We start from the raw sequence: 71,612 nt of genomic DNA, 5'->3' as shown, positions 1-71,612 counted from the left end.
AGGCAGAGTGACTTTATCTCCATCTATGGCATAGAAGGAGGGTGAACGTTGATTACTGGGTCCTGCTGTGGACAAAATAACAGAGAAATATTATGAAAATTGAAGTGAATTGAATCAGAATAGGAATATGGCTGGTATGTTGATAATATATTTAATTTTCATATAGTTAAAAAAATATATATACAACATAATTTTGCAAATGTGCCCTGATAAGTCAAAAACAGTCCACTAAACAAATCATTCAGCATGTTGACAAAAATGGCATCATTAACCTTCTTAAATTATTATTAATGAATAAAGTGCAGTTATACTAATATTAGTAAGTAGTATATGTTCAGTTTTGTAATGTATCTGTTATTTAATATACATTTTAATGCACCTGTTCCAAGAAACACGAGTATCAAACACAAAGTGATTTTAGTCCGTCTGAATTAAGCCATTCTGCTCTTTCTCTCAGTCTCTTTAACTCTATCCATATTGTTCTCTCACTCTCAACAAGCCTTTACTAATGCTTCTTAAAGACAAAGATGTACTTATGTGGATATAGCTTGGCACTTCCTCATAGCAGCCCCAATTTATTTCCTTTCCCTTTGTATTTGTATTTTCTCTCTCTCTTCTGTCAGGTTGAATTTAAAGAGACATACAGAGAGAGTGTCTGTGAGTTTCTATCAAACTAGATTGTGGTCATGACTTTGAATTCTGGTGAATTTTGGTGGTTGATTCAAAGCAGCAGTGCATTGTGTGGTTGGAAAAGCAAGCAACAAGGTTTGAACCTCAGCCATGAGTGAAGAGAGAGTGAGACAGTTGAGACAGAGACAGAGAGAGAGAGATAAGGAGACAGACAGACAGACAGACAGACAGACAGACAGACAGACAGACAGACAGACAGAGGGAGAGACATACAGAGAGACAGAGAGAGGGAGATACAGGCAGAGAGAGGGAGAGACAGACAGAGAGAGAGAGAGGGAGAGACAGAGAGACAGACAGAGAGGGAGAGACAGACAGACAGACAGACGGACAGAGGGAGAAACATACAGAGAGACAGAGAGAGGGAGAGAAAGACAGACAGATGGACAGACAGACAGACAGACAGACAGACAGAGAGAGGGAAAGACAGACAGACAGACAGACAGATGGACAGTTTGCAAATGTGCATCATTGTTAAATTAAGATTATTTAATAATGTCCAGTTAGAGTAGTAATATTAGTAAGTTCAGTTTTGTAATGCAGCCTGTTATTTAATGTAAATTGTAATGCAGCCTTACCTGTTCCATGAAACACGAGTATCAAACACAAAGTGATTTGAGTCAGTCTGAATTCAGCCATTCTGCTCTTTCTCTCAGTCTCTTTAAATCTATCTATCCATCTTGTTCTCTCACTCTCAACTGTCAAAGTGTCAGAACTGATGCTTCTTAAATACAAAGATATACTTCCTGTGAGTAAAACATGTCACTTCCTCTTAGCAGTCCCAATTTCTGCTCCGCCCCTCCCCCCTTCAGTCTGGTTGAATTTACTGTGTGTTGTAGAATGGAATTTCACCATCCCTCATCCACAATATTATAACAATATTTCAGCCAAATAAACAAATATTGAAATGAAGCCATGGAGAACAAAAGATGTCTTATAAAAGTGTATTAAGCCTTAACAAACTTCTCTAAACAGCATTAGAGAAGGACTGATCATCTCAATATATACATGATATGGAATAGTTTACAGATTCAGTGAAGATGTCACAATTGTCATGTACTTTATAGGCAGAGAGGAGAGAGGGGAGGTGAGAGGGATAATCTCACTTGAAGCACACAGGGCTTGCCCGCCTTGCACCTCGCCGAGCTGGCCCTGCAGCTCGCATATGCAGCTTGGCCGCTGCGTGGCCTCGCCCTGGTTGCTCCTTGATGCCATACTAAGTTCAGGGATGCTGGATCACCTGTCCTGGAGCTGGTAACATACAGCTGTCCATGGCTGAAGATGGGGGTCTGAAGCCAGACTCCCACTTCTTTCAGTGTCTGCCCCTGGGACTTGATTTACTCTTATGACATCACTGATGGCATCATCAGTGGGACTCTTATGTCATCAATGATGATGTCACAACTGCTTTCATGACATCACTGATGACATCACAATGCCTCTGACATCACTGATAATGTCACAATTTATGACATCATTGATGACATCCTCGCTGGGACTTTGTGTGTGTGTGTGTGTGTGTGTGTGTGTGTGATGTCACAATGCCTCTGACATCACTGATGATGTCACAATTTATAACATCACTGATGACATCATCAGTGGGACAGACAGAGCCCTTACTCAATTATACTAGACACCTCGCGCGCTACTCGGCTGTGTGGCCTTGCCTGCCCTATTGGTGCGCGCACAATGTCTCCCTCTCTCTCTGTCTCTCTCAGTATCTCCGCCAACTCTCTCCCTCTCCTCTCTCTCCCTCCCTCTCCTCTCTCTCCTTTTCCCTCTCCCTCTCTCTCTCTCTCTCTGTGTGTGTGTGTGTGTGTGTGTGTGTGTGTGCCTGTCTGTCTCTTGTTTGTGTGTGTGTGTGTGTGTGTCTCGTGTGTGTGTGTGTGTCTCGTGTGTGTGTGTGTGTGTGTGTGTGTGTGTGTGTGTGTGTCTCTTGTGTATCTGTCTCTTGTGTGTGTGTGTGTGTGTGTGTGTATGTGTGCATCACTGATGTCACAATGCCTCTGACATCTGATGATGTCACAATTTATGACATCACTGATGACATCATCACTGAATTTATGGATTATCTGATGACCAGTCGGACAGAGACACAGAGCCCTAGCAGGATTCTCACCTTATCGATAAACTGTGAATAAGTCAACACACTCGATGATACAGAGCTAACATGCTAATCCGTATTATTTTTCATATCTCTCTGAATTTCTTGTAGCTGTTGAAACAGAGACAGACACCAAAAATGTGACTGAAAGAAAAATTCAATTTTAGCAGTGGAATCAGCTTCAATTCCTAGAATTCACCAATATGACAAGCAAGCCTAAAGTGCCTTAAAAACTAAATTTTAGCCACTACCTACGAACTGCTGCTGCCAGTAAAGCTGACCAAATCATATTCATCATAACAAGTCCAGCTTCTGTGCAGTCCCACAGTGTATTTGTGGCAATGATGTGTAGTTCCCCCTCAATACCACAAGAGAATAGGGAGTTTCACAGCTCACAACTAAGGTTTGAAGATTCACAGTTCAAGACATACTGACATTATTGCAACGTTTATGTCCTTTGACTGTTTAGATTCTGCTCAGTAAAGAACAGACATGTGCCGTGATGAAGTCTGATAGCACTATAGAGGAGTGGAGAGACTGATAGCACTATAGAGGAGTGGAGTCTGATAGCACTATAGAGGAGTGGAGAGTGTGATAGCACTATAGAGGAGTGGAGAGTCTGATAGCTCTATAGAGGAGTGGAGAGTCTGATAGCACTATAGAGGAGTGGAGAGTCTGATAGCACTATAGAGGGGTGGAGAGTCTGATAACACTATAGAGGAGTGGAGAGACTGATAGCACTATAGAGGAGTGGAGAGTCTGATAGCTCTATAGAGGAGTGGAGAGACTGATAGCACTATAATAGAGGAGTGGAGAGACTGATAACACTATAGAGGAGTGGAGAGACTGATAGCACTATAGAGGAGTGGAGAGCCTGATAGCACTATAGAGGAGTGGGGAGTATGATAGCTCTATAGAGGAGTGGAGAGTCTGATAACACTATAGAGGAGTGGAGAGACTGATAGCACTATAGAGGAGTGGAGAGCCTGATAGCACTATAGAGGAGTGGAGACTATGATAGCACTATAGAGGAGTGGAGAGTCTGATAGGACTATAGAGGAGTGGAGAGACTGATAGCACTATAGAGGAGTGGAGAGTGATAGCACTATAGAGGAGTGGAGAGTCTGATAGCACTATAGAGGAGTGGAGAGTCTGATAGCTCTATAAAGGAGTGGAGAGTCTGATAGCACTATAGAGGAGTGGAGAGACTGATAACACTATAGAGGAGTGGAGAGACTGATAGCTCTATAGAGGAGTAGAGAGTCTGATAGCACTATAGAGGAGTGGAGAGTCTGATAGCACTATAGAGGAGTGGAGAGTCTGATAGCTCTATAAAGGAGTGGAGAGACTGATAGCACTATAGAGGAGTGGAGAGACTGATAGCACTATAGAGGAGTGGAGAGTCTGATAGCTCTATAGAGGAGTGGAGAGTCTGATAGCACTATAGAGGAGTGGAGAGACTGATAACACTATAGAGGAGTGGAGAGACTGATAGCACTATAGAGGAGTGGAGAGTCTGATAACACTATAGAGGAGTGGATAGACTGATAGCACTATAGAGGAGTGGAGAGTCTGATAACACTATAGAGGAGTGGAGAGACTGATAGCACTATAGAGGAGTGGAGAGACTGATAACACTATAGAGGAGTGGAGAGTCTGATACTGTAGCACCATAGAGGAGTGGAGAGTTTGATAGCACTATAGAGGAGTGGATAGTCTGATAGCAGTGCAGAGTCTGATAGCACTATAGAGGTGTGCAGAGTTGCACTCTAAAGCAGGCCAAACTCAGGTGTAGCCAATACATTAATGACGGTTCCATTCCAGTGCCAGGGTCCTCATTAATGTTACTGGTTACACATGTTTAGCCTGCTTTGACACGTCAAAATAGCTGCTGGGAAAAGGGTCTATTTGGTTCTTGATCGCGGTGGTGCATTTGCATTATACTGTGGCACAACACAGATATGAGGACACTTTAGTACGAGAAGTGTTAGTTCCTCATTGCAGCTTGACTCTATTTTCTGCTGAGAGATGTGCAGGGAGTGTTGGTGTGAACGTTGGTCCAGCCAGCAGAGGTCTGGTGGTTTGGCCTTCTCACGAGCAGATCAGCTTAACCACAGCAGGCTGCCAGGAACAGCCTGTCCTCAAGTGTACTTTGGAAATGATGCCAATTACAACAGTTAAATGCAACTATTTAATGAAGGTGAACTAAAATTAGTTCTCAGCTGTGGCTTAATAGAAATGACACTGCAATAGGTTGATTCAAAGTCTAGGGGCTCTGATACCAAATGCCTGATCACCTTTTGAACAATCTAAGAGCCTTTCTGGTAAATATAAGACTATGTATAAACAAATACTTACAAAAATCAACATTTTAAAAGCAAGTCTAAATTCGACTTCAAGCCAATTCAAGGCAACTAAAACAGGAGTTCTATGATCTCTATGAATCCTAGCTGCTGCTCTTAACTATCTGCAGATGAGAACTAAAACAAATGAGGCAGGAAAAGACACACTTGTTTAAAACAGACTTAGTTATTACAAGATGAACTTGAATATCTTTCTCCAAGTCAGGAAGAGATAAATACACGTCTTTACTGTAATAATGCTCATTTCCTTACTTTCATAGCTGTAGTCTTTTTGTAGGCCTCAGTTAATTCTGTTGAAAACCACAAGAAGACTGAGGGAGTTTCACAACAAAGGTGTGAAGCTTCACAGTTCAAGATACATACTGACAATAATGCAACTTGTATGTCCTTTAACTGATTACATTCTGTTCTTAAAGGACAGGATTGTGTGCCGTGATGAAGTCTTTCTCTCCCTGCCTCAAAGACATTAGCAACTGGATGTCTTCTCACCATCTCAAACTCAACCCCGACAAAACCGAACTTCTCTTCTTCCCCTGCAACGACTCCCCCCTATCCGATCTGTCCCTATCCATTGACAACACCACCGTCCTCCCCCCTCAATTAGCCAAAAATCTCGGAATTACCATCGATAACCAACTATCCTTCTCTGCCCACATCACAGCGACGGCACATTCCTGTAGATTCTCCCTCTTCAACATCCGAAAGATCCGCCCTTTTTTAACCATAGAAGCAACCAAAATTTTAGTTCAGGCCAGGGTTTTATCTCGTCTTGATTATTGTAATCAGGGGCGGTTTTAGCATTAGAGCTTTGGGTGGGCTCAGCCCACCCAAAGGTCATGGACCACTGAACCCCCAGGGGGGTCCGGGGGCAAATAGAAAAATTTTGTACAGTTTCAAGTAAAAATGGATCAAACTGGCGCACTTTGAGATCAAAATGAAGAGACTAGATCTATGAAGAACTACACACATCAATATCTTCTTTACCGTTCTGTGGTTTTACAGCGATGAAAAAATAATTGTTTCCCTATATATACTATATATATTCTGCATACAGGTTACTATATGGTAGAATTATGCTTGCATAAATAATACCAAAATCACTTCAGGGGAGTTTCAAGTAAAGTAACATTTTGCTTTGTAGGCAAAACAAAAGTAAAATTAAATCAAAAGGGAACTTCCTAACTTATTGGCTGGAATAATATTCAGACAAGATAATAATATACTGTAAGCACTAAAGCAGGAGTTTGCAGTCAACTAGTTGAAATTAATATGTGGCAGTATTTGTGGGGGTCAAAATCTATGTGGAAGGGAAAGAAAGAAAGAAAAGGGAATAGCATGCCATGCACGCATGTTAAGCTATCGTCATCATCACATCAGACAGGCTGTGTAAAGCAGCCACTTGCGATTCTGAATTGCTTAATTTCATTCAGATAACAAGGGACCCGTTTGAAAATATGTTTGTCACTTATGCCCATATGTTTCTCAAAAAACATTGCATCCATTTACACCCGCTTTACTGCGAGCTAGCATGACATGGCTGGCTGGTGCCATGGTAGCCTACCTACCTTCCTCCAGTCCACCTGTTTGTCTGGCAGGCACAGCGACAAGTTCTTTTGTTTAGCCTACGAAACAACGTTACGTGCTAATTTGCATATCAGTATGCGCTAATTAAGTAACTACTAACGACTCTGACTGCTCAATGCTCACCTCACAGTTTCATTGATCATGAGTGGGGAGAACGATTGTGTGGACTGTGGAGGACCACTTCGCTGCTGTACTGTGTGTATGACCTGTGTGAAGTGATGTGGGATTAAGCAGATAGATGGAGGAGGGAGCGCCTGCGCAGCAGCGGTTCTAGAAACTTTTCGGGTGGGCTGAACCCCCCTAAATTTTTGTCTCAGCCCACCCTAAGAACATAGAGGGGGGGGGGGGACACGCACACAGCGCATTGAGTGTAGTCAGAAACTGCTACTAATGACCACCATGGATTTGGAGGGGGGGGGGGGGGGGGGGTGTTTTGCCTCTATTTTTTTGGGTGGGCTGAGACTAAGGCCTAGAACCGCCCCTGCTTCCATGCGTCTTTCACGTTGGTATCATGTTAAGCAATGCATCAACCAGTGGGCAGTAGAGGGTCAAATGCATGAGTGTGTGTGTGGTTTTGCGGCATTTCATGCGTATCCGTAAGCTTTCAACGCACAGAAAATGCACGAAATGAACGCAGAGTCCGTCTTTAACGTAGAGTATAATTCGGCCTTAGGTGGGGTATGTCGTGTACGCTGCCGTGATAGTTTAGCATTACAATTGTCTTGCCTTGTTCTAGCCAGCCACTTCAGACTGCCTGTCTGGATATCCTTCATGCCATTCTGTTGATCTGCCTGTCTTTCTTCACTGTCTAAACCTTTGGTCTGGGCCTCTCTGTGAGTGTTGTGGTTATTTGTAACACCAATATAGTGCCTAGGCTATTTCAAACACCTTCAACTGGTGTCCATGACATATAGAAGTGTATATAATATTGTTTAGATTCACCAACATAAAAAAAACATGGAAATTAATCTCTAAAATTATTTAAAAAAAACTATCTAAATTGTTTTTCAAGTATAGCAACAAGTATAGCTTCTCCAACTGCTGCAGTGAAACCAAAATCCAGTTGCAACTTCAAGAGATCACCAAAACAACTGAAATACTTCTATGTGAAATAATTCTTACACTTTTCTGAAATAACAGTTAACATAGATTCCAAATCCTTTCAGAACCCTTCTGCACTGAATATCATAACTAATGCTAAATTGGATTTAGATCGGGTTGTAACCAGCAGGCAAGTGCCTTAATGTCTGTTGCTTTGGAACCATGTCAAAAAATGAAGAGCACTTTCCCTGACTGTAATGGTTGATGGAAGAGTCAGGAGTGGGACATTATTGCCAACAATATAATGTACATTATAGCAAAGTCATAGGAGAGTGCGGTACACTTGGCCCCTACCTCCCCTTCCACCTCTACAAACCCTTTTATCAAGCTAACTAGCACGGAATATAGGCTGTGTTACAGTGCTTATTACAGTGCATTCAAAGCAGAGGAAATCATCACCACAAAATCTATTGTTTTGATCACATGACAGCTTCAGCCAAACAGATGGTTGGTGTCATAACCGATTGTTATTCTGGAGCCTAAGAGCCTTATATTTGCTAATGGCACAAGAAGTACTGTATATTGTAATGTATGGACCAGGCAAAATAGAGGAAATAGCCGAAGAAAACGGCACATAATTCATAGCGTTAACTCTTACAGTAAAGGGGGCTTTGCTTTTCCAGAGATAGCTGGAGAGAGACCGATAGTTCTGACCAAGTCTTTTCACATGAAAGAAGTTCATAGCTCACCCCCCCCCCCAGTAAAAATCCTAGTAACCCCCCAGTAAAACCTTCAATAACCCCAAAGTAAAAACCCCAGTAATCCCCCCCCCCCTCCTGTAGGCCCACAGCCCAGTTTTAGTCCCAATGATGAAATCACTACCAAACAAGGTGGCAACACAATTTTTGTATTTTTGTCTTCCTACATGTCTCTAGTTTATATTTTGGTATGATAACCCTGCCAATCTGGTAGCTTATTGATAGTCATCACTCTGTAAACAAACCTACTCTCAGTTTGGAGTTAGTTTGCATCATATCTCCTGAACCACACGTTAACACAGAAAAGGTGGTCTACCCCTACATTTTCATGGCCAAGGATTACAATGATACCATAATAGAACTGTTCAGGTGAATAATCATACACTTTTTACACGAGATGGATTAGCCCAGGTCAACTGCTGACCTACAGGTGCATACAGACAGTCACGCATAGAAGCGGCTGCACCGCTTAAAAATGGTAAACCCCAAACACCATATACATATTCCTTCCCATCAAAAGTTATGCTTTCACGCTACTGGATGACAGCCATCTTGGAATTCTGGGTCAAAATTAGGCTATGTCATCTCATGTAATCTCCTCGTGGTTGACTTATACGGAAAAGTGTCTTCATACATTATTCTAGGTGCTCCGGTTCAAAAGTCAATTTTTCAAGATGGCGCCAGTGGCCCTTTTGGATTTGGCCGTCTGGCTAAAAATCCCAGGATTTTTGGGAGGGACCTGGTGGCAATTTTAACAAAAGCCAAGGTCCATAGAAGTCAAATCACTCATCAAAAGATCTTGTGATTTCCTTCTCACAACTTCATTGAATTCACTATTGATTATTCACCTGACCAGTTTATGATGTTCTGGTATCATTGTAATCCTTGAAGATGAAAAGGTAGGGGTAGACAACACCTTTCCTGTGTTAAGTGTGGTTTTAGGAGATATGATGCAAACTAGTACAGAATTAAAATGGCCACCACAAGGTGTTTTTCCGATGGCTCAATTTCTGAAAATGTTCAGGGCCCCAAACTATAAGCGTACAAAGTGTCATGCTTTTATGAAAAAGTTAACATAATTTTCACATATAGAAATCAGGGTTTTGTTATTTATATGGGAGTAGGTTTGTTTACAAAGTGATAACTATCAATAAGCTACCATATTGGCAGGGTTATCATACCAAAATAAAAACTAGTAGAGACCTGTAGGAAGACAAAAAAAAAATAAAAAATGTTGCCACCTTGGGTGGTAGTGATTTGTGAAAATTTCAGCATTGACTATTTGGCTCCAGGTTGACCAAGCTCATTATCATCAGAGACATTGGACAATAGCGACGTCTCAACTTCCAGTCATTTCCTGTATCTGTGTCGGGTGGGTTTCGCCACTGCCATGCCCCTTTAGGAGACTAGCAGCAGGTCCTGAGTCTATTGGAGGCAATAGGAGAAGTGAATATGATCATAGATTATGACAGATTATTTCGCTCCATAGTCATCAGAGTAAATATTGGGCCCATTTTCCACAATCTTATGAACATTCTGACACTAAGGGCATGTGTGCATATAGTCTCTTTTCCTGGCAGTTAAACACTGGAAGAGTGCTGCATTCCAGCGCACATGCAAGGAAGCAGATAATGTTAGCTCAGCAGCAGTAGCTAGCTTGATAGCTAACAGCTAACAACAAGCTAACAACACAGGTAGCCTACTGTGGTAAAAATACAACACTCACCAGAAATATTCAATGTCCGGCCAATCTGCTCCAAATGAGCCTTTCTGTCTCTGTTGTGATAGTTTCTCCATTGTGATTGGTTGCCTGAAAAGGAGCGCTCGACACTGAAAAGTTCTGATATTTTCAGCTGGAGGCGCTGGAAGCGGACGTACAAAAAAACAAAAACGGAGTGCTCTGAAAAAAAGACGTTGGGCGCAGCGCACTTTCACTAAGCGGCCGCAGATGCCCGCATATTCTCTCTCCTCATTGGGAATAACTGAAAAAAGATGCTGGAGCTCAGGAAAAGATGCTATCGACACAGGTTCTAAAATGGCATTTTTCAAACAGACAGATCAGGAGAAAATTCGCAACACACTCACATGAAATAGGCAATAGGACCTCACGTTAGCAGGGAGCGATTAGCTAAAGCTACATGTGAAGTTCACTGATGTAGTAGCTAAATCTTTGTTTTATTCCCCCAGTGGATATCTTAGTTACAACTAGATTGAGCTACTGTAACAAGGGGCAGCTTTGTGTTTATGTGTGGTGGTGTATGTGGGGTTTTGGGAATTCATGATCTCTAGCTCAAGACAACACTTCTAGGGGAGAGGTGACCATGCCCATTTAGGAGACCGGAAGAGTACCATTTATTGGTGGAGCCTGGAATGAGCTATCTCTATGGTCCATTATCTCTGATAGCATCGCTCCTGCTAAATCCTGAGCCATGCTTCTTGATCATTTGGGGCATTTTCTTCTAAACACTGTACGAAATAAATAAATAAAAGCTTCCAGTCGGCAATGTGCAGCATAGGACCCACGACCCCAAGCCCCTTTGAAGTATGAGCCCCCCCCCCCCCCCCATAACCCATATACTGTATAGCTGTAGACAAAGCTAGCTTCCCTCCACAAAATATCATTTCAGCACCTTCACAGCTGTCTCTCTATGTCCCAGACACAAGAACTATCCTGACACTCTAACTGAGGGCAGGACAGTATTTTAAAGAGTGAATCTACAATTTTGGAATTGGCACTTGACAAATAAATAAATAGCATATGGTACTCCACCAGTAACTCTTAGAATGTGCTGTGGGAGGAAACGCCAGTCTCGCGATGGACGTTTGTTTTCGAGCACAGAGGAGGCTGTCTGCCTGTCCACTCTGTTTCAGCTCGTTTCCAGCCCATTTTCCAGCTCGTTTTTGCTCCATGAGTTCAACACAAACGTCCCAAGAATTTCCAAGAATCCAACAGCAGCACGGTCTGAGGATGTTTCCCCTGGTGTGTGTGTGTGTGTGTGCGTGTGCGTGTGCGTGTGTGTGTGTGTGTGCGCGTGCGCGCACGTGTGCGTGTGTGCTCGCGCGTGTTTGGGCTTCATATCGAGCTGTGTGTGTGTTTAGTCCAGTGAGAGCAGCGGCTGCATGTTGTCTTCTTCACTCTTGACCTTCTCGGCTCGTTTGAGGACGCCGGGCTCCACCACTGACTGAGACCTGCAAACACAAGAGACCATCAGTCAGGACTGTGTGTGTGTGTGTGTGTGTGTGTGTGTGTGTGTGTGTGTGTGTGTGTGTGTGTGTGTGTGTGTGTGTGTGTGTGTGTGTGTGTGTGTGTGTGTGTGTGTGTGTGTGTGTGTGTGTGTGTGTGTGTGTGTGTGTCTGTGTGTGTGTGTGTGTGTGTGTGCGTGCGAGTGCGTTTTTTAGCTGAAATCTGCACTGTAGCCGTTAGCTCAAAGTCCCGTTTTCACTTTCAGCTCACGGCATGCAATCAGTGGAGATTTCAGCTAAAAACAGGCTGTAAACTAGAGACATCTTGTGAGAGGATCAGCTGTACCAAATGTTTTTGGATTCAACACTTCACCAGAAGGTGAACAACGGTCAGTTAGACGGGTCATTCTCCCAAACGAGTGCCATTTCCACTTTGAAATTTTCAAAATTGTCATCAAGAGCACCGAGCCAGGCCACCTCCAAACGTGGCCTAGGCTCGGTCGGATTTCAATGCGCATTGGGTGCGTTCAGACCTGTACTTTACTGAGATCGGAGCTGGGAGAGTTAGTGCAAGGTCTGAACGGGCTCAGAGACTGTTGCACAGCTGTAGGAAGGAGCAGAGAGGTTTCCCGAGCAGCTAAAGATGGCGTGTTCCGCCTCCGGCTGAAGGGTTATTTTATAGGCCTTAGAGTCCAAGTAGTTTTTCTTACGTGATTGGGTCTGCTCAGACCATTCCTAGATGGATGTGTTTTGTGAAAACAAAACCACCCATCTGACAGCGTCAGGTTAGTGTAGGCGTACCTCTTCATGGTTTTGGGAGACAGGTCTCTCTCCGGGTCCTGTGCAGACAGGGTGTAGGCCTCTGGGCAGTAGTCTTGGTCCTGGTCCTGGTCGTAGGCGTGGTGGAGCAGCGCCCGGGCCCACGTGCCCATGTCGTACGGGGGCAGCACGCCGCCCAGCTCCGACGGCAGGATCTCCGGCTGGAGCAGCTGGTGGAGGCTCGTCAGGTTGTTACCATGCATGAAGATCTGACCACAACACACACACACACACACACACACACACACACACACACACACACACACACACACACACACACACACACACACACACACACACACACACACACACACACACACACACGCACGGACGGATGGACGCATGCAAACATACATACATACACACACACACACACAAGGAACAGAAAGCACACATACATTTCAGGTTTTCAGATAAAGGTTGCAATATGTCAGATCAAATAGGCCTGTATTTATATATATAATATACTATATATATATATATATATATATATATAGTAGGACATTTCACTCGAGGGAGGAATTTTTTGTTTGTTTTAGTCCAAGTGAAATGTTCTATGGTCTCCCCAGATTCTATATATACTTGAATCGTTTGGTTTGACCAAGTAAAACTCTACTTATGCTGTGTTCACACCAAGATATTTATTTTTCTCTCTGTCGCTCGACTGATCCCTTTGGAATCGCTCCGTCGCTCTGTTTAAATCGCTCATCAATAGGAACACAATAATTGACGGACATCTGGGGGCTATAACGTTACGCAATGTCATGATATTTGTCCACTGCGAGCCACCGTAGTTGTTTACAAGCTAAGCCTATCAGCGTGCTCCTAATGCGAGCTCTATACCGGTAGTACAGACTTCACTTCATGTCAGCTGTCAGCCTGTCAATGAGCTGTCAATGCGGTTTGTTGCCACACAATAAACCAGCGGTTTGTTCCAAGCCAGTGTGATCCTTGAGTCACTCTCACCGTGACACGGCAGCCAATCAGCATTGAACAGCGAGCGACTGATGCCAGCCAGCGTAATTTCGCTCGAGTTGGGATATTTCATCTCGGGCGACGAGAATTTTCTCCCTATCGCTCTGTCTCTGTCGCCCAGCGATTTTTCTCCCGGGCGAATATACGCTCAATCGCTCATTTGCATTGATTTTGTCTGTAAACTCGATGCCAGCGAAAAACTTTAATAGGTCCGTGTGAACGCAGCTTTATAAGGATTTTTCTAAACACCATGGAAAAATGAATTGGGAATGAAATCCTTTAGGTCCCATGCTGACCCCGGAATAGGGTGTGACTTTGGCACTGTATTGTGTGCCAGCTGGGTGTCTCTGTGCTGTGGCCTTAACCAGCTCACCCTCTTCCTGGTCTTGTCTTTGAGGAAGGGCCGTATGACGGTGTAGAGGGCGTGGATGTACCAGGGCTGGTTCACAAAGTGGATCCCTCCAAACCGGGCCGGGAAGCTGTCCTGTCCAAACACAAAACAGATTTTTAAAAATTGTATCCTTTATTTATCCAATGTTCCATTGAGATCCAAGATGTCTTCTTCCAGGGAGTCCTGGTCAAGACAGTAGCACATAAAAACGGTTTCACATGAATAAAATGTGACATGGTACACACGCTATATAATAAAATTGCCCATGTGGACGGGCGGGTGGTGTCTGTCAGTCACGATTTCTGTCACGTCGGGCCGCAGGCGATACAACACCCCCCGCCCACACCCCCCCCCCCACACACACACACCCACAGACACCCCCCACACACCCACAGACATCCCCCCACCCACACACATACACCCCCACACACACCCAGTGCAGCGCCAAATTTCGTGCAATTCGGCTCAGGGCTGACGCTCCAACCAAACGGCCTAATGGAGACAGCCTGTGGTTGTTACCTGCAGCCCCTCAATGGCCAGCCGCAGCATGCTGGGCGTGAGCTTGGAGGCCTGCTTGAAGGTGAAGTTACTCCAGTCGATGATCAGCACGAAGCCGTTGACCTGCAGCTCAGGATCTTCGATCATAGACTCCAATGACAGCAGGATGGCCCTCAGGATGTCCACAAAGCTGTATCTGGGAGAAAAGGAGCCGTCGTTTCATTCTCATTCCAGTTCATTTCATTTCATCGCTGGAAATATGAAGTGATTAACGTGAGACACTACAGGTGAATAGGGTGACATTTTTAACTGATATCACCATGAAACTTCCCCAGTTGACTACTTACATTAACACAATATCTATTTTTTCAATTATAGGTTTTCTGAAATTGTGTTTAAATATGCAAATGAGGCATTATCTACTTAAATATGTGCTAATTTGCATACCTTTACACAACAGAAGTCTAAACATTGGATAAAGCTAGGTTGTTACAGTTGTTAATGTTACAGCTACGATAACCTAGTATTATGATTGGGCCTTATGTCGCTAATCTTATCAACTCAAAGCTTATTTTTTCCCATGTCACTTGTCAGTGTTTTTTTTATTTATCCTTTATTTAACCAGGAGAAAAACCCATTGAGACATGTAGTTTCTTTTGCAAGGGTGACCTGGCCAAGAGGGCAGCAAACATAAAGTCATATAATAATAATAAAAAAAACAATACAATTACAAATAATACTAAAAACAAGAAATATACACAGATCTGTTCAATAAAACAATAAAACAGCAGCCTATAAACAGTTGCATTCTTCCTTTACAGAGTTTTGGGCAAGCATTTTGAACTCCCCAAGTGTCACTAAGGCATCAAGGTGGAGTACACTTTGCAGCCTGTTCCCTGCCTCAGGAGCACTATAGGAGAAGGCAGACTTCCTTAACTCTGTGAAGGCTCTGGGTGCTTTGAGTAGCATCCACCAGAGGACCGATTCTGATAAGTGGGATCAGAGAAGGTGAGGTACAGGGGAAGCCTACCAATGAGAGCCTTATAAACAAAAACAAGGAAATGAAATTGCCTCCATGCGTAAAGAGATGACCAGTTCACCAATTGATACAGTGGTGTGTAAGTGCCTTAGCAGTGGTAATAAATCACAAGAAGGAAGCATGATACACAGGATCCAGCCTCTTTAACACTGAAGAGGCTGCGTGCATATACGTATAAGACATCACCATAGTCAAGTAGGGGTAGGGTACCTACACCTACCCTACTACTGACATAACTGTGCATTACTATTAACTACTTATGCTCTTACTCTTAAGCTTAATTTATACTTATTAGAAAATGTCACTCAGCACCAGAGCCAGATTAACACCCCCAGGGGCCCCGGGGCACTGAAGCTCCCAGGGGCCCCCCTACCCATCGTCCGGATGTTTGGATGTTTTTTCGCCATATTTAGAGGAATATCTCATTTTAAGTTAACATTAGTATTATACTGTTATGTTATTATTCCGTTTCTGAGATTCAGTTTCTCACTCACTCCTAGGCGATTCTAGGTTTTGCAAAGAGGTAGCACCAGCAGGATAAAGATATTAGTCTGACTGGGGGGTTTCTAGGTGGGGCTGTGCCCCCCCTGGACAAAGAGATTTTGTACATTTTAAAGTAAAATGCATGAATCTGATGCACTCTGAGAGCAAAAGGAAGAGGCTAATTTTCACATTAATATCCTCTTCACTGTGCTGTGGCTTTACAATGATGAAAAAATAATTGACATTACATTTCCAATACAAAACAGCAGAGGGTGCCGCAGCACCACAAGCACCCCCACTTCCCGCGCCCCTGGTCACCACTTGCCCACAGGCATCCAATGAGACTAAATCATCAGACTTAATCTTCTTGGAAACACATTTTATTTTGTCCTGATTGGTCTTAGATTTGTGTCATAGTTCTGTGGAGCCCAACATGAGCCCTCAATTTTTTTTTTTTTTTTTTTTTTGGAGGGCCCCTTCACCCCGAGGGCCCCGGGGCACCTGCCCCGGTTGCCCTATGGTTAATCCGGCCTTGCTCAGCACATGGTCGCAGACGAAAAATAAAGTGTCGCTCATGGTGTTGCATTTATACTTCAGTGAATGTTCGCCTCGGTTCAACGGTCACGTGACACTCGACCGCTATAAGCAGACAGCCAAGAGAAGAGAGGGAACGCACAGTGAAACCACCTCGGAGGCAAGATCTGCAGCCGCATATAAACGACACACAACTCACCTCCTCTCTCGTTCTTTGTGATTTTCACGAAGTCATACATCAAGGACAGGCTGATAAAAATAGCGGGGACACGTTCATTCATTTCAATCAAGTGAAAACCAAAACAAGGAAGTCAAGTGCGTGCCGTCTATATAGCCAATCAAACTTGCGCGACACATCGTGACGTAGTCAGCGACACTAGACATTTCACTAGGTAGCAGACACTGCTCGCCAACACTTAAAAGTGTCGACTCAAGTCCTCATTTCTGATAATTGGGTAATTCTCATAAATTGGGCTTTACTCTTACTCTTACTCTTACTTAAAGTTGTTAATGGTATCATTATTACTGCTATTACTGTGCCTCTCTCTCTCTCTCTCTCTCTCTCTCTCTCTCTCCACCGAACCGCTCATGGCAGATCAACGCCCACCAAGAGCCAGAATTGCCAAGTTTTTCTTCCCTGTTAAAGCACTGTTTTCCTTGCCGCCGTCGCCAAGTGCTGCTCTTGATGGGTAATTGTTTCAATTGCCACATAACCTCGCAGTATAATCGCCAGTGCATGTGAGAATTGTTTCAATTGTTGGGTGATTGATTGAAATGAGTGATACTTTTTGATGTCACAAAATCACAGAAGTCCAATTGGCTCGTTTGGAGGCACTTTTTACTTACATGGCTGGTGTGGTTTTATCAGGGGACCATGTGTTTTGAGACTTCCATGATGTTTATATAGCACACCCAAGTCCTTTATAATCAAAGAAGCAATGAAATCTTGTTTTACACAAGATGGGACCTTTAATGACGGACAAAAGTTTCAGTCAGTGTGTAAACATCAGTGACACAACATGAGGTCATTTATTTTAAAATGTGCGACAATTTCCAATGAAAAATTACAGACTTGATGTGCAAAAGTCTTTACACGTTGACTTTGTGGGGCTGAAAAGACAGCTCCCACTCCCACTGGAGCTCATACAGAACTGACTCTATTCTAGTGGCCTATTCTCTATTCTCCATTTGCCCTGTTTCTCTTTGTAGGTCACTATCTGGTGAGAGGAAGTAGGTTTACAATTCAAGAAGTACTCTGATCCTTTACTTAAAGTGTAACTAACCCCCAAAACACTTTTTTTCAGCTTTTAACCAATATATATGACTTTGGGGGTGATGTGTGAAGACTGCTGGTCAAAATTTCCACATTTGTGAGCAAACCTTTAATATGGGGTGAACGGGAACAACTCTATTTTGGAGCCAGCCTCAAGTGGCCATTTGAGGAACTACAGCTTTCAGTATCACTTCCGTGGCTTCCTCTGTCCAAGCCTGAACTAGCCCACTGGTCGTCACGTTACCTGCTCTGGTCCCAGTTGGCTGCGAACAGGACCAGTATCTTCCTGCCGTATCTGTCCAGGTTGGCGAGCACACCGGGGAAGCCGTCCTTCAGGGCTTGCTTGATGCCTGGGTCTGTGGGCTGAAGGTTCTTGAACATATCCAGGTTCTGCTGGCGATACTCAAAGTACTGAGCGAGTAGCCGGAACGCCTCAAAGTGGTTAAACTTGCGGGCGCGGAGGAAGCGCAGGATGAAGGCGTCGTCAGTCCGAAGGAAGCCAATGTCCGGCCGCGTGATGATCATGTCCCGCACCTCTTGGATGTCCCCGTGCAATGTCTCCACATTCTCCTTTAGTTCCACCTTGGCCTTCTCCAGGGTCTCCGGGGAAAGGCCAGCCTGGAAACAGAGTTGGAATCATTAGTAGGGCCATATGATTTCCACAATGCAGGAAAAATGGATGGAACCATGGAATTTAGTAATAAAAATGGAATCAACTGTAAAACATGGAATATTGCAGAATTTTCCATAATATGGCTGAAATTGATAAAAGTAGGCCTAATTATCAAAATCAAAAGTAGACCTAATTATAGTAGTAGTAAGTAGTAGTAGTAGTAACCTAAATTGTCTAGGTTGACGGGTGGGCGGCCAGGTGGTGGTGTCTGTCTGTCAGTCACGATTTGCATCATGTTTTGTCACTGGCAAACACAAAAAGTGGTTTATCTTGAGAACCGTTCATCCGATCGACTTCATCTTGGGGAGTGAGCTTATAGGGGGACCTGATGGAGTGCAGTGTCGAATTTCGTGCAATTTGGCATAGCGCCACCTACTGGCCACACAAAAAAGTGGTTTATCTCGAGAACCATTCATCGGATCGACTTCAAACTTGGGGAGTGCGGTTAGGGTGACCTGACGGAGTTCAATGCCGCAATTCGGTATAGCGCACCTTTCTGTAGGAAAGCCACACCCCGAACTAATTTCATTGGTCGCCGCAACTGCTTCTTCCCAAAAACGTGTGGCAAGTGAAAAAATGTGTTTAAGATTAGGATTAGGGGGAGGGAATTTCAGCTCAGTAGTGGGTAAGGCGCTTGCCTTCCAATCCGACGACTGGGGTTCTTTCCCAGATATTTTTAACAAGCATTTTTCTTATTTTGCAACATTAAGGTTAGGCAAGTAGCCTACAACAATGTAGGGTTAGGGTTTGGGTATGGTCGTGGTCGTGGTTAGATAAGAAAACCCTAACCCTAATCTTAACTAGGCTACATCTTTTTTACTTGCCACACGTTTTCAGGAAGCAGTTGCAGCGACCAATGAAATTAGTTTGGGGTGTGGCTTTCTTACAGAAAGATCTTCTTCCAGAAAGGCCCTGGGGCAGACAGAGGTTGAGGATCCTGGGCTTTTGGGAAAAAGTAATCAACATTTTTCACCATTTTGTGACATTTTATACCAAACCAAATGACTCACTGATCAATCGAGACAATAATCGACCGATTAATCGATGATGAAAATAATGGTTAGCTGCGGTCCTACCTGTAAGTGAGTCATCCTTTCCAGCCGGTGGGAGCACACAGGAGCAGTTTGGAACAATAGAACCAGATCCAGTGTTAGAGCCACACAAAGAGGGAAAAGTAGGTGCATGCAGGGCTGTCTTTAGGGTAGGATGATGCAGGCCTGCTGCCCGGACAGGCAGGCTGCCTTTAGGGTAGGCTGATGCCCAGACAGGCAGGGCTGTCTTTAGAGTAGGCTGATGCAGGTCACTGCTAACCAGGAGCCGAGGAGATCACTGGATGCGTTTCTCCTCCATTTCATTCACCGTCACAGGCAAGCTGCTGTCCGCCTGCCTGTAAGCTCAGAGCCGACACACAACAGCCGCTTCCATCCATGTCAAGCCCCCCCCCCCGCCCCCTCTCTAGCACAATGACGGCAGCCTTGTTGATTTCTGACAAAAATGTGAAAAGGTAATGCAGCCTAGCCCACTTGATTTCTATTTATGTAGGCTATTATCTGTTTGTCTTTAGCTGGGAGTCCCCGTCCCCCCCACTCTCTCTCTCTTTCCCTCTCCCTCTCTACAGCACAATATCGACTTCGACGGCAGCCTCATCAGCGTGTCGCCAACCCCGCAGCATCCTGGCTCAATACACAATGAACGGGACGCTGAAAACACACCCCACCACCACCAGCCGTACCACCAGAGCAGCGCGGTGCCGCCTGCCGCGCACACACATCAGATCAGGGCAGGCTCGCCGCTTCCATCACCTTCTCTTCCTCCAACCGTACACTAAATTCATCCGGTTAAAACCATTATCTGGGTCTGCAGGTCCTAGCATGTTTTTTTCTTGCCTTATTGCTCCCGGTTCCTCGGTGGGGGTAATTAGGGTAGTAGTAGCCTGGCTCCAGACCTTCGAAGCCATATCAGGCTAGGTAAAGGGGGGATTTGGCGTCAGACTTTCCTAGGTGAAACGCGGGATGTCCACGCCCCGAACTCATTTGATTAGTCGTCCTAACCAAATTGTTGTAGCCTACTTGCCTAACCATAAAAATAAAACCCCTAAGAATATTTTAAAATCAGAAAATGCTTGTTAAAATGTGTATGTTTGACCCCAGTCGTCAGATGGAAGGCAAGCGCCTTACCTATTAAAGGAGAATTCCGTTTTACACCCTGGACCTTATTTCCAGTTTTAAATATGATCAAGTATAAGTCACCCCGAGAACTTCGGTTTGATAGTATCAGCAGAAACTATAATGAGCTTGAACTGCGACCTGAAAACGAGGAAAACAGGGCATGTGAAATGCATGTATTTATGTATTGTAAACTGATGTAAATAGCTTATTTTCCGACACACAGCGGGTCATATGCTTATTATATCTGTATCTGAGAGAGAACGAGATGAGAGCGATCTAACATACCTCTGTGCTACCAGTGTGGCACAGCCTGCTCTGTTTGCTGTCCATCACATAGGTATTCCCAGCTGCTGCTGCAATCCATATGACATTCAATACAGGCGGCCATTTAATTCAAATGATTTGTCTATATTCTCTAAAACAGATAAATATAGCTAAGCTACATCTATCTATAGCCTATTATAATGACAGGAGTGTATGTCTCCCTCTCTCTGTCTCTCTGTCCTTCGTGTATCTCGAGAACAGTTGGTCGGATCGACTTCAAACTCGCGGAGTACGCTTAGCGGCGGGGTCCGTTTTTGGACAGTTTGGACAATATGAATAATAATTATTATTAATACATTTTTCTTCAATTCTGCTCCGCCCGTCTGAACATAAAACGAGCGCTCCTCTCTGGAGCTGTTATGACCTGTCCATTTTGAAAGTGGACACGCAGACAAGAGTGAAAAGCTCTGAGAAAACATGTCATGAGAAGTCTGACCTGGTGGCGCAGAGACAGAGTTGGTTGTGGGATTGAGCTGCTGCCAGTTTTGAGCTTGTGGGTTCGAACCTCAGTGAAACACTATTTTGAAGAACTTCCCAAGTGAAGACTGAAAAGATTTGACAGAACCTTGTAAGACTTCTGTGACACAAGAGATTGACAACTGCGTGAAAGTCTTGAGGTTGTGTGTTTGACCCTCAGTCACTCATAGATTTTGAAAGTGGACACCCAGAAGACAGACTGAAAAGCTCTGAGAAAACATGTCTTGAGAAGTCTGACCTGCTGGTGCAGAGATTTAGTTGTGGGGTAGAACAATATACGACCAAGACAAACAGACTCAGACGCAGGGAAAGGGAAAAAACATACATCGACATTCAACATTACAACTTGGTGCTATCAGCCGCATAAGGTGCTTATTTGTTTATAAAAGATATAGTGTGCATGGGATCCCATGAGATACCAGCCAGGCGAGCCATCCGTCACCCTCAACCTCAGTCACTTGTCACTCTAGTCTTAACCTTGTCAAAGAAGGCCAAAAATGGGTCCCAGAAATTTGAGAACCTTTTAAGTGCATTGGTTCTCGGGGACCTGAGTCTCTGCAGTCTTTGATATGTTGCCTGGACCAGATGTTGCCAGGTACTAAATTGGCTGGGATACAGTAGATCTGGATGCTTGTTGATCTGTGTGAGGCCACAAAACAGGTTTCCTCAAGTCAGGGATTGGATCATGGGTGTGTGGTTAACTAACAGGTTATTGTTCAGGCCATTGTATTTGTGCATTACGTCCCATCTCTGACTGTATTCAATAATAAATGGAATTCCTTGTAGAATTAAAAGATCTTACTGCTCAGTACAGAAGTCACAGCCTACTTCCCTTCTAAAGAACATAGCAGACATACAAAAACAGTACATCAAGATGCAGAGGCAAGACGGACTTGGTTTCCATTTTGTCAGTTTTATTACACGTGTTACAAGTCACTTTTACATGTCCAAAGGTAAATAACACTAGGGTCAAAGCAGGGGTGAGACAATTCCAACAAAGTTAATAATACATGTCTGGTGAGTCCGTGAGAAACATTACCGAGGTTTGAAGACTACAAAATAACTTAACCACCACTTTTCAAACAATCATTGTTTTACAGGTAAAATCAAACTCTAGTGCAAAAAATCATAACCAACAAACAAAACCAGTTTAAATATGTAACCACGAGGTCTGTGCAAAATGGGAGTGAGGCCATTTATTTAACAGAAAGCGGAACTTAAATACATAATATTATAATAATAGCAGATCACTATATCATGCAAAACACGATGTCTCAAGTTGTCCATGCTTGTTGATGGTACTAGTCAGTCTTTTCTAGGTTAATCTCTAATCCTAAACACCACAGCTACAATCATGATTGTACAAAACTGAAAGCTGGCGAGCAGAATAAAAGTGACCTTGCCCCCCCCCCCCCCCTTTTTTTTTACATGTAACATCGATTAGTTCTCATAAATAATCCTGCAGTCATAAAAATCTCAGCCTGTTAGATACTACATTGAACAAAGCAAAAAGTGCTTCATTGGCAAACGTCGAGGTTAGGGATGGTGAGCGTTAATTTTCTGATACCATTTTCCAGACTGCTTAACAATCAGTCTTTATCGATGCCACTATCAATACTTATTTATTATTTGGTGAGGCAATTATTTCCTTCTTTGTTTAGTTAGTGGTGGTTAGCAGGCAATTCAATTGAATTCAAAACTATAATCAATGTATGTTTTTGCACCAGTGATTTGAGGTAAATTACATGATCTTTGTCTCTCGAGACATAACGTTGCGTTATAGGACCAGCTAGTCTCAATACCAGCATTGATAAACTCAGACTTGATTGATTTTCGGGTTTTGAGAAATTATTGATCGATACCGATCCCCATCCCTAGTCCTCGTAGAAGCTTCCGAACGGCTACTGTTAATATCACAGCGAGTTTCAAAATAAAAGCATGCAGCTGTGTTTATATACAATGAAGGAAAAACTCAAGAGGGGAAAGGATGGTAATCCACTAGTAATGAGCATACAATATATTTACAATGCCAACAGCATGGATCACCATGACAACTGCTGAGGAATTCACAATGAAATTCTAGCAAATGAGGAGGAGAGGCCGGGCTGCGTTCAGGGCCCAGAGGCCTTTCAGAAATGTTGTCTTTTTTTTTTAAGCGGCCATGTTGATTCACTCTTTGCACATTCTTTGGCACCACCGCTCCCTTAAACTATCGGCTACGACCAAGCTTATCGCAGAGAGGAATCACCTTGAAACCCTCTGCCTGCCCTGAACGCAGCCCTTGAACTACGAGCCAGAACAAATCCACATACCTGTTTTTTTTTTGTATCTATTATTTTGCTCACTTCACTTTTGGAAAACAAAAAAAAGAATGATGCAGGTGATTTTGTGGTGTCTGGTGTTTCGGGCGATTTCAATCAAAGTCTCTGTTGACAAGGACCAGAGGGGCGACCAGGGTCCAGACGTACAGGACGATGCAGATCCAGCTGGAGCAGATCTTCACCCAGACCGATGGCCACTTGCTGGTCATGGTCTGGTAGGTGGAGTCAGGGCTGGAGAGAGGGACAGAGACACGAGACGGGCGGGTGAAAACCCTTGGTTCGTATGCCTAACCTAGAAGAGGGTGTGACTTTGGCACTCTATATCCAGTCGAGGTGTACAGAGATGTCATTATCTGCATCTGTTCAATCAACAAAATCACCTGTCTCTGTACACGGAGCCAAAGTCACGCCCACTTCCAGGTTAGGCATACGCACCAAGAGATTTCACCAGCCATTTATTTCCCACAGACATTTAGTAAAATGCTCATAAAAATCATACCTGCCAACAATGGGCTGTGAAAAAGAGGGAGATTTTCTGGGGTATCGCTGCATGGCCTACCCTTGATCCTAGACCCATCCTGTGAGTACGGGTCAGGAAACCTCACCCCATTGAAAGTTAGCTTATTTGTGTAAGATAACCTGTCTGTTGCTGGTAAAGCTTTAAAATACGTGGAGGAGGCGTCCGGATCTTCCAGATTTCTGTGACAGCTGAACCGCTAGTTGTAACTTTCTGCAACCAGTTCGGCTCCACCCACAAAATACGTAATCGCTGTTTACAAACATAAAAAGGGTCTATAGACACTGGGCTTTCCCACTGGGTATACTGTATGAAGATGTCCGGCACTGCAACTTTGGCCATTTAGTTTGATCCTAGACCACCCCGACAGTGAGTATGAGTCAGGAAACCTCACCCATTTCTAAGAGTCTGTTCCTGGCAAACCTTTAAAATATGTGGAGAAGGCATCCGGACCTTCCAAATTCCTATGAGAGCTGAACCGCTAGCTGTCACTTTCTGCCACCAGTTCGGCTCCGCCAATGAAAATACGTCATCGCTGTTTGCAAACACACAAGGGGTCTGTCTATAAGGTGGTGAGCATCACACCAATCCACAAACTGTTTGATTTCAGAGTGGTAAGGTGAATGTGTCTTGGTCTCTGTGAAGTAAGCAGAGGACATTGGCGTCATCAGAGAATTTTACAATATAATTTTGTGGGTTTTTGCTCACACACCCGTTTGTGTATGCTGTGAAGAGAACTGTGGAGCTCACAGACCCTTGAGGAACCCCTGTGCTAATAGATTTTTCTAACTCTGGGTTTACCTCAGTTTTCAGTAAAGACACAATATATTTATCAAAACATTTCATCACAATCAATGCTACAGGTGCAGGCCTGTAATCGTTGTTCTCAACTGGGCATTACAGTCAAACGTGTGTGCAGCCCAGACCTCAAAGTGTGAGCAGTAAGTCTCCCTATATTAGCCTACTTCTAATGTGCCCAGAGTTTCCTCCTGCGTTGTGGGCTGCTGTCAACTCAGTGAAACGTTTTTTTTTTATACCAGCACTGCACCACGTGACGATTAGTTGATGTTGACTCGACTTATTTGAAAGAAATCGAGAAAGCTTGACTTGAAAAAATCAGGAGTGGTGCACCCCTTACTGCCTACCTGTACCAGTTGGTGAGGGTCATCATGATGTATAGTGAGGCCAGGAAGAGCATGAAGTGGAAGAAGCTGTAGGAGTAGGTGACGCCGTCGCGCTCGTTGTCCACGGCTCGCTGGGCGCCGCCCACCTCCTCAGGCCCCTCCCCCCCTGGCGCGTCCTCCATGAGCGCCGACTCGTCACTGCTCAGCCTCAGCTTGCTCACCTGGGCGTTGGACGAGTTGCGGATGCTGCCGGGCCACACAAAGAATGACTACATTTACATGGACTGCAATATTAAGACTACTTGACCTTAATCTAAATAAGACAACATTCTGATTAAAGGTCACATTTGATGCAATTTTTAACAGTTTAATTGTGTCCCATGGGTCTTTAAAACAAGCTTATGAATTCTGTTGCAAAAAAGCCCTCAAATCCAGCTTCTGTGGGACTTCTCTAACCGCTCTGTCTCTCCCCTCATTAACTATTTGATGTTTTGAAGGAGCGCGACCTCTGAGAAGATGATTCATAGATCCATCCTTGGTGCAGTTGATTGTTTTCTGTAAATGTTTCCATTCTACACAGCTATACTACAGACAACAAGGTTTGATCTTCCACATTCGTTGACAGGATGGCGCTGTAAGCGGATAAATGTCTCACCTGTTAAAGCTGTCTCACCTGGTAAAGCTCTGTCTCACCTGGTAAAGCTCTGTCTCCCCTGTTAAAGCTCTGTCTCACCTGTTAAAGCTCTGTCTCACCTGGTAAAGCTCTGTCTCCCCTGGTAAAGCTCTGTCTCCCCTGGTAAAGCTCTGTCTCCCCTGGTAAAGCTCTGTCTCCCCTGGTAAAGCTCTGTCTCCCCTGGTAAAGCTCTGTCTCACCTGGTAAAGCTCTGTCTCACCTGGTAAAGCTCTGTCTCACCTGGTAAAGCTCTGTCTCCCCTGGTAAAGCTCTGTCTCCCCTGTTAAAGCTCTGTCTCACCTGTTAAAGCTCTGTCTCACCTGGTAAAGCTCTGTCTCCCCTGGTAAAGCTCTGTCTCCCCTGGTAAAGCTCTGTCTCCCCTGGTAAAGCTCTGTCTCACCTGGTAAAGCGCTGTCTCACCTGTTAAAGCTCTGTCTCACCTGTTAAAGCTCTGTCTCACCTGTTAAAGCTCTGTCTCCCCTGGTAAAGCGCTGTCTCCCCTGGTAAAGCTCTGTCTCCCCTGGTAAAGCTCTGTCTCCCCTGGTAAAGCTCTGTCTCCCCTGGTAAAGCTCTGTCTCACCTGTTAAAGCTCTGTCTCCCCTGGTAAAGCTCTGTCTCCCCTGGTAAAGCTCTGTCTCACCTGTTAAAGCTCTGTCTCACCTGTTAAAGCTCTGTCTCACCTGTTAAAGCTCTGTCTCACCTGTTAAAGCTCTGTCTCCCCTGTTAAATCTCTGTCTCAGCTGTTAAAGCTCTGTCTCACCTGTTAAAGCTCTGTCTCCCCTGGTAAAGCTCTGTCTCCCCTGGTAAAGCTCTGTCTCCCCTGGTGAAGCTCTGTCTCCCCTGGTGAAGCTCTGTCTCCCCTGTTAAAGTGCTGTCTCACCTGTTAAAGCGCCGTCTCACCTGTTAAAGCGCCGTCTCCCCTGTTAAAGCGCCGTCTCACCTGTTAACACTGTCACCTGTTAAAGCGCCGTCTCACCTGTTAACACTGTCACCTGTTAAAGCGCCGTCTCACCTGTTAACACTGTCACCTGTTAAATCTCTGTCTCAGCTATTAAAGCGCTGTCTCACTTGTTCAAGTTCTGTCTCACCTGTTTAAGTGCAGTCTCACCTGTTAAAGTGCAGTCTCACCTGTTCAAGTGCAGTCTCACCTGTTAAAGCGCTGTCTCACCTGCTAAAGCTCTGTCTCACCTGGAGTAGAGGACACACATGAGGAAGAGGAGGAGTCCCACGATGCCCTGGGCGTCCCACCACTGGACGGGGTCCTGCCCGGCGGGGCGCGTGCTGTTCATCCCGATGATCCCCAGAAGGCTCGGGTTACACTTCCTGTCTGTGGAATGGGAGCAGGACAGTCAGCTATACAGTGCCTAAGTCCCTCCCGGGACCTCAGGAAGTAAATTCCCCCATTCATTTCTCCACTGACGTTTGGCGATTCATCTCGTAGCTGAATCGCTTGTTTACAAAACGTCAAAAGATAAATGAATGGGTTCGTGCATGCGTGCATGACTAACAGGCAATGTACACCAGATGCTTTACGGCTGCGTTGCAGATCCGGCAAAACTGCTGGATCGACTCTCGCCCGTGTTAATTGATGGGGGATACATGCGGTATGGAAAGATTATGCACCGGTTATCATCAGACAGAGGACAGTACAGTGTATGATGTCATCATCTTACCAGGCTCGTTGGTCATGGCAGACCAGGTGAGGTACATGGTGTACAGCGTGACCAGGGAAGACTGCAGCAGGCCGGACCTGGGCTGGGACTCCTTCACACAGAAAACACCGTGTTTTAGCAGAACACATCTGTTATTTGGCCACTAGATGGCAGTTTGCACAGCAATTTATATTGGTGGACAGTGAGTGACACAGCAAATCCTGAGATGGATCAAAAGCCAGTTCAAAGCCAACCTAGCATTAGGTTTAAACAATGTCCAGGCTTCATTTGAATATCAGCAGCCTAAATATTTGAACAGGCACACAGACATTTCCCTAGCAATTCTGAATCAGTGGAGTGGATCTGGATCTAGTGTCAGTGCAGTGGAGTGGACCTGGATCTAGTGTCAGTGCAGTGGAGTGGACCTGGATCTAGTGTCAGTGCAGTGGAGTGGACCTGGACCTAGTGTCAGTGCAGTGGAGTGGACCTGGACTTAGTGTCAGTGGAGTGGACCTGGATCTAGTGTCAGTGCAGTGGAGTGGACCTGGATCTAGTGTCAGTGCAGTGGAGTGGACCTGGATCTAGTGTCAGTGCAGTGGAGTGGACCTGGATCTAGTGTCAGTGCAGTGGAGTGGACCTGGACTTAGTGTCAGTGGAGTGGACCTGGATCTAGTGTCAGTGCAGTGGAGTGGACCTGGATATAGTGTCAGTGCAGTGGAGTGGACCTGGATCTAGTGTCAGTGCAGTGGAGTGGACCTGGATCTAGTGTCAGTGCAGTGGAGTGGACCTGGATCTAGTGTCAGTGCAGTGGAGTGGACCTGGCTGGACCTAGTGTCAGTGCAGTGTAGTGGACCTGGTCCTAGTGTCAGTGCAGTGGAGTGGACCTGGATCTGAGGCAGGATGGAGAGCACGGAGGCTCCGATGCAGAGCAGCATGTTGATGCTGATGAAGGCCTTGTTCTCAGTACAGCCATCAGCGTGGGTGTAGTAGACGTAGAACATGACCAGAGACACCAGCGACAGCACGTAGTTCACCGTGGTGGCCGACAGCAGAGCTGCACAGGGACAAAGGTTCAAAGGTCAATATGGATTAGCTTAGCAAATTAACAGTTTGGGGACACCACACGTTTCTGTATTTTAACTATTTTACACATGTTGACCTTTCAACCGGAAGTTAAGTAATCGTCTGTGAAGTGCGCGATATTTCTTTCCCAGGATGGCGAAGGCATGACACACCCTTCTCTGCCTCTGATTGGCCTAGCATCAAACGTTGTTGATCCAATCACATTCGCTTGGCTATCCTACCCTGCGTCTCTCCTCGTCTCCTGCGCCAATCAAGAGGCAGAGATGGGCGGGTCATGTTCCCAGCAGCTCCATCTTCTCCACTCAGGACTCGTTCCAGGAGTGGGCCTGTCTGCCTGCATACCTGCCTGTCTGTCTGCGTACAGCCTGCATGTCCCTTACATGCGTACCTGCCCGCCTGTCTGCGTATCAGCCTGCTTTTCTGCATGCCTGCCTGTCTCTTACTAGCCTGTCTTTCTGTGTACAGCCTGCCTGTATCTTACCTGCGTACCAGCCTGTCTGTTTGTGTACAGTCTGCCTGTCTCTTACCTGCATACCAGCAGCGGGAGTTGCCTTCCTCCATCTTCTCCACCCAGGACTCATTCCAGGAGTGGGCGAAGTCGATGAGTAAGACGAGCTGGATGAGGATGAAGCAGAAGGCCCCGGCCATGCCCATATAGAACCACACTGTGGAACAACACAGGGGTCACAACAGCTCAGGGTGGAGTTCTCAACGGGCCTGAAAAATTCACACCCGACGCCTCTTTTAGTAAGGTAGACAACGAGACACGACGCACGTGGTCCTGGGCCGAATTTGCCCTCAATGTTTCAAAAAACAGCTGATGGTCATGAATGGATTCGATCACACACTACCAGATCATCTGTACGACCACCATAAACTAGCACCGCCTCACATTGTGACACAAAATCATGCGATTGTTCAGCCTTGAAGTCGTTCCGTGCATCCCCCGCCTCAGCTGCTTCATCTTAGGGCTGCACAATTAATAAAATATGAATTGTGATCAAGATATTGGCTTCCCACAATCATGAAAACAAGAACATCGAAAACACGCTGTGGTGCGTGTCGTTTCAGCTCGAGTCGAGAACAGAGAGCTGGTGTCTTTGTCTGTTTATTTTTAAACCTTCCTTGGGAGAAGACGACAGTTCAAAGAAATATATATATATTTTTTTTGGTTCAATAAATGCATGATGTTCCCCAAGTCAAAGAGTAATCGTGTCAAATAATCGTGTTCTCAATATATATATAAGTATTATTTTGACCATAATCGTGCAGCCCTACTTCCTCTGCTGTTTTCCTCATTGCATTTTTATATTGTGTGAAATGTCACAGAAGAGACGAGGACCACAACAATATAGAGACGAGGACCACAACAATATAGAGACGAGGACCACAACAATATTTACCGGTAGTGAAGGGACCGTCTGGGATGAAGAAGGCTCCAATGGTGATGGCAGCTGCTGCAGCAAATTTAAAGAACCAAAATCTAAAGAGAGGAGGATATAAGCGTCAAATAGTGACCTTGATCTCACTGACATGGTTTTTCAAAGGCCAATAACAATACGCCGATGCCGATTATACTTTGTGCAAATATCTTGACATTCTTATCATTTTCATGTGAAAAAGTACCAGTTATTCAGTTATTAGTGAATAGCCGAAATGGACGCGGAAAAGGAAAGCGGAAGTGACGGAAAAGGCACCGTCACTTCCTTTTCCGCGTCTGTTTCGGCTATTCACTAAGAATGTTAACGCGTAAACACACTGCATAGAAGACGTCGTAAAACTCGTCTTAAAACAACAGTGGAAAATTACTGGAAAGTCGCGGCACAAGTTGCTATTTAGACTGTAAACAGTGGAGCACGGACGCGGAAAAGGAAGTGACGCAGGAGAGGCCCGCTGTACAGGAAGCTGGGAAAAACGGTAGGGCTGTTCCCAGAGTCTATTCTTCAAATAAAAATAGACTCTGGGTTCCCAGATTGCATCAGTCCATAAAACTTTGTCCCAGAACTTTTGAGCCTCATCTCTGTACTTTTTGGCAAATTCCAATCTGGCCTTCCTATTCTTTGAGTGGTTTGCATCTTGCGGTGTAGCCTCTGTACTTTTGTTCCCCCGAGTCGTCTGCAAACGGTCAGGGGGAAAAAGTGGAAGGGTTTATTGTGTGTGGCTTTACCCCATTCTGGTTTGGTCACGTCCCAGCTAACATTATCCCCAGGGGAAGCAGGCAGTTAGCTCCTGGCTCATACTAACTTTGTAGCGTTTATGCGATCCACTTCCCCGCAGCCAACGCAAACCAAAACACGACCAAACATGACACAATAATGTCGGCTGAAACGTCCAGAATCCTTCCCGGCCGTCCCGGGGCTGATCTGGCCGATAAATTGTCCAGGTTGCCGTTTGCAAATTACTTTTATCAGCTAACATTTCGAAAGCAACCAACACCGGTCTATGCTGTCAGTCTGCCGTGTTTGCTCGCCAGGCAGCAGCAGCTGGCTGGGCTCGCGCACGAGTGCGAGCACAGGCTGCCTGCAGTTAATCTAACGGCCACCGGTGTCAGTAAGTATCAGAAGTTTATGAAGCTTGGCCCAGCTATTTTGAGACGACTGAGCGCACAAGGCTGAAACTCAGAGATTCTGAGTTTTAAGGACCTCTTTATAAATCCAAGCACTTTCCAGCAACCCTGTTTGAAATAGCATCATGAGCCACATGGCAGGTGTGTGTGTGTGTGTGTGTGTGTGTGTGCGCGCGTGCGTGTGTGTGTGTGTGTGTGCGTGGTGCACATGGACTCACCCGTTGTGCAGTGCAGCGCGGGGGTCCTGGCTGCTCCTCACTTTGATCATGAGCAGAGAGAAGAGCAGGAAGGACATGGCCATACCAAAGCACACACGGTACACCGCCTTGTAGCCCACCAGTACGTCACAGTTTACGTGACCTTCGACCCCGGGGAGGGACGTGCCCATCCCCCCCTCACAGAACCCCGGGATCTGCAGAGGAGCACCGCAAAGAGGAGAACATTTAAAGCTGTGCCTGGGCTACGTAGGGCTGTCACGGTCATCGCATCCCCATGTTCTCTGTGTTTCAATAACGAATGCGTCTTTGCCTGTGTAAAAGTACCTGTGTATGAAGTGATAATCCAATTCGTTGGCAACAAATTTAATAATCAATTTTTTGCGATTTTATCGATTCATTGTTGCAGCCCTAGCATTTACCTTCTTGAGCTGGCCCTCCATGCCGGGCATGAGCATGATGCAGGCCACGCCCACCCCCAACAGTAGGAAGAAGGCATAGATGAGGCGCGTCACGGTGGAGTTGTTTCCGCTGGGGCAGCACCGACACAGCAGGCAGGGGGCGCTGCCGCACAGGCACGGGATCTGCAGGCAGACAGGCAGGCGGTGGTTAAATCCCCGATCGTGTCTGCCTGGGCTGCGCTATCAGCTAAATTCTAACTTTGCTGAATGGATAGAACGGGGTTTTTTACCCCACCTTGACCACGCCCCCCAGCCAGGCTGAGCCAGCTAACCAGCGTCTATTGTGGGCGTTCCTAGAGCATGTATGGGCGTTCCCAGACATGCGAACTGTCTCTATGTGGATTGTGCACAGATTTTGCACCGATACGACTATGCAAATGCCCTGCTTCACAATATACAGAGGAAACCCTGCCCATATGATGTGAGAAGCAGCTGCCCCTCTGTATTTTCACATGATCTAATCTGGCCCCCATTCAAAAAAGACAAAATGTATAGGAAATATTTTAGTACTGTGTGCAAACATACTATTGCCAAATAAAATAATTCTGATCAGAGTTATGATTAAAAGGTTGGGTGGGCCCCAGAAGATTTTCAGTGTTCAAAGTGGGCGGTGGCATTCTGAAGTTGTGACTGTCTGCTTCAGATCAGAAGCAGTGTGTTGACGTTTATCATCTGACAGGCATGTTTGCTGTTGGCCTGTCACTTCCATCACACTGACCCAGAGTCAGACATGTTTCACAATCAGGCCTGTGGTGCTGTGATGTCACAGTCGGGCCTGCGATGCTGTGACGTCAGCAGCAGATATGCGGAGTCTGTTTACATGTGTCAGTGATTGAAGCTGTTGCGACACTGCACTACACACAGTACACAGCAATACCAATGCTGCCTGTTTACATAAACACACCAAACACCCAACATCCAATCAAGCATCTTCTTTTACACTCGTTTTTAATCTTGGCCCAACGACGAGCTGCAGCACAATCCCGTTATATTTTGATCTTCAGAAACAAAGAGAATATAACACCACGTTAAGCTAGCTCTGTGCTTACAAGAACAGACACATATTAACCAACGTTAAGACTTGACAATCAAGATAGAATGATAATAATATTACATGAGCAGATAGCAATATAATGAAGGCCGTTAGCTGGCAGGAGCAGTACGCCACAGACAGGACAGGACCCCAGCCTGTCTGTCTGTTGTTGCGCAGTCATGGCAAAGCTAATGGCTAACGTTACGACAGCTAATAAATTGTTACAATCTTCGCCCCAAGCGTTTAGTTTGGACCCAGGACTCGAACACATGACATAACGTTACTTACCCAACTCGCCATGGAGCACAGTCCGAGTACGGCCCCCATGACGGGCTGTCTGTCTGCGAGCTTTCCTTTCTTTAGTGGGAGAAGATGGAGGATGCTGCGTTAGCGTCTGTGGTCTGTTTACAAGTTACTTTCACCAAAGAACGTACATTGATAAGAAAGACAGACAACTGAGCGCTCCATCCATTGCAACATCAGCGCGCAGCAGCAGAGCTACGCCTCCGCCATTTTGGCCCCTAAGGAGACTAGCCTACGTTAAACGTGTCTGTCTGGTAAAAACAGCATCCAGTACGTTCCGTATACAAAAGTAGCCTACCTCTGCCAGTTGAACAATGAAGAAATAATATGCATACTGTTCTAACTATTTACTTATTTATTTATTCACTCTATGAAAGAATCAAAGCAGAAACAAACATGTAGGCTAAAACATGTTTGTAAACGTTCATTCTGAATTTCATTTATAACAAATAGCCTACAGCACTTTGAAATCATGGGTTCAGATTTACAAATTAAATTTACTGATTTATTTATTTATTTTTAAAGAAAACATTGGCCTACATTTATTGATGAAATTTCGGCTCCAAGTGTCCTTAAAGCTGCATTAAAACAAAAATGTCAATGTAGAATTTGCAATCATGTATTCTAGCCATAACAAACATTCAAGTAAATGTATGGCTAATGCAAAAATGTAGCGGATAGGCCTGTGTATACTGTAAATATTAAGCTGCAGCTGGTAATATTTCGCTGAAAATAAATAAACAAACAAACAAACAAACAAATAAATAAAATGCCAATTCAATTGACTTAAATATGGCTCTGAGATTCTGCGATTTTGGGTGCGTAAGATGTGATGAATTCTGATCCATATAGATTAGTGACTTTTGCACTTGTCCTGGTCACACACCACTACCCTGCACTCACTCACAATCTCCATACTACTTGTAAATAGCTTCCATCCTAGGCCATCTCTGATCTTTTTTCAGGGCTATGATTACATCCACCAGTGCCATGCTGGACACTTTAAGGCCCTTCTCTCCTAACATGAGGTCAGTCTCTGTCTGCATTGTGCTGCTGATGTTGACGCAAGGGAGGCTGATTTTAGGGGCCAATATGGCGGCGATGCTGCTTTGGCGCTACCGCAGCGCCTCTAGCGTCTGTTTCAAAAGAATGCATTAGTATTCAGCTCTTTCCTTCCACGCTCTTTGCTTCAGCAGAGTGGCCTGACGTCACATCCTGCATAAACAAAGATAGATAACGAGATAGATGCAGTGTTGACACCATTTGTCTTCATACTTTTTTCACTGCAATGTCCACATTTTTTAAAATGCATTTTAAGCTGTCCTTAGTATATTTATTTTAACAGAAAAAGCACATTTTTCTTTCTGCAGTAATGTTACCTACTCTAATGTATTTGATTTACACATTTCTTTATTCTATATCTTTGTATGCATTTTTTGTTTTTATTTCACACTTACTGCCTGGCATGTATGTCCACAGTTGCAAGGCAAACAGAGGCTCCAATCGCCTCCAAACTTTGACAAGGCATTTTTCAGGGGTCTGGCATGAATCTGGTCCAGACCTTTTTTTTATATTATTATTATTGCACCCATAGGGGGCACTACGCCAATGTTTTAGATTTATTTGAAATGGCCATAACTCACACAACATTGTTCTGATGGCCTCCAAAGGTGGGGAGTGCGCTTACGGGACCTGACGTACTGCAGTGCCGAATTTTGTGAAATTCAGACGTGCGCATAGTCATAGCGTCACCTACTGGCAACACAAAAAGCGGTTTATCTCGCAAAGCGTGGGGAGTAAGCTGCCGGGAACCTGACGGAGTGTGGTGCTCAATTTGGGACATGCGCATAGTAATAGCACAACAGAATTCAAATTTTGTAATATCCCAGGCCTCTCTAGTTTAGAAAACAGAGCTGGCCTCCATTTTCAGCCACAGGGGGCTCCCAGGAGTTAAAGTGCCAGGAGTCCCCTTTGGCCAAAACATTAGAGCCTTAGCATTGGCAGCCCAGTATTAGTGCCTGAACACTGGTAAGGCCAGCCCTCCTACGGACTTGGGTTTTTGCAAGTGAATTTTCGAAATTCTATGATTCTTATAATTCCAGATGTAAGACAGAATTATTGAGTCCAGTTCTTTGAAAAAAGACGATGTAAGGAAGATGGGAGGGTTTTGACACAGAGGAATCTGGGAAGTGAAACCATCTTAACTGAGTTTATACGGCCAATCATGGACAAAGAGGATTTTCCAGTTTTCTATCCATTGTCTTGAAACAAAATCCTCAAAATTCAGCTTAATTATTAGTTTAGGATCCCTAGGTCTCAGAATACTTATTGAACAGACCCATTTGTTTTCAATCTGTGCCGAGGGCGACTGAAGCAGCAGAGAAACCAAAGAAGCACTTTGCATTTCCTTTATTGTTATTGCACGGCTCACAACAATAAAAGAAAGCTGACAGAGGTACATCATGTAAAGTCCTACAAGGGGTGCTTCTACTAGAACAAACAGGATGCAGTCACTTGTATGTTGGTGAAGGCTAAGGAGCATGGTGAGATCCTTCCAACCAGAGACATGGATTCCAGAGAAGTAGCAGCAGAGCGCCTACCTCTCTTTAGAATACATGCAGATACCATCACATAAACTCAACACCATTATCTCAACATCAGGAAATACACAACCCATGAAATGACATCATCTACAGGTGTTGCCGTGAAATGGAGGGATGACTGGAACTGAACTTCACTCACTTTCAGTTCATCTGATTTATTAGTTTTCATTTAACGGTGGTTTCATCCTCTTGTTACAGCGGTTATTTTTGAGAAGTGGAACCAAATGTCTCATTGCCATTGAACTCAAATATGTTGATGAAAGTGATTACAATATAACTTTTCAAACTCTCCAAACAAAGGCTACAAAGTTGCAATTTTGGGTGAAGGTAAACTTAAAAAAGTTACGTAGCTAAACATGCACTGTATGCATTTCTTTAAAGATTTTTTTGGGGCATGTTTGCCTTTTGGATTCAAACCCGCATCAGCCGCGCGAGGGACCGAGCCTCCGTCGTATGCATGCTACCAGGTGAGCCACCAGGACGCACCACTGTATGCATGTCTAAATGAGTTTCTAGCAAAAAATAATTTAAAACCTTCTAATGTCTTCCATAATCTAGAGGTGTTAGTAAATTAGTATGCATTTTTGTGTTTGATTTCATTTTTGTGTTATAACCCTTCTTTTTGCTTTGGTTCAGCATGACTCTAGATTAAATATAGAAGAATGCTTTTTTTTTAATCTACAGTATAACTTGAGTTCTCCTGAACGGACAAAAAAGTCTCACTACTATAATAAGGTGGAGAGTTCCGCACAGCACACGAAGCACGCTAGAAATGAATGCGCAAAGTGGGCAATATTTCTAGTATAAAATGAAAAGCTGCAAATAAATGTTAGAGATTCATTACTCACAAGAGATTAACAATATTGATCAGAGGCCTGAGATTCAGCATCTATGTCCTCTGTTTTAGTGGCAAACTGCTTATGGCAGTCTGGAGCACCACCTATTGGACAGACACACACAACTTCTCCTGGACTGAAATGTAATGCCACCTTCACCATCTTAAAAAGGACAATATAGCTGCTTGTTAGCACGATTTTAGCCTCCAAAAAAAGGAAGGAAAAAAAGTCCCAGTTTTCACGACTTGTTCCCACGTCACATCCAGGTTCCTTTACATAGCCAATGTCATCAATTTATGAACTGAAAGGAAACCACCGACCTTGAACACAATGGCTAAAAGGAATGTTGTTTTTATGAATAGTTTTAGCTGTGTGTGCAGAAATGTACCAAAAGATAACCATAATACAAAAAAAAGAAACATAAATAGATTTCATGAGTATATACAAAAGGTTCAGTCAATTAAGGGTGCTTTCACACTGGCGCCCCGGTACCTTTCCCAAGCAGGCTTGTCCCCAAATTGATCCCAGGACCAGAACGTTTGAGGAGTGTGAAAGTTACTTTTCGTTCCGTGCCCGGGTGCGGAACGGGGAACCGTGACAGGGTCCACTTGAAATGGTGGCCTGGGGAATGCTTTGGTATGCCCGGGGACGAAACACTTGCGAATGTGAACGCCAACCGTACCGAACAACATAGACAACACACAGGCGAGGATACACTCCAGTCGTAGTTGATGACGCAAGTGTACTCTGCAAGTGTTCCGTTGCGTTCCAGTCCCGAGGCGGAAGAAATGTTGTAATGTGAAAGCTGACCAGCGGGGGAGTGGGGGCAATCGTACTCGGGCACGGAACGGAACGAAAGCAATCGTTCCCAGTGAGAAAGCGTCCTAAGACACGTGAAGTGGCCTCCTAGCTGATGCCATTCTAGGAAAGCTGCTGCGCATCTTGTGGATGGTGAAGATATTGAAGCGCCGATCCTAGATCTGTGCCTGCTGGCAGGTCAAATCTTTTGGGTGTCCGCGTTTGGCCTGAGAGAGCAAAGATGAATGGTGATGGTGTGGCTGGTGGGGATTGGGTAGCCATTAGAGATGGGCATTTTATGTTACTTCAATATTCAAGTACTCGCATAAAAAACAGACAAGAATATGGAATGCCTATCAATATCCAAGAGCACGGTCTCTCTCAATTTGAGAGCATGATTTATGGATTTCATGTTCAGATTTTGCAAGTCTTTCCTTCAAAGCCCGCCTCTGCAGTTGATAGTTTTCTGGACATTTTTCCATTCTACACAAGGTTTGGTCTTCCACATTCAGTTGGTGGGGCGGCGCTGTAAGCGGGCAAATTACATGAGTGACCTTGTGATGTCACAAGGTCACATATCTGTAAGTCAAAACGGCACGTTTGGAGGCATTTAGCCTGGCTTTATCTGGGGACCATGTGTTTTTTTTACTTCAATGATGTTTATATAGCACACCCAAGTCCTTTATAATCAAAGAAGCGAGGGAATCTTGTTTTACATGAAATGGGGCCTTTAACAGTTAATTTCGTCGGCTATAGGCCTGTAAGAATATTTATTACCATACTTCACTCTTATGCCCGGTCACCATTCTGCCTATAGCGTTAGATCCTGTAATGATACGTGCACCAATCTATCATTTTTGCTAGTAGACCTGTCCAAAAAAACAAAACAAAAACAAAAACAAAATAAAATAAAAATACGGACGTCCAAATCGAGTATGCCCATCCCTAGAAGCCATGTGCTGACACCAGCCTATTGCTCTTTTCGACGCTGAGAAGAGGTTCTCAACAGACTTCAGAGGTGGAGGATAATGTACACACGTTTGGAGAGAAGGATATCTCTCTGGATGTTCTGGGTCGTGAGCTTCTAAGTGTACCAGCGGCCTTAAGAAAGCAGAGCTCCCGTTGGCATGACGGGGAACAGAGGACTCACCATACAACTCTTCAAACATGCCTAGACTGCTGCTAGTCTACGGCTCTCCACAGATCGGCAGAGGGTGGAGCAGCGACCGGGGCAGCAGGGGGAAAAATTGACCAAGTACAATTGGGGAGAAAATGGTGACAAATTTCAGGAAATAATAATTAAAAAAGATTGCTGTGAAAGACAGAAAATGCCCACATTTGCCCACTCGGGCACACTGAGGGACAAGCACATTGACAATAGCACTTCATATCAAAAAGGTTGCTGACCCCAGCTCCAAACCCTCTCTTTTTCTGTTAGCTTTCGGCATGCCAGGAGACATGTCTATACAGTCTATGGTCTTATTAATGTTAACTCCCTGCTGCTATTTTACATTGAAGTCAACGGCGAGTGGCATGTGTTTTCCCCCTAAAAGAGGGCGGGACCATATTGCTGATCTATCGTATACACCTAGCCACCCCTCCACCCATGCCTTGAATCCCGACTCTCTACGTCCTTCCTATCCCTAGTTACAGCCCCTTTTCCCTAGCCCCACCACCTTCCTTGCCCCGCCCCGGATCAGCTCTGCGTTCTTCCCTCCCACCAAGTTTCATGAAAATGGGCACAGTAGTTTTTCCGTAATCCTGCTAACAAACAGACAAATGGCACCGAAAACAGAACCTTAACGTAAAACGGCCCATATTGGACGATAATTTATCGGATCAATTCAAACATATCCTTAAAACAAAAATAAAAATGCAATGAAACATGTTTGAAGAGTTGTATGGTGACTCCTCTGTTCCAGCTCGGATTTCTTTGGGCCGCAAGGCACTCTGGCTATTTCTGTGACGTTGGCAGAAGCTTGCGTTGTGGGTGGGCAGTTCCCGGGCGGTGGTCTCAGACGGCTGGGTCCAGGTGGCCATGCTCAGGGCTCAGTTGGCACAGGTAGAAGAGCGTCTCTTGGCTGGCCTCCGCCTCTGTCAGCGGGTCCAGGCGGATCAGGGAGCTGCAGGGGAGGGGGGGCCTCTCCGGGGCCAGCAGCTCGGCGGGGGGCGACGAGGAGGCCGGGGAGGGGAGGAGGGGGGAGTCGCTGCAGCCATCCAGGAAGGCCAGCAGGGGGTAGGAGTTGTACTGGATCAGCTGCTTGTCTGAACACAAACACAAAACAAATTAAAAAGGGAACTTGAGAGAGTTCACGCGCTAAGCCAGTTTAGAAGATGAAGACTGGTTCTCACAGGTCAAGAACACAGCAGCTATACGCAATACGCGTATATGAAACAACAATCTGGATTATGTGATTGCACGCCATTATGTCAAAGCTAATCATGGTTCACTGGCCTCATTAAAGTTTTGCAGGTATTGAAAAAATCAAGATCTCCCCCAGAGGTGGTGAACAGACTACCGTACTCAGAAGAGAGAATTTCTGGATCCATGAACTAAACTCAGTAGAGCTCTTAGGTTTAAATGAGGAACTTAACCTCTCTTGTTTTTTATAATTGCACATAGCCATAAAGGTGTTTTTAACATACAACTGTCAATCTGCTGTATTTTTTGCAGTTGACAATTGACTGATTTCTGTGTTTGTTTGTCATTTAGGTTTAATCTATCTATTGTTTGACTATATTAATTGAGGTTCCAGCCTACATAATCTGAATTATACAGATGTTCCATCTCTGTAGGTGTTGATATAGATAAATTACTCATAAGAGAGTATTCTTAAATGCAACTTAGTAAAACCTTTGGGTTTGAATGAGTAGATTTATATTAGGGATGTTCATCAATTATCGAAAATCGATAATCGATCGTTAACTCATTGAGTGCCAGCCACTTTTGGAGAACGGACGCTCCCAGTGCCAGAGTTTCAGAGCGTTTTCAGTGATTTCTCGAGGCCCACAGAATATTGTGTGATATTACTATGTAAACACTGAACACGCACAAAGAACGATGAGACTCTATTCTATCATCTGCAAAAAAAAGTTTATTGATCCCATTTTCCGTTCTTTAGTTATGAGCCGGAGAAGATAGCTTGATTCATCCAAAAATAGCAATTTTTTTCTAGAAGCTGAGATAATTGGCCTTTTGTGAAATTAATCATTTCAAGCACATCACTGACTCTGAAGCTAATCTTTTCTAATGTAGTCACACCTCAAAAATAATTTCCTTCAATAAAACAGTTTAGGCCAGGGAATTTTGTTTGGCAGAATAATATTTTTAGCTACAACCAGCAGCGCTGGCCCCTGCGTGCGCTGCTGGTTGCAGCTTCTTGCTGGTTTTGATTTGCTGCTGGTGGGTATCGGATATTCTGGCTTGCGTTTGTCAATCCTGTCCTGCTGCCTGGGTCTGTCTGGGTGTTGTGTGTGTGCTGCTCTGCGTGCCCCCTCCCCCCCCCCCCCGCCCCGCCCCGCCTCGCCTCGCCTCAACTGCACACTCCTCCTCCTGTCTGTGGTGGCTCTCTGCTGAGTTTGCTGTGCGCACAGTGAAGGGTGCGGAACAGCCAGGCTTTTTTACAGCGTTCCGCGTGTGTTTGTCACCGGCAACGATGCTTCCAGTTGAGAATAATAACTCCACGGTGTGGATGTGCAGATGTGCTGTCGCAACCGACACAGAGCGGCTCAATTGTGGGAGCAGATTGGCTGCTGCAGGCACAGCTGCAGTAACGTGCTTCAGCATATCGATGCATACGGATGCGATGCGATTTCCGTTTCCATAACGACTTCTTCTTTGTTTTTTCCTTGCCTTTCTGTTATGTGGAGAGCACTGTCGCCACCTAAGGGTTCTGTAAAATAGGTTATAGACCTCCAATAGCTACAATAGTTGTACCAGAGATGTATCAGGGATTGATCCACGTCCCACCGTCAAAAAACGCAATTGACGACAACCGTCGTCATTGGCACTCTACGTCAGTATTTGAATTGACGACAGCTGTCGTCATTGGCATTCAATGAGTTAAGGATTGGAATCGATCCTGTGGCATTTGGATCGATTTTTTAATTATTAAAAATAAAAAATAAAAATAAAAATAATAATAATTGTGGACTAGGTTTGGGTGGAATTCGTTCCTCCTCGCCCCACTCCATTGCACAGCCGACTAATATAACGTGAGGTGGAGCTTCATATAGTCTCTAGTTTTCTGGCTGGGCACGGGCCTTTGTGCCAACAAAACTGTTTTAAACATGGGAAATTCACACCGGCATGCGCCGGGGACAGCAGTGTTGGAGAGGAGACACATTGAAATAAAGAGTTCATTGAGGAGAACACGTTGTCTTTCGTATTTTCTGCCATAGGCATTCATTTTGTAAAAAAAATAAAAATAAAATATATATTGAAAATATTGAAAATTTTCTAAGTATTAATAAAATCGATGATCGATAATTGATCGTTAATTTTCACAGATTATCGATTTTGGAAAATTTTCAAAATGAACATCCCTAATTTATATCTTTAACTTTTGTAAGTCACTCTTAACCATTGTTGTGCGTTTGTAATCTAATTACTTACTGTGGCTCTAAAATAAAAAATAAAAATTCAATATTTTATTTTTACATTTTATTTGAAAACAAACAAACATACTCAGCCACAGGGAAAGAAAGAAAGAAAACATATCAGCATTAAACATCACCAGCCGCATAAGGTGCCCATGTGCTTGGGATCCCACGCAAGGGGTCCATGAAAAACCAGCCAGGCGAGTCACCCGTCACCCCTAACCTCATCGAGGTGGGCTAGAAACGGGTCCCAAATAATTGAAAACTTTTAAAGTTCCTCAGGAACCTAAGTCTCTCCATCCGTATAACAGAGGTCAAGTCAAGTCAAGTTTATTTGTATAGCCCTAATTCACAAGCATGTCTCAGAGGGCTTCACAGAAAATATGTCTAGCTAATTCTAGCTGACACAACACTAGCAGATTACAGTAGTAATAATAACACATTGAACAATCATATGATAGAGAAATATAGAAAATATAGAAATATAGAATAGAATGGATGCCATGCTTTAGGGCAGAGGTTCTCAAATGTTTTTCAGCCAAGGACCCCTTACAAGATAGAAAATATACCGGGGACCCCCTCATTCTGATTTGTGATTTTGGGCTAAGCTTAATTGTTTCCACGGTAACGTGCTTGACTTTTAATTTGATAGGTTTGTTATTAGAATGTAATCCATGAACCATTTTAGATTTAAAGCATGAACTATTTTCGTTGAACTATGAAGATTTTGCAAAAAAAAAAATATATTTTTTTTTTTTATTGCATTACATTTACATTACGTCATTTAGCAGACACTTTTGTTTTGTCCAAAGCGACTTACAATATCACAATTTGTCAACAGTACAGAAAACCACTATGCAACACAATCAATGACAGCCAAGATATTTTGATAGACTAGCACCATGTAGGAAGTAGTTTGAGAAGGAATAAGTAACATGTAGCATTTTTTTTTTACGGTACCGTAATTAAAAAAAAAAAAAAAAAAATTACTTGCAAACTTTTCGCGGACCCCCTGGCAAAGTGCCACGGACCCCCATTTGAGAACCACTGCTTTAGGGTAGAATAGAGAGCCGCAGGAATGAGTCCGGAAAACATCGATGCTAACACTCCCGGTTCTTCACTGTTTTCGCCTATGGGATTTTTGAATGGGTTTTTGGCGCGATGCTTCAGGTCTGTGGTTAACGCAAGCTTATTCAAACGCGAACCAGTGTTCAGCAGGATAATCTTCACACATGAGGACCACTTTTATGAGTTTTTAAGCTTTTACGTGTCGTTAAAACGGCGGTTAGCTAGCAAACGGCTAAATGAGACTACACTGTTGAGTCGACGGGGATATTATACGTCAATAACGTCATCACTTCAAAGGACGAACACGGAAATTCTCTTTCCCTCACCTGGTTCAGCCCGGGGTAATCAGTGCACAGCAGCGCACACATCAACAACACTCCAGGTTGAGTGGTGACGTGATGTGGAAGTCTATGCGACACTGTGTGTAGTTCTGGATTAGCTTAGCACGAGATTTTTACTTCTAGGGCTCGCATTTACGCTTCAAAACTCATGAAAGTGGTCCTCATGTGTGAAGATTATCCCGCTGAACACTGGTTCGTGTTTGATTAAGCTTGCGTTGCCCAGAGACCTTATTTGAAGCATTGCGCCAAAAACCCATTCAATAACGTGTATTTGTAACACGTTGTCTCCATATTCCCCAGACAAGTTCAGACATGTCTGTGAGTATCTGAGCAGACCCACTCACCTGTGTTGTCTTCCTCTGTCCTGCCTCTGTTTAGCGCTGCTGCATTTTCCCTGGACGCCACACTGTCCTGAAACATAACCCCATCACAAACATTAGATCAAAAGGACAGCTTATAACCTAAGAACCAGAGAAAGAAATGTCAGAAACAGACCATGAAAACACAAGCTTATAACCTAAGAAACAGATAAATGTCAAAAACAGAACCTTTTGTGTACAACTTTTTGTGGAGTGACTTATAGAGTTGCTGGCCCTGCTGGCTGCAGCTAAAAAAACAATGAATATGTAAGGTGGAGACTACTAGCACTATCCATCTTTGCTAGTTGAGAAAAATAAAGGGGGGGGGGTTGGAGTTCAGTGGGTAGTCATGTTGTTTTACCTCTAGGGTATCCGGGTCAATGCTGAACGGTTTCCCATACAGCATGGCCTGGAAGTCCTCCAGACTGCAGTCAATGCTGTCCAGATAGTCCATCAACTCCACCCTACAGCCAAACATAAAGACCAGCTTCCATTAATAGCCACTACAGTACCTACCTATAGTACCTACACTACAGTATACCCAGACCTTAATGAATGGAACGATTTAAACTTAGTCTATGTTAACACGTTGAGTGCCATAGCCGAGATATCTCGTCTTACATAATCCAACGGTTAAGTGCCATAGACGAGCTATCTCGTCTTACATAAACATTTTTTTTTTTTGACGGTGGGACATCAATCAACTCCTTTTACGTCTTCTATATCACTATTGGAGCAAGAGAATGTGTATAATCTATTTTACCGACCACTAAGTGGCGACAGTTCTCTCCAGACAGAGACAGAGAGAAAGCCACAGCCACGGGACCCGTGGACCAAAAGCAGCCGCCTCCCGCGGAAATGGCTTGGCGATTTTACAGTCAGAAACGAACGAGCCTCATTCTCATACTGTAGGCGGGGACACTTCGCGCTGCTGCGGTGGGGGGTTCCAGAAATGGACTGGGTGAGCAGCATAAAGCCTAGAGTCGCACGGGGCTTCATCGGGGCTATCAAACCCAAGAGACAGTGAGACCTATCCACACTCGCTGCCAGGGAGAGAGGCTGCTCTAACTCGCTGCTCAAACTCCCAGCAGCAGAGCACTCCGCAGCACAGACGGAGGGAGGAGTTTGGAGACACACACACAGAGAGAGAGAGAGAGAGAGAGAGAGAGAGAGAGAGAGAGAGAGAGAGAGAGAGAGAGAGAGAGAGAGAGAGAGAGAGAGAGAGAGGAGAGAGAGAGAGAGAGAGAGAGAGAGAGAGCGCGCAGAGTGGGAGACAAGGGCACCCATAATCACAGGCACGTGAGGTGGTTCTAAAAATCCATTTATCTCCAAACTCTCTGAAAATCTCTGAAACCATGCTGTACTCAACGGCTAATATCTACATAACTACTAACTCTGCAAACTAACTCTTTTAGACAGAGAAAGCACACATTCTATTAGTTATTTTTAGATGATTGGTGTTCACGAATTCTTAACAGAAAATAATCCTCGGCTCTTGTAAAATGAGCCAGAATCCTCAAAAAAAACCCTGGCACAACTTACCTACAGGATTGAAAAAATGGCTGGCACTCAATGTGTTAAAAAAACAACAAAAAAACAAAAAGAAAAACACGACTAGGTCGAAATCTAATATTTGGGGCGGCTGTAGCTCAGGAGGTAGAGCGGGTCGTCCACTAATCGCTTTGAATAAAAGAGGTCGGTGGTTCGATTCCCGGCTCCTCCAGTCTTCATGTCGAAGTGTCCTTGGGCAAGACACTGAACCCCAAATTGCTCCCGTTGGTGTGCCAGCACCCTGCGTGGTAACCTGCCACCATCGGTGTGTGAATGGGTGAATGTACCTACTGACTGTAAAGCGCTTTGGATAAAAGCGCTATATAAATGCAGGCTATTTACCATTTTTACCATTTGGCTGGGCCATATACTATAGTATAGTATACGGACGGGCCTGTCATGAGCTATTGCTTAAGAGCTGTTGCTTTAATATACTATAGTATATAGCTCAAAACAGGCCGTTATATTCACAGCTAAGGGGCCTGCTTCTGTACTGGGCAGAAACCCCCTTAAGCCCATGGCACACCAACAAAACATTCTACAAGACAACAGACAAACACGTTTGTTTGATGTGCCATGGCTGTCTGTCCTTGTCTGGAGATGTTGGTCAGATTCCACATGTTCCAGCTTTGTTTAGCCCATGGTGCACCAATCAAACATTATCCAACAACCATGGGCTTTAGCTGTGATATAATTACCATATCTAACGGCCTGAAGAGTGAGCTATTGCTTTTATAAAACGGTTCTCAAGTATGATTGGCAATATGTTGCTTTTAACCGTCTACCACCCTTCACCAAATGACGGAGCTTCGTACTCACTTCCCCAGCAGGTTGATGTTCTGTGATATGGCGCCGCTCTCGTTCAGTATGGAGTCCATCATCTTCACCGGGTCCTCCAGACTGAAAACCGGCGGCTTGTTGAGCTGCAGGGCGCCGCTGGTCGCCCCACCCCCGCCGTCCAAATAGCCGCTCCTCTGGCTCTTTTCGGCATCTAAACAACCACTCCTCTGGGTCTTCTCTGCATCTAAACAAGCGCTCCTGTAGCCCTCCTCTGCTTCTGCGGACATGCTCCGTTCCGTCGGCTTCATGTCATCTGTAGAGGTGGTGCTGACCTCCGTTTCAGCCGGTAAGGTCGAGCAGCTGTCCAACTCTACTTCCACAATCTCTACATCACTGGGAGGGGGAATGCAAAAGAGCATGGTATTAAGATATTTTCTTATATATGTATATATTTACTGATTATAGAAGATTTATACATTGCCACTTATAATTTTAAGTTAATTAATTTGACAATTTGGAAGAATTACGGTAAACTAAAATATTCTGGCGTTATAAAAGCAGTATTTTTGCACTTGCGCATGTTTAACACAGAGCGCAGCACAAATTGGGGGCGTGACCAAGCGCATTGGTATTCTCCCTGCCGCGCTAAATACCTCTACGCCCGTTCTAATTATACTGGCCGTGCATGGGGTAGGCGTGCTCCATGCCAAACCAGGCGTGTCCCCGCAAAATGCTTGCCTTCTGCTATCGTCAGCATGCCGCAAATTACTTGCGTGACCGCAATTTTAAGAGCCCCAAAAAGCAGCTCTTAAACAGCTCTTAGCGCAAAAATATGCAAAAATCCATGTGGAGGCGGCAGTCAAACCTTTGGTCGAGGACCCTGATCTCAGCCATCGCCTCGTCCTCTTTGTCCGTCACGTTGCAGATGATGATGTCATCCGTTAGCTCGGAACTCTTCACGCCATTTAGACTGTTGACAGATGACTAGGGAGGACACGACAAGTCATTTAAACAGATGAATAGGGAGGAAATAAAAATCTATTTAGACTGTTGACATGCGACTAGGGAGGACACGAGATGCCATTTTGACTGTTGACAGATGACTAGGGAGGAAACGACAAGTCATTTTGACTGTTGACAGATGACTAGGGAGGAAACGACAAGTCATTTTGACTGTTGACAGATGACTAGGGAGGACACGAGAATCCATTTTGACTGTTGACAGATGACTAGGGAGGAAACGACAAGTCATTTTGACTGTTGACAGATGACTAGGGAGGACACGAGAATCCATTTTGACTGTTGACAGATGACTAGGGAGGAAACGACAAGTCATTTTGACTGTTGACAGATGACTAGGGAGGACACGAGAATCCATTTTGACTGTTGACAGATGACTAGGGAGGAAACGACAAGTCATTTAGACTGATGACAGATGACTAGGAACCATATTGTAAACCAATAATATGAGAAATTGAATAATACAGGGTGTTCTGGTGGGAAAGAAGATGACCATATGCATATACCATTAAATATTTAGCATTTCTTTACAGCAATGAACCAACCACATACTTGAATTACAACAGTATTTGATAAACAATATTTTTCTAACGATTAGTATTTTTCTATCGTGAGCTATTTTTAATTATTCCATGGTCTGGGTGAATACTCTTTTCTGATTGGCGGGCAGGTGTGCGTTAAAATAGTTGAACACACATGTAGTCCAGCTCAAGTTGAATCACATTCTAAATGCATCTGCTACCCAACCTGCACAGCTGTTTAAACAAACAGCACTGCTAACGGTAATGTTATTCAACTCGCTACCTCAGCTTCTATGAGCTGAGCGGACTAGATTCTCTGTGCCATACCAGCTCATATCCAAGTTTAGTCCTATTTTCTGGAACAGCGAACGTTTCCATTGCATGAGAAGCTGACGGGATGGTAGTCTCAACGCCAGACCCATGAGAGTTCTTACGCTGATACACTACGTTACTGCATGCTGCAGAGCTCTCTCTGGGTCTGGGATACTTTCCCTCAGCCGGCTGGTTATGGGAGGGAACCGTTCACTTGGCCAGTGATTGGCCAGTGGTGGATTCAGTCCTCCGACTGAAGACGACATGGGAGGCGCAGCCCTTTTTTCGAACCGCTCTCTCATCGGTGCTACGACCTGTCACTCATTCAATTTCAACCCGCCTTCAAAAACCAGCAGTGGCTGTGAAGTGGCAGACTCGCTTATCTAGTATGTGGAGTGCAGCGATTCAACGTAATATTTGAGTCTGGGGAGAGACTTACGGGATGGTAATAATTGTTCCAGGTATTAGTCGGTATCCCAGGTGTTACCACACTTGTGAAAACTGTAGATTTTGATAGCAAAACGTGCACCCAAAATTCGCGAATGCTTTTATTTTATATTGTTGGCAAATGACCATGCTATAGACCAGTGGTTCCCAACCTGTTTTGTCTAATATACTGCTTGAGCTGTTTTGCCATGCCAATAGTACCCCCTCACTCATGCGTGTTCTTTGTGCCGCAAAGAAAACACAATTTAGAATGTTTATGTTGTCGAGTTGAAACCGTCTATTATCGGGATAATCAACTCCTAGGTGTGTGTTAAAAGATTTGAATGCACTTTGCGGAGGCAACCACCCTCGCCTGCGGTGTTAACACACACCTAGAAGTGTATTATCCCTTACATAATGTAGAATCATGTGATCAGGAAATTATGTCACTTAATAATAAATTGACCACAGGTTGTAATCGTGACTGACAGGAATACAACAGATCATAGGGATTTTCTTCAGGGAACAATTCTCATGTTTATGTAATTAAATTAAATTCAATTAATTGCTGTGTAGGTATCGCTATGTACTCACCTGCTCATCATAGATTTGATGAATGAATTTGGGCTTTTTTCCATTGTTGTTCATGAGGAGCGGCCTGGCAACAAACAGGGACAGAACAAACTGAAAATACATTCTATACCAGCAGTTTTCAAAGTGTGGGATGCACCTCCCCTGGGGGGCACGAGACAACTTGAGGGGAGGTGCGGGTGACGGTGAAAATCAGAGAGAAGAAAATGTGCAACTTGGCCATGCTGCACAATGGCTGCGCAGCTTCCACTGTGCGAATCAGCCGGGGGCGGAGCTCACGCAGTCTGGCCGCCAGTGCCTGTTGAGGCGAGTGAGGTGCGAGCTGTGTCAGAGGAGAAAGCTGCACTTCCAGCGAGAAGGAAATTGTGATTTTTGTAAATGCACGTTTTGTATCTGTTGGGGAGCTATTTCTGACGAATGTTACAACATTTATGGGGCTCGGGAACGGTCTGTCCGCGCTGGCCAGCCTGCAGCACAGTCCATACGGGTTGAATGTGCAGAGAACGCAACATTTACAATCGATACACTGCACGGGACGGGTATCCCGCTAGTTATAATAAATATGGGTTAAAAGAAAATCGATTAATATTGTGATATGTAATACAGTATATAGAAATTGCTCTCACATTGTTCTTATTTGTATTAAAATAAAAAGTAAAAGACAATATGATTACAGCAATAAGTTAATTTATCAATGTTTCAATAAAAATAAATCTGGACAACAGTGAACTGCAAGAATAAACAGTAACAAGTGGAAATAAATGCTAGTTTTGATCCAAACAGTTATTACACATTAGTGTGCTGATTAAGCAGGTTTTCATTCTGCCAAACACATGAAACTGTTTCATCAAATAGGCTATAACATTCATAAGACAACATCAGAAAGGAATGTGAGCTGTCAAACTGCATTTATTCTCCTAGCTGCTAGTATGGAACATACTTTTGTCATCTCACCTTTTGCGTTTCAAATTCAGAAAGCGGTTGTTCTGTACCAATGTGACGATGAAATGTATCAGCTAGGGAAAAAAGTAAAGAATATTGCATTCAATGTCATATTATGCACTTTTGCAGTGCAAATTCTATATCAAGGTGAAAACACAGTATACTGTCTGTAGAGCTCAACAGTCACGTGACACCTCGGTTCTGGAAGAGTATTTCCCCGTTCATAATCTGTAATGAGATTCTATTATCCATAATGTTGTAAGCACCCAATGTAGACTTAGTTACCACGGGCCTGACAGTGGTGAAACAATGGTTTATGATCCTGTAGAAGCCACAAATCTGGAGAACATCATCCTTTCCCCCCCGCTTTTTTCATGGAGAAGTACTACACTACCCATAATCCTAAAGTGTAATATCGATGTCTCTGATTGGTGGAGCTCGCTGTATGATCATCTGTGATTGGTGTATGTAGCCCACTGATGGGGAGGTAGGCTAACCAGTAACCACTGCACTAGGCTAATGTATGTAGGCTACAGTTTGGGCTCAAACCTCTCCACTGAGTGACTGAAAGTATGTTACACTAGAAGTCTCGCGCGCTCGATTCCTAGCGCTATGCCCGCCCTGCAGCACGCCCGCTGCGTGGGCTTGCATACGCAGCTCGGCTGCTGCATGGCCTTGCCTGCTCTATTGGCATGCGCAGCGCAGTTGCCCAACTTCGCATCCCTGATGACATCACAATTGCTCAAGTGACCTGTGACCATCACTGCTCACATCATGGAGTGCTCGAGTGACGTCACTCAGCGCACAATTGCTCAACTTCGGTCTCGCCTGCACCTCGGGCTGCTGCGTAGCCTCGCCTGCTCTATATTGGCATGCACATTTGCTCAACTTCACATTGAGTGACATCACATTGTGACATCACAATTGCTCGAGTGATGTCACAATGTCTACGACATCATCAGTGATGTCATAGACATTGTGACATCATCAGTGACATCACAATGTGGGACAAAAATTTAAACAGAGACACAGAGCCCACTTCCTCCCTTTTATATGATCACTATTATGAGTCACACTTCCTTCAACACAGGCACCAGTTTTGAAATCTGTTCCTGATTCTTTCACATCAAACCAAGTAAATGAGTCTATAAACTATAACGTTAGCCATTGAGCTAATGGCTTAATATGGCCGTTTTCCACCGCAGGAGCTCAGAATGCTCTCCCATTGGCTGAAACGCTCTGTCACTCAACCATCTGGTACCAGACTCAAAACCTTTGGGGACAGAGCCTTCAGCGTGGCTGCCCCCACCCTCTGGAACTCTCTCCCTGCCGAAATCCGTAATGCCCCGACCCTGGACAGTTTCAAAACACACCTCAAGACACATCTCTTTTCCATGGCCTTTCCACATTAGTTAGTTCAGTTTAGTTCAACCATCCCTGTTGTTGTTGTTGTTTTTTCCTCCCCCTCTTTCCCCTATCTGTATCCCACTCTTGTGAAGCGACCTTGGGTTTTATGAAAGGCGCTATATAAATTAAAGTTATTATTATTAATCTGATTGGCCACAATGGATTATGGGATTAATAGTAACTTCACTCTTAAAATAAATATGTACACACTCTTGTACCTTTGCCTTTCCCCCATTATTTTCTCTCTCTCTCTGAATCAAATGTTTTATGGTCATAATTCTGTAGCTGGCTGGTTGGATTGATTCCAGACTTAAATCTCTTAATATAGGGATTTATCGAAACGTGATAGAGACAGTCCGCATGTCTGGGAACGCCCATACAGGCTCTAGGAACGCCCACAATAGACGCTGGGTTAGCTGGCTCAGCCTTGCTGGGGGCGGGGTCAGGGTGGGGTAAATTCCCCCGTTCTATCCATTCAGCAAAGTTAGAATTTAGCTGATAGCCCAGCCCACGCAGACACGATCAGGGATTTAACCACCGCAGTAAACGCACATCTGAGCAGACGTCTTGTGTTCTGCTCTAGAACCCCCAAACATGTAGTTTAGAGCCGCAGCACCGTCTTTTGGTGAGTTAGCCCAGGAGATAAATCAACGGTTTTACCCCACTCGCGCGCCAGCCGTTTAACATTTTGTGGGCGTTCCCAGACATGCGGACTGTCTCTATAGAGAAAAAGGAATGGGGAAATAGTCTTCTGGAACCAAAGGCTACGTCATGATGTCACATGACGGCTATAATAGGCCGATATCTGAAGTGACGCACCTTCTTGATGAGTTGTTGTTGGTGTGCGTGTTTCTGTCGCAGGTCTGAGATCTCTGTCCACAGTGCTTCATTCTCTCTGCAAAGCCAAACATAAAGGCACGTTAAGGTGGAAAGTGTAATTCAATCCCAGCTCCCCTTGGACTAATAAATCAAGGGGGCATGTTAAAGTCCCATTCCACGCAATAGACCCTCTTTACAGCAGCCATTTAGTGTGTCTCAAGGCAGGGTAAACACAGGTGTAACCAATAACATTAATGATGGTTTCTAACTTCCATTCCATTTACAAATGTGCCTCTTGAATAATGGGCATCTTCAGATGTGGACCTGGCTGTCATGGAGATGTCGCTGGCCCCTATGCGTGGTGCTAAAGTAGAAAATATTACGGCGTGGAATGCATTTATTGAAGCCGTGCGTGGGCACCATGGACATCGCCATGATAGCTAGGTTGCATTTGTCTTTTCTTTGCTGCAGGGTAGAGACGGTTTGATTGTTGATTCTGCCTATGTCGATATGATCTATTTCAAATGGGTTAATAATATATCTTATTCACACCTGTAGCTTTGTTTAGATTCAGAGGCTTAATTGACACAATTGTTGCATTTGTGCCTTGGTTCGTTTGTGTTCACACAGCCACAAATCAAACGGTCCAAATAGTATTGCCAAGCCTCCTGGATCGGCCAGGAGACTCCGGTAATAGCCTCTTAGATTAAGATAATTTATGTTCGTTTTTTTTTTTTTGGGGGGGGGGGGGGGGGGGGGGGGGGGCTTCCTGGATATTTCTAACATTTCTTCTAATTGCCCTGCCCTGTTTGCTGAGATAAACTGTATAGGAAGAATCAGTATGTTTGTAAACAAACAGATAAGCTAAACTTCCGGGTGCAACTGCCATTGGTTTTAAACAGCAGTTTATGGTGAAACCATGCGCTCTTTGAACTCCAACTACTCTTTCATACTTGATGCTATACCTTTTTTACATCAGAAGTAAATAATAATACTAAATAGGACTTATATAGCGCTTTTCTAAATAATCAAAGACGCTTCACATGAAACAAATATAACAAAAACGTACAGATACAGAAAAAACACAAATAAAGAGGTTACAGAGTGAAAGAGGAGGGTGGAGGTGGAAGTCAGCTTTCTTGAAAAGGTGGGTTTGGAGTTGGTTTTTAAAAGAAGTGAGTGTTTCAGAGTTTCGGAAGTTAAGGGGCAGGGAATTCCAGAGGTTTGGGTCAGCGATGGCAAAGCCTCTGTCCCCTATAAATGATGTGATGTATAATTTTTTAGATATTAACGTTTGTTTGGCACAGCTTTTCAGCTTTATTTCATACTCGTTTCTGCTGCAGTGGCACCCGCAAGTACTTTTATTGTTGTCGTGATGTCACGCTGATTCGTCCTATAAGGTTTGTTGCCAACCTTTTGAGTGTACCAAGCCTGGCATCGATGCTCTCATGCTTGCCATGCAGGCTGTGCACGCTGGCCAGGATCTTCGTCAGGTCGTCCTGTCGGAGCTTGCCCTCCTCCGGCCGCGCATTCGAGACCTGCCAGGCAAAAATACATCTGTTATCAGTTTTTGAGGCTATGGACTCTCCATTTTTCAGTTTAGTTGGACATTATGTCATCTCAGAGAAAATATTAACGCCTGAAGACAAGTAGGCATGTCTCTTACAATTTCCTTGTGAGTAATTTAGCTACATCCTCCTTTTCAGAATGGGCTCCTTCTGTCTATCAAAGGCATGTGTGCATTTAGCACCCAGCCAATAACATCGCTCAGAGCGCAACAGCTCAGTCAATAGCATCGCTAAAGATGTTCTGAGAGTGGATCCCTCAGCAGAGGCTCAACTCTCAGGAGTCGGGACCTTTTTCCACAAAATCATGAAGGAAAATGAACTATTGTGCAGAAACAGTCAAGTGAAGGTTTAATTGCAGCCCAACTGGCAGTTGTGCAATTTAGAATTGTGGGAGCCTCTTCTCGGATTATAGGTGTTCGATTATTGTCATCATTATTATCATTAATATATATTTTTTGTCCTATTACTATTATTATTAACAATACAGACAGCAACTTCAATTGAAAAGTGTTGCTGTTGGTATCAGCCTTCAAAAACCCAATCTAATGTGTGTCTGATATCCTGTAGCTGTAAAACTTAAAAGCAAAGACAAACACAAAGGAAGATTGCCACACAAGGCCTTATTTATTTATTTATAAATAAATTATAGACAATGTTGATCTCTTCGAACAGCAAGAGAAGGCCAACCCACTTTTTCATATAAAATACGATGAGTGTGAAACCCATGGCCAGTAATACACCGCAGAGAACTGTGTTTCATCTCACACACATCTGTGTGTGTGTGTGTGTGTGTGTGTGTGTGTGTGTGTGTGTGTGTCAGTGCTGCTGCCTGGCGAGCAGAGAAGCGTGACCCAGCACAGCAGTGGGTGTAGTGTGTGTGTTCAGACTAATTGTCAGTGAATAAATGCTACTAGCTGTATATTTAAACTGTGTTTCTGATGTCCGCAATGAGCCTCGCTAATCAAATCTATTGTCGCACCAAAGCACATAGACACACGGACGGACTTTTAAAAGGGAGCTGGATGCAGCCAATATAGGCTATCTGTTTAGGAGTGGGCGGCTGTCATATACTAGCCTATTATGTGATATAGCCAAGCACACAAGCACATGGTAATGCAACAATAAGATATCCTTGCACTTAGGAAAATCTGAATGTATTGTTTTTGGAACAAAGCATAAACTAAGGAACCAACCCGGTAGAATGTAATGGTGTTAAATTAATCCCTTGGATTTTGTAATTCTATATCCGGCTGTTGGAAGACATTTTTTTGTTTGTTTGTGTGTGTGTTAGTGTGGAGATAGCCTGAGAAGCTGACCTTCCTCTTGATGTTGTCCAGCAACTCATCCTGGCCTTGTTTGAAGTGAGGGTGCTGGAACTCCACCAGCCCGTCTCTCTCCTGCTTCACCAGGCCAGTGTCCAGGTGCAGCACCTTACGAAAGCCATCTGCGCACACACAGAGGGAGAGCAATATATTATTAATTTATTTATTTACTTTGTGAGACAAAAACAAAATCATACTTCTGAGATATAAAGTCACTCAGAATCATGAGAAAGATAGAGGGGGGAAAGGGGGGGTTGGAATATAAAGTCAGGTTTCTGACATACAGGGTTGCCACACTTTTTCCACAGACAGAATTCCAAAACTTTTCCAGGACCTAGAATATAATTTCCATGACTATTCGCAAGCATTAAGTACATGAAATGTACATTGTAGCACCATGCCCTTCACCCCAAGATACTATATTCACCAGCATTCCTATAGTATTAGAGGATAACCACCGAAAAACAATTTAGTTTGACAGTTATTGATCACCACCCAGCTAGGAGTCCTTAGACCAGAGTGACAAGACAGACCCAACAGATGCTAAATGAAATGAAAAAGACATTTAATGTCACCAGGTTAGGGTCATATGAAATCCGCTTTATTTTTTCCCAAATTATTTTTTTTATTTTAATTTTAATTTAAGGGTTAGGGTCGATTTTTGTTTGTTTGTTTGTTTTTTGATGACTTGCTCTTTCAGACAGCCTCTTCGACATGTTTCTCAAAGTGATGACCAAGTTGTGAGGTGACTCACAACACCCCGATCAAAAATGGAATTATTTCTCTCTAGGCCTACAGTAGTTTACAATTATGAAATAGGTTAAGCTACTACAATAATTTGGCTTATTTTTTCTTTTATCTTTTTTTTTTAACCAAAATGGCAAATTCTGCAATATCATATGTTTTACAATTGATCCCATTTGTATTACCAAATTCTGTGCTTCCGTCACCTGCATTGCGGAAATCACATGGCCCTAAGCAGCAAGCAGACAGACAGACAGAGGCACCTACACATGTTGAGCTGTCTGATGAAGCTGGCAATGTTGTTGTGCTTGAAGAACTTGGGTAGGATCTCCTTGGAGAAGCGCTGCTCGTCCAGCACCAGGAAACTGGTTCCCTCCTGGAAAACCAGCAACATGCATGTGTCTTTAACAGGGTTACCACTGTTTTGTAATGAGAGATTTCAAGCACTTTTAAAGGAGAAATTATTTCAAGATTACGGGCCAATAATTCACAGAGATGTTCCAGTCGCATAAGGCCTCTATTGTAAATTTGTTTCAGGTCATGTTTACACATCAGATTGAATCATAAATACTCAAAGCATTCTGGAAATCCTCATGATTTCTGCTTGTATGTGGAGAGTGATGCTGTAGATAGGAAGAAAGTGAATGTTATTACCCTTAATGTCATTGCCCTTTGAACGAGTTATCCATGCCTTTATTACCTCTAGGCTTGATTACTGTAAAGCGCATGTGGGAAAAGGGCTAAATTCTCTGTATGCGGGTCTAGACCAATCGTCCCTGCGTCGTCTTCAATTAGTGCAAAATGCTGCCGCTCGGCTACTAACTGGAAAAAGGAAGCGGGATCATGTAGTGTTGGCCTCCCTCCATTGGCTTCCTGTCTGTTTCAGGATTGATTTGAAGACTTGGTTGATTGTTTACAAGGCTTTAAAAGGCCTATATTCCTATATTGCAGAACTCCTGCACCATCAAACCAGAGCTCTGAGGTCAACTAACCAGATGCTCTTGGACGTTCCGAGAGCTAGACTAAAAAACAGAGGCGACCGAGCCTTTGCGGTAGCTGCCCCCAAATTGTGTAACAGCCTACCCAGTACCCATCCATATAAGAATTTGATTTGATCTTTATTTATCTCGAACAGTCAAAGACAAAGAAAACGTAGCAGTTACATTATGATATAGTTGGAGAAGGGGCAGATAGCTTATAAGCCATAGCTTATCTTGTTCGGCCCCCTCTTTACATTATCCAACTTAAAAATATGAACAATCCCAGCAGTTTACAGTTCAGATAAAATCAAAGCGTATAAGAAATTCACATGAAAAATTAGCATTGTAAATATAACAGTAAATGAGATTAAATTTAAGCGAATGAAAGTTCAATTAAAAATTTGTTGCATAATAACAGATAAAACAAATACAAACACCATCAAATTACAAATTACAAAACAGAACTGCACAAACCCTTGGAATTTTTAAGTCACTGCTTAAGACCCATCTGTTCCAATTAGCCTTCAATTCGGGTTAAGATTGCACCTTTTATGTATACTGGTATGTGTTTTCTTCTTTTTATTTTTATTTGACCAACTGTATACAGTATGTCTATTTTTCAACCTGGCTTGTAATTGCTGCCTTCTTGGCCAGATCACATCCGCAAAAGAGATCTTGTATCTCAAATGTCTTATCTGGTTAAATAAAGGTTAAATAAAAAAATATCTGCCTGTTCAGGACTTTGGTCAACCTTGGTTGTGTAAATGTGCTATATGTGTGTGTGTGTGTGTGTGTGTGTGTGTGTGTGTGTGTGTGTGTGTGTGTGTGCCCCTCAAGTGTACATCCATCAGTCTTATGACATCACTGATTACATCATTAGTGTCTTATCACATCACTGATGACATCATCAGTGACTTATGACATCACTGATGACATCAGTGATGTCACAATGCCACCTATAACATCCAATTAGATGCCTGTGTCTCTACTCCCTCAGTTCTCCAAAATATTAGAACAACTTTTTATTGGAAAGTTGGACAATTTCATTGAGAACCATAATTTGTTAACCATTTGTACAGTTAGCTGAACACAAATCATTTCGTGGCATCCCTATATTGATATTGTTCATATGATTTTGTCCACATTCCCATGACTATCTGTATAGAGATAACAGAGAATGATTACATTCACACTTTTATATTCTCTACCAGGGAGCACCAGGGGAGCTTGAGGGGGTTCCAGGGGTTCTCCAGCAAATTGATGACTTGCTAAACGCCACTATTATTTAATTTACAAGAAGTTTACGCGATTAGAGAATGTAGAAGAATGACTGTTCTGATCATAGTTTCTCTGTTATCTCTCTAACATTAGCTACAATAACTTTCAGATAGTCATGGAATTCTGGATAAAATCACATCTAACAATACAAAATATTCTCAGATTTGGGTTCAAGAGAAAACATCTCATCAAATGCCGCTAATGTGGACTAAATTATGATGTATTGATATGATGGGAAAGGTTGAGAAGCTAACTTAGCAAACAGGTAAACAATGAAAGAAAATTGCTAGCTAACCTATCAGCTACTGTCGTTTACCTCTAGCTAATGTGTAAGACAAGAGACGACGATTTGTTTTTACAACAGCGCTGCCGCCATTTTGGCCTGGAAAGAAACCGCCTCCTTGGCCATTGGGACAACAGCACAGAACCATGACAGCCAATCAGAGGTGTCTCCAACAGGCCAAAATGGCGAGCTTGCTGCGTGCTGATGCTGCAACGGAACGATGGATTAAATCTCACTTCTTATCAATGTAAATTCTTCGCTTAGGCTATTATGCTAACTAGCTTAACGTTACGCTTGAATGTTACCTGGCTCCAGCAGATGAACTCGTTGGTGTCGTCATCCTCCACCAGCGTCCAAAGCTTGGTGAGGAAGGCCGGCACGTTGCAACTGTGCTTCATCTCTGATCAGAGATCACCAACACAACAAGATACACACTGCGCAGTGTGCTGTCCGCTCTGTGTTCTGGTAACTGGTTGGTGGAGAAGGGTCTAGCTCCGGCCGGAGCCAGTACAGAGCACGCCCTACAGAGCACGCCCCCTAAGTACGGAGCACGCCCATAAGCGAGAAATGGAGGATTAAAATAATAAACATAACCGTTTAAATTGAAATGTGACAATGGTAACGTTATTTTTTTTAACAATCGTAACAATCAACATTTTTTAATAAGTCTTAAATTTTCAAGTCTCTCCAAGAGTACCTGGCTGCAGACTGCTGCTACTGAAGGTATTAAAAAACCAAAAGGATTTGTTTTGAGTGCTGGTTTTTCTGTCTTCACAACTAGTTTGGTATTCTTTTTAAAATATTCGAATTGGGTATGCTCATATTGTTTCTGCTTTGATAAATTAAATAAATAATTGTAAATAAATAAATTAAAACGTCAACTGTAGATTTTCTCCTCTTCATTCTGTGGCTGCAGCACAAAACAGCCCGGTTGACATGAGACGATAGCCACTAGAGTGCCGAGGTGCACTTGAATGCAGCATTCGACCACACCCCCTCCGTTGTAGTTCTCTCGTCTCTGCCGGAAGTAGCCTACATATCCCAACATACAACTCGCCTATTACCATAGCAGCGAGAACTTGGTTTGTTCCGCCAACAACATCTTCATGGATACATCTTGTACTAGTCCGAGTCGAGTATTTGCTGCGGTAGTACCTTCTGCTGCTCGGGATTTCACCTATAATGAGAAAGAGCAGGGACTCGAAGGGTCTGTACATGCACAAGTAGTTCAACAACGGCAAAGTCAGAAGAACAGAGCGAGGGAGGTCCAGGTCACGGGGATAGCGGACATCTGCAGCCCGGCGGACCGGGTAACGGTGCGCATCAGTGTCGGGAATAGCAAGGAGTCAGTCAACGACGTCAGAAACAGCGTCTCTCGACGAGTTGAATACATTTTACAAACACTCAGGTAAAGAAAACAATACTTAACGTTAAACCGTTATCATTGGTAGCCTATAGGCCTACTAGTAAGCCAGTAGCACCAGCAAACAAGTATGAAAACAACATAAGCAAACATTTGGCAAAGGGGCATGCAAGCCAATTAGGAAAGTGCTCCAAAAATATTTTGTACACGTGTCTGTGCTAAATGAATAATTGTTAGGCTACCTTTTGATGTGTATCAACCTCATACAGAGTATATGCACTCTCCACTGATTGATTATTTATTCATTCATTCTGCTCAGACAACATGGGGTGAAGGATGAATACACCTCAGTGAGGAGATTTCTCCACAGAGAGGATGACCTGTACCACATGGATGTAGAGGTAGAGTATTTGGACTAACATTATTGATTCAAATGACCCTTCCCTGACCATATTGTACAATAGAGTGTTCGGTGAGGAAGAGAGTGTGTGTGCCAGGGAATGAGAGGGTGTATGACCGTGTACTGCTGTGCTGTGTCCTGGGTCCTATACTGTAGGTGACGGTCAGTTTCTCAGATTTTGAGAAGATGGAGGGAGTGTGTAGCGTTCTGCTGGAGAAGCTGGACAAGAGTGTCTGCGTGGGAGCGCCACACTTCTACCACAGCACTGAATGCCTCAATCAGCTCAGGTAAAACACACACAAGTCATAACAGGTGTCAGAGTGTCTTATTTCTGGTTCTGCCCTTCACATTTTGAAGGAATGGAAATCACTGTCCATCTACCCCTTCCTTCCAGAGATGGATGACACACATGATTTCAGTCATACAGATGGAAACAATTTGGTTCTTGAGGACAAATTAAATAAAAAAATTATCTGCGACATGGGACCCATTTCGTGCCTACCTAGATAAGGCCAGGGGAGGATAAGTAACTCACCCAGCTTATCTCTCATGGCCCTTGTCTGAGGTCCAATGTATAGCACTTTTAAGCACTCTGCGCAGCTGGTATATGTTTTAATTTATTTTACTTATCTGTTCATTTATTTATTTAATTTTCGTTTTTTGAAGACCCACAAAATAAAATATTTTGAGGAAACCGACACAAACACCTCTGACTAGTACTGTAGAGTTGTTTCTGGGCCTCTCATGTGTCTAGCAATAGGCCCTTGTCGCAGTGGCCACTTTGTGTCGAAAAGGCAGGATAAACACAGGTGCAAGCAAAACAGTAATAAGGGTTTCTAAATTCCAATCATGCAAGTTGGAAACCCTCAGTACTGTTTTGCTTGCAGCTGTGTTTATGCTGCCCTTTCAACACAAAATAGCCACTGTGAAAAGGGCCTATAACTAGTTGTCATTCCTTCCACCCTCCCTCCCTGTCAATGTGCTTCCAGGCAGCGTGTATGTGTGTCCGCGGTTGAAAACGCCCAGCAGAAGGCCTGCGAAGTTAGTCGCCTGCTGGGACAAACTCTGGGACCCCCCCTGCTGGTCAGAGAGGAGGAGACGAGGGAGTGGAGAAAGGAGGAGGAAGAGGGGGACAGAAGGCTCCCCCGCAGACCCACAGTCACTGCCTCCTGTCGTGTGTCTGTCACCTTCAGCCTCCAAGACAGAACCAGGAAGAAACTCTGAAGTCATCGAGCACACACACACACACACACACCCCTACACACACACACTTCCACCAACAGCACCATTTGCCATTGCCTCATGACGCCAAAGAAGGAAGAAAGGACTTTTGTAATTTAACACACTTTATTGCACAGTTGTAACTAATGGCTGAATAAAGTGCAGAGTTTCAAACAGGTTTTATTTTTTATTTTTTTACTTCAGCAACTGCAGTTTAGTCATTCATCGTCATCAGTTCACATTCTGAGTAATATAAAAAATAATGAAAAATCTAATTAATTGGTCTTTTAAACAAAGCAATCATAATTTGTATTCCTTCCATTTTCCTAGGCGTTAAAATACTGTACATTTGTAACTCTGGAGAAAAAAGCCTGGACAAGCGAGTTCCCACAATTCATCGAGATTCCAGAGTTAATACTCAATAGAGAGGCAAAGTGACCGCCTACTTCCTGCTTCAGCACTGTAAAAGAGATTTTCATCCACTATTTATTTTCCCATAGACATTTCGTAAAATGCTTATAAAAATAGTTTTACTTCGTCAAACCAAACGGTTCAGCTATATTTAGAGAGAGAGACCATAGAACATTTCACTCAGACCAAAACTAAAAAAAAACTACCGTAAATTCCGGACTATAAGCCGCACCTTTTTTCCCGTTTTTTGGCCTTTTTTGGCCCCTGCGGCTTATATAACGGTGCGGCTTATCTATGGATTTTTTCAAAAAAAAAAAAAAAAAAATCTCTCTTTTTTAGCACTCTTTCCAACTATAAATCCTATATAACTATAATAAGTTTTAATTTCCTCTCTTGCCCTCTTTTCACCACACTGTATGACACTGTATGACACTGTGTGCACTGTAAAAAACAACACAGGTGGTGTTGTGTTATGTTGTTTTGTTGAAATGTTAATAAATGGGAGCTTCTGAACCCTTACATATGGTAATTAAACATTAAAACACAAAAAAAAAAAAAAAAATACCATTAAAACACCCGCGGTTTATAGTCCGGTGCGGCTTATATAAGAAAAAAAATAGTCAACTTTGAAGGTGCGGCTTATACACCGGTGCGGCTTATAGTCCGGAATTTACGGTACATAGAAAAAATATTTTCTGTAAATCCGCATTTTTTTTGCATTTTGGTCCGGGCGAAATGTTATGTGGTCTCTCCCGTTTCTAAATATATCTGAACCGTTTGGTTTGAACAAGTATAACTTTTTATAAGCATTTTACAAAATGTCTATGGGAAAATAAATGGCGGATGAAAATCTCTGGTACAGTGCTGAAGCAGGAAGTAGGCGGTCACTTTGCCTCTATATACTGGCCTCCAAAACTCCCAAGGACCCCCTAACAGCGAGGTTGAGCGTGGAGACATTACACCAAATCATATTCTGCTCAAAGATTGGCCTTCATGACTACTGGGTCAATAATTAAAATGAACACAGGCACTTTGTGTCCGCTCCATTTAACAACGTGAATAACCCATGATTTCCCAATCCAGATCAGAATTTTTTTTTTAAACGTTGGTTACTAGACTAGTTGAGGCCAGGTTTAATACTAGGCCATACTAGGCACTGTCAGCTAGATGGGTCTCAGGGTTGGTGGCTTCAGAAGCCAGCAAAATAAATGCTCTTCCAGAAAAACGCTGTCACACATGGATATCTACATGTGCACGCACACACACACACACACGCATACTGTAGCAGCAGTAACCAACATTTGTTTGGTGGCCTTCCATATTGCAAATCCTTTTCTCTGTCACTTATACAGTATAAACACACACACACACAGCCCAGCAGTTAGTTGTCCTCGTCCTCGGGGAAGATCTCTCTGAGCCAGGGTCGCATGACGAACCGCTCTCCATCAAAGTGTGTGAAATACCGGTCCAAGGTGGGAATGTCCGGCTAGAAGCATCCCAAAATTAGTCTTAAGTGTGGAGATATACAGTACTTGCTTTTGGCTATGCGTTCCCATGCGTACCCTGCGTCTGTTTGGAGCATCGGTCATGAACGCCCTATCAAGCGTATGCAGGATACGTGAGGCAGCCATCATGCACACGCAAACGTGTAGTTAAAAGCAAGTATACCTCTGCCCGAAGGAGTCGAGAGGTGTATGTGTATGTGTGTATTTGTGTGTGTGTGTGGTGTCTGTCTGTAGTACTTACCCTCATCCCAGTGATGCGCTGCAGTTGTGTTTGAGGCAGGTAGGCAACTAATATTGAGTTGGGTCCAGGTCCACTGAACAGCACCTTGTAGTGAGGTGTGTACTCTGCTTTGGGGTACTACACACACACACACACACACACACACACACACACACACACACACACACACACACAGAGTTAGTCAGAGATTGCCATTGGTGGTGAGACTGAGCAATGTCAGGGTCTTGGATAATGGACTATATTATACAGTATTATATTACGGTAGATTAGATTGACGTTTATTGTCCCAAAGGGAATAAATAAATACATATCACCTTCCCAAATTGTGCTTCCTGTCCAACACCAAAACCGTGTGTGTACCTACTTCATACATACGGTAGGCTACATACATTTTGCATGGCTCGTCTGGTGTGATGTCACTACATTTTGCATGGATCGTCTGGTGTGATGTCATTACATTTTGCATGGATCGTCTGGTGTGATGTCACTACATTTTGCATGGATCGTCTGGTGTGATGTCATTACATTTTGCATGGATCGTCTGGTGTGATGTCATTACATTTTGCATGGATCGTCTGGTGTGATGTCACTACATTTTGCATGGATCGTCTGGTGTGATGTCATTACATTTCGCATGAATCGTCTGGTGTGATGTCATTACATTTTGCATGGCTAGCTCACAATAGTGAAGATAGATCATAGGTCATATGAGAGGTTGCAATCTGGCACCTCCATTGATAATGTATTTCTGAAACCTCACTAGGAATCTCCTACTGTATATTAAAGCATGTAGGTGGTTGTGCACAGAATAGTGTGAGGCTTGGCAAAATTCAATTTGTAATAAAAGAAAATATTAATGGAAAGAAAAAAACACAATTTGGAGGCTTCCACACAGCAGCAGTGATGTGTCATGTGTGGAGTTGCGGCTGCTCACCTCGGACTCAGAGTACATTCTGTTGATCCATTCTGGAGGGGCGTGGCGCTCTGAATCCCAGCTCACCACCACCCCGACCATGTTGCCCCTCTTCTCCATCACCACCTCCCCCACTCGTAGAAACACAAACGGAGGCCGGGGGCTGCGCACTGCCTTGGAGGCTGCGGGTGAAAAAAGTAGAATCCTGTAAGGTCACTTCCACACACATGCCTCATTCAAAAAATGTACCGTGACACTCCCCCAAATGTCTTGATATGTGCCTCAAGATCCATATCTTTTGGCTTTTAGCTTGATGGATAATACCAAGCAAATCACATGCGTAATCACTCAATGAATTGGACAATCTAATGTTAATGCCATAGTTTTGAAAGATTTGCACATCAGTTTGTCAAGATTACATTTTTGCATGACCGCATGGCTTTGAGCAAGTAGCTTTAAATGTGCAGGAAACTAGCAAGGAGAAGGTGAACTATGTTAGAAATGGATGGGAGTTGTATGGGCACAAAGTTGAAATCCTTAAAACAAAAACAGAAACTATTTCCTTTTTGACATTCTGAAATGACAGGTACAATAGCCTACATGACAGGTGAAATTTCCATTCCTACTTAAGAGATACTGGGCTGTCCATAGGATGAACTGGTCAGAGGTCCCACATCTCAGATTCTTTATGAAAATGTCCCCTTGACCTCAACATGTCCTGACATACAGAAGAGGCCACAAACCTCCAAAGAATCCCTTGTCGTTGTCATAAAGCATGACCTCTATGGCAGGAGACTCCGCAGGTGCTTCCTCTTCCTGTCCTAAACCCACCAGTGACCTTAGGAAAACAAACATGTTGTCAGTCTCGAACATGAGTGTTTTCTCTGTTTTACTATTCTGTGGGCTCCAAAATGTTCCTCCAAGAACATCAAATTACATGCAGGACAAAATGAGGATTGTTTGCTTTGTGTATGGAAGTAGAGACTGATATAGGTAAGGATAAGGAAAGTTTGAGTCATAATCAACCATGATAATGATCTGAATAGCAAACATTCCACTCACTGGAGCGTAGACATCTGCTCGGTTGCCCACTCTGTCCATACAGTAGCATTCAGGTAAGATGTTGACCACTCTTTCCACATCTTAAGCAACCTGAAACATCATGACTGTTCATTCATTACATTCTCCTGACAGAAACTCACAAATGCATATGGCATTCAATAGTGAGTTTATTACCTTAATCTAGTGTATTTTTCCATTTCCTATACTATCACTAGAATATTTGGTTAATGGTGTATGATGTGGGATTGGATTACTGTAATTTCTTGGGAGATTCAAGGACTTATATATATACATGTTTTGACTAAAGATCTTGTCAAGTTCGGAAATTCTGGTGAAATAATTCATTAAAACTGCTGCTATAATATCACCACAACTGCCCCTCGGGATGTGAAGGATTAATAGCCTACTATAACTTTGAATTAAGCTTTTTAATGAAGGCTTTATCTATCTATCTATCTATCTATCTATCTATCTATCTATCTATCTATCTATCTATCTATCTATCTATCCATCCATCCATCCATCCATCCATCCATCCATCCATCCATCCATCGACTTTCGAGGCCCTGCACAACAAATTAACAATGTAGCCTATGAACACGCGCTGAACTGAACAGACGCGTGCCCTGTATGGGAATGAAGACATTTTACGCACGGATCGTACCGTGCGGTCGCGTGGTGGCGCTGCACCGCCGTGCCGCTCCACCGGGAGATGAAGTACTGCGCGGGCACCGCGGAGAGCAGCAGCGCCAGCTGGAGCACCGTGGTGGCGGCGAGCTGCGGCATGGCTGCTGCCTGCTGTCACCACACCTGGCAACGGAAACATGGGCGCGTCAGGTGGGTATGATGGCAAGGTGCACGCGGCAATGGTCATCATTACACAACATATAGCCCAAATCACTCCAAAATATAGATATAAAATGGAGAGCAAAGATAACGATACAAATGCCAGATAAATCACACCAAGGACCAAATCTGTGTCATGTGCAACCGTTAATAACCTAATTTAACGCATCAAGTTTTGATAGTGAATGACGCCCACAGCCTTCGACATAGCCTAAGTTGTGGAAAGTAAAATCTTAGTGGTAATACAACACCTGGATGTCCATGCAGAAACTTCACCGTGTTCATTCAAGCGTCAGGAAAGAACAGCAAATGGCTTAACAGGCAATTAACGCACAAGTATCCTTACCTCGAATCAAAATCCCAAATAATCTTTCCTCCAACTACCTGCCAAACATTGCGCAGGAGTGTCTGTGCGCCGCCTGAAACTAGTGACACGGTTTCACTTCATGTATTTACATAATCCGCTGTCCCATGCCGTTGACACCTGTGTATTTACATTTTTCTTTTTTTTGCCAAACTGGTTATCCGCCCAATCGTCGCAGCCCACGGCGGGACCGGCGGACCTCTAGCGGCTCGCCACGTCAGGAGGAGCCGAGCCCATCAACTCCGGGCGCGGATGTGCTCTTTACGCAGTAGCGCTTCGACAACACAAGGTGGGAGAGTTGTTCATTTTCATTCAAAATGTAAAATTTGTACATTATATAGCTGACTTTTCTACTTTTATTTGCTTGACCACTACAACATGATGTTGTTACTGTAATAGACTATTACAGTTTGTTTACCTAACTTTTGGACTATTACTAATAGTCCCAAAGTTAGGTAAACAAAGGCCTAACCACCAACCCTGACTGAGGAACACTTGTCAGTCATGCACAATAGTAAGTTTATAGTGATCCCTGCACTTCATTAGTTTGTATTCATATCTTATTATCACCGATATTCCCAGAACTATCAACTATGTGATATCGAGTTTATAGTTGAAGTTAGTTAAAATTCATTATAGGGTATTATTTTACTATCTAAGGATCATAAACAAAAATCAATCATGTTTTCAGGAAAGACCAAGCTTTTTCCCCCTCATAATATAACTTACCCCAGTTTGATGTATGAACTAGGTCATCATAGCCTATATCAAGATAGGCAAGATGAGTTTAGGTGAGTTTACCCTCTATCTGGGACCATAAAAAAAAGTCTAAGGAACTCTTATAAGCTACATGCCCTTTCTTGACACAAAACAATAAATATCAGAGGGGAAAGTGGATATGGAAACACAACTGTTTATTTACTTAAAATATCAGTATGAACTAACAGGACAGCAGTACTCCCCTACACATACATTCTAGCTTTATTCTTCTTTTTTTGCAATAATTCCTTTATATATATATATAAAAAAAAGTATCCAAACTAACAAAGACACCCTCTTCCAATCGGTTCACGTGAAACAGATTACAGACCCCGATCGTCCCGTTCGGTTCTTTCCCATCCCTTTCCCCATAACTGAAGTAGCCCCAAAACCCTTCCCGGTGGCTCACATGCAGCCACTTCACAAAGACTCACTCACACACACAATCACACTGTGACCGTGATCCCCTCACTGATGCCCCGTCAGAGGTCATGACCCCTCACTGATGCCCTGTCAGAGGTCGTGACCCCTCACTGATGCCCTGTCAGAGGTCATGACCCCTCACTGATGCCCTGTCAGAGGTCATGACCCCTCACTGATGCCCTGTCAGAGGTCATGACCCCTCACTGAGGCCCTGTCAGAGGTTGTGACCCCTCACTGATGCCCTGTCAGAGGTCGTGACCCCTCACCGATGCCCTGTCAGAGGTCACCAAGCTCAACTCTGCGACACATTAGCACAGGCCGGTGCCGTAGGAAATGGCATCAAGTGTGTCATGGTAACAAGGCTGATCGAAGGTGGGAAGCCCAAAGCGGGTGAACTGATATGACCAATGAAAAACAAAACAGCATGATGGGGGTGTGGGGGGGGGGGGGGGACATCAAAAAGTGGTGTATGATTATCTACACCAGTCATAATCCTAAATCCCAATGAGGTTCACCGGTGCAGGTTTCAAATCTTTAGCAAATAGTTGTTACAGCTTGTAAATCAATGACCTGTTTGAGATGTTTCAGTCAATATTACTAACATGACATGGTTCCGGGCGAAGGCAACCTGACCAGTAATCCTAGATCAGCTCTCTTATTGTGACGTGATTGATACTCACTGGGGGCAGTCAGAGTAAATAGAGTCGATGTCCACTTTGATAGCACAATTGCATTCTCAGCTGTTGGGATGTTACTCTTGCTGCATATAGCAGGCCGAGGGCTCGGTTTCTCTAAAGCATCTTAGTGGGAAGGGTGATCTTTCTTGCTTTAATAGATGTATATGCACACTCAGCAATATTCTGCACATAGTTGAGATTCTCACGTATTGTGTTTTTTTGGAGTTGGCACATGTAAATGTCACGTTTAAATTCAGCTCGTATCTCGAGTAAACCTGGATAAGATACTGTACCTGGGATGCACTGATGTTATGGGACTCCAATAGACCCTTTTCACGGGGGGCATTTTGTGTCGAAAAGGCAGAATAAACACAGGTGCAAGCAAGACACTAATGAGGGTTTCCAAATTCCAATCATGGAAGTTGGAAACCCTCATTAGTCTTTTGCTTGCACCTGTGTTTACCCTGCCTTTTTGACACAAAATGGCCCCCGTGAGAAGGGTCTATTGTATCGTCCGTTTCAACTTGACCACATAAATATTCTAAATGGACCCTAAGCTTACTTCCTGTTGCAGTGTTTGCAAATACAATAACTGACAGGAAGTCAAGACAAGTCCAAACTGTTCTCTAGCAATAGATTTGTGGTGAAATGGTCTAAACCCGTAGATCTTATCCCATCTACAATTGTATTTTATGAGCTGCATACATTGTTTCCATACTGTTCTTTATATTCTGTGCACTTATATAGATGGTCACGATATTTGTGATTTGGATATGAAATAAAACCTTAACCTATGTAAGAGCTCTAGAATGCTATGTACATTATGAAGAGTTTTACTCCAAAACTATGTACTGTATGCATCATTACAGAGAAATCCACCAGAAATTCATCTAAAAAATATATTTCTATCCTCAAAAACACAACCATTTTGTGGACAAAGATCTTAAGAAGATTTATAACTTTAATAGCCAAGTCAAGTTTATTTGTAGCCCTAATTCGCAAGCATGTCTCAGAGGGCTTATAGCTAATAGCGACCTATTATGCTTTACTTTAATTTCAACAATCATTTTGTGGAAGCATCAGGATGTTTTTGAAAAGGTGTATTATCTAATTTTGAAATGAAACTCCTCATGTACACAATATAGACACATTCATTGTTAAGTCAAAACAAAACAGTCTCTCGCTGCAGATTACGAAGATACTTAAGGAAAAACCCCAAACCAGCTCATGTCAGAACATATATCGTATCATTGAACGATGCAGCACAGAGTATAAAACACCATTCCAGCACAAACATAATTCACCAGATCTAGCCACATATATTCAGTCTTGTATGGCAGGAGGGACAGAGACAAAAACAACAACACGTTGATACAATACAGGTTAAGGGACCTCGACACACTCACTGTGGGGACAGACAGTAGAACTGATTCAGAAAAGAAACACATTCAAAAGCCACGTTCTAAAACTTCAGTGCCCAAAGACATAATTTGGCATTAATAAAATCCATGACAAAAAAAACTTAACATTGATAAACAGATGAGATACATGTTCAATAATATGTGACAGGAAAGACTTATAAGGACGGACCAGGTGTATATAGACGGTACCGTCCAAGACGGCCATCATTCGGTTCTCCCCAAAGTGGACCCCAATGTTTCTGGATTGGAAAAAAAAGCAGATGTTGACATGCGGATGCTCTGCACTGTCGTACTGAAAACAGAAATGATGCCAAAACTGGAGGCCGCCATCTTTATGCACATGGTCCAATAAGGTGTGTGTGTGTGTGTGTGTAGAAAGAGAGAGAAAGTGATATAATATTTGTCAGATTTCCCCCCAGTCTTGTCTCTCTTTACTAAGCCCTCTGTACAAGCCAGTCGGGTCCAGTCCAGCCCCAGAAGTCCAGTCTCCTGAACCCAGCAACAAGCGGAAGCAGGAAGTCCAAGAAAGGCCCAAAAAGGAGAAACCGAGGATACAAAATGCCATAGTAGCCAAGGCACACGATCAGAACGATGAATATAAGAACCTGTCTCTCTCCAGTCCGCCCAACGCTTTCAGTCCCAATCCAGTCCGACCCAGTTTGATCTGGCCCGATCCTGTTTGCTCAGGCATGAGAAAGTGCTAGAACATGCGAGACAGAATTGTGTGTGTGTGTGTGTGTGTGTGGTCACCATAGAAACACTGTATCCAACGTTTAAAAAGTTTAATTTTTAACTGTTAACAAGTCACCTCATTTAAAATATACAGGGTTACTCCCTACATCTGCATTGATAACCGGTCTGTGGTAAGTGCATCTCAAAAGCTAGTCACCCAAAGTTCTATTCACTGTACCTTAGGTTTAAACTGACAATAGGTTGGTTATAGTTGGATAATATATTGACATGAATAATGGTATGTTTACAACAACAGTAAAATCTTTTTTTTCAACTGCTATAAATACATTTCTTTGAAAGGTTTCACAACGACCAAACTGTATGCCACTGTTTGTACGCTGAAAGTGAATCGACACTCACTCGTGTTAAAAACACACATTCATTCAATAGGCCGTTTTCACAGCAGCCATTTTGTGTCTAAAAGGCAGGAAGTAGCACAGGTGCACCAAAACATGAATTAGGGTTTCCAACTTCCAGTCCATTTAGGTGTTCCAGTGCTGGGGCCCTAATTAGTGAGTTGGTTGCGTCTGTGTTTACCCTGCCTTTCAGACACAAAATGGCAGCTGTGGAAAAAGGCCCATTGCACACACATGCGGTCAAAACATAGGCTTGTATACATACAGACACATGTACTTTGCAGGCAGCGGCCTAGCACACGTCTGCACGCACGCACGCACGCACACACACACACACACGCACACACACACACACACACACACACACACACACACACACACACACACACACACACACACACACCAAGGACAGAAAGGCACAAGGTATTGCTAATATTGAGGACGCATT

General features: G+C 43.8%; 5 protein-coding genes across 7 annotated transcripts; 1 reads left to right on the top strand and 4 right to left on the bottom strand.

Annotated features, from left to right (window-relative positions):
* Positions 1-11,632: 11,632 nt before the first annotated feature.
* On the bottom strand, positions 11,633-19,496 carry clvs2 (clavesin 2; the record flags this gene model as incomplete). The annotated part of the gene is made up of 6 exons (XM_083642838.1): positions 11,633-11,726; positions 12,522-12,748; positions 13,888-13,998; positions 14,425-14,599; positions 17,977-18,350; positions 19,482-19,496. 6 exons carry the CDS (start codon positions 19,494-19,496, stop codon positions 11,633-11,635), a joined length of 996 nt encoding a protein of 331 aa, XP_083498964.1.
* Positions 19,497-22,267: 2,771 nt separating this feature from the next.
* On the bottom strand, positions 22,268-33,423 carry LOC310782591 (serine incorporator 1-like). The gene is made up of 10 exons (XM_083643267.1): positions 33,308-33,423; positions 31,948-32,109; positions 31,529-31,722; positions 30,148-30,227; positions 29,272-29,409; positions 28,546-28,715; positions 27,683-27,773; positions 27,198-27,336; positions 25,358-25,582; positions 22,268-23,926 (listed from the first exon to the last, which is right to left on the bottom strand). The coding sequence occupies exons 1-10, from the start codon at positions 33,344-33,346 to the stop codon at positions 23,788-23,790; spliced, it is 1,377 nt and encodes a 458-aa protein (XP_083499393.1). The 5' UTR covers positions 33,347-33,423; the 3' UTR covers positions 22,268-23,787.
* A 6,150-nt stretch (positions 33,424-39,573) lies between these two features.
* hsf2 (heat shock transcription factor 2) lies at positions 39,574-58,868 on the bottom strand (the record flags this gene model as incomplete). The annotated part of the gene is made up of 12 exons (XM_083642962.1): positions 39,574-39,824; positions 43,912-43,978; positions 44,288-44,390; positions 46,297-46,650; positions 47,123-47,241; positions 49,131-49,194; positions 50,082-50,143; positions 52,296-52,371; positions 53,709-53,833; positions 55,180-55,307; positions 56,197-56,305; positions 58,776-58,868. The coding sequence occupies 12 exons, from the start codon at positions 58,866-58,868 to the stop codon at positions 39,574-39,576; spliced, it is 1,551 nt and encodes a 516-aa protein (XP_083499088.1).
* A 708-nt stretch (positions 58,869-59,576) lies between these two features.
* Positions 59,577-61,457, top strand: irak1bp1 (interleukin-1 receptor-associated kinase 1 binding protein 1; the record flags this gene model as incomplete). The annotated part of the gene is made up of 4 exons (XM_083642960.1): positions 59,577-59,878; positions 60,153-60,234; positions 60,390-60,520; positions 61,223-61,457. 4 exons carry the CDS (start codon positions 59,577-59,579, stop codon positions 61,455-61,457), a joined length of 750 nt encoding a protein of 249 aa, XP_083499086.1.
* A 171-nt stretch (positions 61,458-61,628) lies between these two features.
* Positions 61,629-66,912, bottom strand: LOC310782822 (uncharacterized protein). Of its 3 annotated transcripts, none has more exons than XM_083643586.1 (7): positions 66,779-66,912; positions 66,242-66,396; positions 65,587-65,676; positions 65,268-65,362; positions 64,546-64,706; positions 63,612-63,728; positions 61,629-63,351 (listed from the first exon to the last, which is right to left on the bottom strand). In XM_083643586.1, exons 2-7 carry the CDS (start codon positions 66,370-66,372, stop codon positions 63,247-63,249), a joined length of 699 nt encoding a protein of 232 aa, XP_083499712.1. In that variant the 5' UTR covers positions 66,373-66,396; positions 66,779-66,912; the 3' UTR covers positions 61,629-63,246. The 3 variants fall into 3 exon arrangements, with proteins under 3 accessions (XP_083499712.1, XP_083499714.1, XP_083499713.1); XM_083643588.1 differs by having other exon boundaries at positions 66,251-66,396; XM_083643587.1 differs by having other exon boundaries at positions 66,684-66,798.
* Positions 66,913-71,612: the final 4,700 nt, after the last annotated feature.

Source organism: Poromitra crassiceps (genome assembly GCF_964638095.1).
Source record: "Poromitra crassiceps genome assembly, chromosome: 9".
NCBI classification, from domain to species: domain Eukaryota; kingdom Metazoa; phylum Chordata; class Actinopteri; order Beryciformes; family Melamphaidae; genus Poromitra; species Poromitra crassiceps.
Note: the sequence above shows the minus strand (reverse complement) of the source record. Positions and strands in the feature narration are given on the sequence as shown.

Excerpts from the sequence above, each read along its gene's own strand:
- LOC310782591 (XM_083643267.1), bottom strand. The coding sequence starts at position 33,346 with ATGGGGGCCGTACTCGGACTGTGCTCCATGGCGAGTTGG. Across the intron at positions 28,716-29,271 it reads CTCCCGCTGCTGGTATGCAG|CTCTGCTGTCGGCCACCACG; the intron begins GTAAGAGACAGG and ends GTCCCTGTGCAG. Across the intron at positions 27,774-28,545 it reads CCATCCTGCCTCAGATCCAG|GAGTCCCAGCCCAGGTCCGG; the intron begins GTCCACTCCACT and ends TTCTGTGTGAAG.
- LOC310782822 (XM_083643586.1), bottom strand. The coding sequence starts at position 66,372 with ATGCCGCAGCTCGCCGCCACCACGGTGCTCCAGCTGGCGCTGCTGCTC. Across the intron at positions 65,677-66,241 it reads GCGACCGCACGGTACGATCC|GTTGCTTAAGATGTGGAAAG; the intron begins GTGCGTAAAATG and ends ATGATGTTTCAG. Across the intron at positions 65,363-65,586 it reads GAGCAGATGTCTACGCTCCA|GTCACTGGTGGGTTTAGGAC; the intron begins GTGAGTGGAATG and ends TGTTTTCCTAAG.